We start from the raw sequence: 72089 nt of genomic DNA, 5'->3' as shown, positions 1-72089 counted from the left end.
ATATTAACTCAAAATGGATCAAGAATCTAGGAATTATACCAGAGACTCTGTGTCTAATAGAAGAAAAAGTAGGCCCTAGTCTTCACCATGTGGGATTAGGCCCCAATGTACTTAATAAGACTCCTATAGCGCAAGAATTAAAACCAAGAATCAATAAATGGGATGGAATCAAATAAAAAGTTTTTTCTCAACAAAAGAAACAATCTGTGAGGTGAACAGAGAGCCTACATCCTGGGAGAAAATTTTTACCCCTCACACATCAGATAGAGCACTAATCTCTAGGGTATATAAAGAACTCAAGAAGCTAAGCACCGAAAAAAACAAACAAACAACCGAAGAAATAAATGGGCCAAGGACCTGAACAGACACTTCTCAGAAGAGGATATAATTTTTTATATATTTGTTGATTGATTAATCAACAAATATATAAAAAATACTAATCATCTCTAGCAATCAGAGAGACGCAAATCAAAACTACTCTAAGATATCATCTCACTCCCGTCAGAATGGCAGCTATTATGAAGACAAACAACAAAAAGTGTTGCTGAGGATGTGGGTGGGGGGGAGGTACACCCATACATTGCTGGTGGGACTGCAAATTGGTGCAGCCAATTTGGAAAGCAGTATGGAAATTCCTTGGAATTCTGAGAATGGAATCACCATTTGACCCACTATCCCTGTCCTCAGACTATACCCAAAGGACTTAAAAACAGCATACTACAGGGACACAGCCACATCAATGTTTATAGCAGAGCAATTCACAATATCTAAACTATGGAGCCAACCTAGAAGTCCTTCAGTGGATGAATAAATTTAAAAAATGTGGCATTTACGCACAATGGAATGTTACTCAGCATTTTAAAAGAAGAAAATCATGGCATTTTCAGGTAAATGGATGGCACTGGAGAAGATACAGCTAAGTGAAGTAAGCCAATCCAAAAAAAAGCAAATGCTGAATGTTTTCTCTGATATAATGGGGTGACTCATTGTGGGGGAGGAAGGGAGAGCGTGGGAGAATTAGATTAATTCTATATAGGGAAAAGGGTCGGAAGAGAAAGGGAGGGGGAAGGGGATTAGCAAGCATGGTGGAATGTGATGGTCATCATTATACAATGCACATGTATGAAGACTTGAATTTAGTGTCAACATACCTTATTTACAAACAGAGATATGAAAAATTGTGGTATATGTGTGTATTAAGAATTGTAATGCCAAAAAAACAGTACATGTGTAATGGCATAAATTGATGTGAACATACTTTATATACAGAGATAAGAAAAATTGTGCTCTATATGTGTAATAAGTATTGTAATGCATTCCATTGTTGTTGTGTATTTTAAAAATTAATAAAATCATTAAAAAAGAAAATGTAGCATATATACATAATTGAATATCATTCACTAATATGAAAAAATGAGATTTTGTCAGTTGTATAAAACTGGAATATCTTCATTAAAATAAGTCAGAGTGTAGAAAGACAAATATGCATACTTTCCCTAACTTGTTAGCTAAAAAGTTGATCTCATAGACATAAATAATATTCTAGTTACCAGTGACTGAAATAGAGGTTTGGAAAGCAGGTAGTTAACAGGTACAGGGGACATTTAGTACAATGAATAAATAACAGTTCACAGCAATGAACTGAGCATTTTCAAGTAGCCAGTAGAGAGGATTTTAAATTCTGGAGAGGAATGAAAATTTTAAAAGATATGTACTGAAGTACTTGGAGGCAAAGCGCTATATATAAACCATACTCTCAGATGGAGCAACAAATACTATTTGTGTAACTGGTCAAAACATTAACAGTTCTCAGATATAGATGGTAGTTATGTGAAAGTTAATTATATATTCATTCAAATGCTGTTTGAAACTATTGATGATAAAATGTTGAGGGTAAAAACACAGTTTCATTGCATAGACTTCAATTGAGTGAAAATTTATATGACCTTTTATAGGGAAAAGACTCCTAACCAACAATTGAATTTAAAAATCTGTCTACATCTGATAATAACTCTGAAAATTTGAAAAAGGCAAATGTAGAACCACTTCAAAGAACTACTTCCAACACACAACTAGATTGAGATTACTCAGGAGAAAAACTACCTCTAAAAATATACCCGTGAATAAAAATTACTAAAAACATACCAAAAGAAACCTTACTCCCAACAGAAAATCATAAGTGAGAAATATAAGTGAGAAAAAATGAAAATGACAATAACATTAGTGAAGTTACATTATTTAAGACAAACAAGAGAAACAAGATGGCAGAGCAGACCAGGGCAGCAACCATCAACTCCTCTGCAGCCTGGAATCAAAGCAGGGAAAGACAAAAGACCAGAGAGGTGGGTAGCAGAGCAAATACTCGAAAATTCAACATTGAACAACTTAATACTTGAGAAACTTGGAATTGGCTTATTAGATTTAAAAAAAGGAAATAATTCCTTTATTCAGAAGCTGACTATGGTAGGGCCAGGGGAAAGAACAAAGGCAGAAAACCACAGGGAAACTCGCTTTCTTAACAACAGTTACCCAAAAAAAAGCAAACAGAGTTTAAAAAGGTTAGAAGTAGCAAAGACAATGAAGGACATTCCACAATTCAACTTAAATTGTTGGCAGAAAATGGTGCTGGGAAGAACAGCCGTTTTGTGGAGACCACACCTAGAATTAGAAGATTTTAAATCTATAGAGTTTCTACCATCTACAATTACAAATGAAAACATAGGGTATGCCTCAGAAGTGGGTTGTCCCAATAATCCATATATAAGGACCTTGTAGAAGGATCACAGTTGGCAGGGGATTACCAAAACCCCTTCCCCTCACCACAGTCCAGGGGCAAGAGGTGCAGCTTACCTGGGAGTCTAATGGACTGAGACCTCTGAAACTTTGAGCCCTCAATAAACCTTTGCTCCTTTAACACTGTCCTTATATTTGATTCACTTGGATTATGAACTCCCATTTTTATCCCATATACAAATTGCAGATTCACATCGGTTACACATCCACTTTTTTACATACTGCCATACTAGTGTATGTTGAATCAAATGTATAAAATATGATATGTCAAGAGCTTTGTAATGTTTTGAACAACTAATAATAAAAAAATTTAAAAATAAAATAAAATAAAAAACACTGTTCTTGTTGGGTCTCTTGGTCACAGCAGTGACAAAACTGACTAAAACAGATGTTGTCCATAAAAAAATGGTTCTCCTTAGATTTTTTTAAACATGCATAATATTAAAATTAGAATAAAAATATCTAAATACCTTCAAATATTGAAATATTCAAATACCATAAGAGAAGCTTAACACAATTGTCTCCCAATATAAGCTTTAACTGTTAAAACTTGGTTGTAATATCAGTAACTCCTAGGTTTCTTTGATCTCTCATTCCCTTTTATTTGTCTTTATCATGTACTAAACATTATTTGGAGCCAAAAGAAGAAATACAATTCTTATTGTAAAGGGATAAGGCCTATTAGATATGCATGTGAATAAATAATTTCAGCACAGTGGGAGAGGCACAATATCACATTATGGCAATAAAGTTGTGGCAAAAAAAAGAGAGAGTAGAAAGAGACTGTTTCCACTTAAGCTTATCAGGAAAAGTTCTATAGTAGAAGAAGAAGGACCTATGCAAAAATTTTGGAACAGAGAAATGAGATTTTCTGCAACACTGACAAAGCATATGAGGAGTACTGAAGTCATGTATTTATGTAGTTATTTGAGGCAAAAAAGACCAGAGGGTACAAAGGCACTGAAATAATGCAGCATGTGATTGCATATGAATGTCTGGAATATTAGGATGAACATGGAGAGTCCCTCTTTGGGAATGAAGGCACAGAGGTAGGCAATAATCAATTCGTTAGTTATTATCTGTTATACTAATAATGACACTGTAGGTTCAGTGGGAAGTTTTATTTACTCTCCCTAAGTCTGTGTTTCTCAACTGTAAGACACATAAAACCATATTACCTTTCTTGGAGGCTTGTGAGAAGATTAAATGAGACAATTCATAAAAAGCATTTACATAGTGATTAACAAATAACCCTTCTAAAAATACTAAAGGATGAGGAGACAGTATGTTTTTGTTTTCTTTTGTTGTTGTTGTTTGTAGGAGATTTTTTGTTTTTTATTTTGTTTTGTTTAATTTTGTTTTCAAATTTTTTAAATTTTTGACATTTTTGTTTAATGTGTATTACACTTCTACATAATGGTGGGATTAGCAAACAAATTTTGTTCCAAAAAATTATGAAACACAGGTACAGTCTCAGACTCCATATTTAAAGTGCCTGCAGTCTTTATTCTAACTCTCAGACTTTTTGTTTTGGGGAAAATGTAGATGATCACTTTTCTAGATAAATTTCCATAGTTGTATTTGACATCTCCCTTAAGTGTCAAAATGTGAGCCTGTAATATGTCTCACTTGCACTATTCTATGTAGTCTGCTTTCCCATAGCTCTCTTCTTTTCAATTCAACTTATGTGTTGAGCGACAAGGCCTTTACTATTGTGTTATGTGTGCACACTTGTGTTATGTGCTGTATGTATTGTGTTATGTGTGCACACTTATGTGTTGTATGTCTGTATGTGTGTATGTTCATATATCATATATGAGGAGCACTCATGAAAATTAAAATGGATCCAAATATCTTTTATTCATGTGATTTAAACAGTTTAATTTAAATTGAGTTAACAGATGAAAGAAAAGATGCCTTTAAAAGGATTGCTTTAAAATGTAAATTAAAAAGGAGGTTAACAGATCTGTTTGTTTACTTTCACTTTTCCTTTTCATTATATTTAATAATTCTGTTCAGGATAAGGTACTAAATTGTTAAGAAAATTGTTTTCTTAGTGCCTGCTGAAGTGCTACACAATTTTCTTTAGCCATCATTGCCAGAATTTCTACCTTCATCCCAATACCAGTGAAGACAAAAATGGAAGAATTTCCACTATTACTGAAAACCAAATGAGACTTCAGAATTACAGCTACCATTATCACAGCTGTTGCTTTTTCTGCTGCTATTGCTGTAGCTTCTGTGATAGCTATCACAATAAACTACAAACTGCTGCATCAATTCTTCAAGAAGGAATAGACATATTAATGGATTCCTCTGTTTTAAGCTGCTTACAGAACTTAGCTGGACTATGTATCACTTATATGCATTATGAACTAATCTATTGATAATTGTAATAGTACCAGGGTATCTTTGCTGACAGTGTCATCAGTGGTACAATTTTTCCAAGGGCTTCTTACTTGGATCAGTCAATGGCTTGGTATCGTGGCATTTTGTTTCCTCCTCCTTCTGCTTATGACAGGTTGTTTATGGTGTTTGTGTGAAAACCACTATGGTTGTTATCCACAAGTATGACTAAATATGTTGGACCGGTAGTCAAAGATGGGTAAGATCCAATTACAATGGTACCACCCTAAGCCAGGAGGCTGATGATTTGAGGTCAGACCATCCAATGATGGGTAAGGACCATATGTAGTATTGGACAACCTAAAACAGGCACGGTCCCTAAACCACATACTTGTTGTTTAATAAAACAAAAGGGGGGAGATGTTGAGGGCTGCAACCAAGTCAAGATGGTGCCTAGCAGTTTGCCAGGAGGAGTGATTTGTAAAACAACACCACCGAGCCATTAAGATGGAAGGATTCCTTATTGGCTGACTGCTGTATCTAGATGATGCTAATTGAGTCAAGCTGTGTGTAATCAGTTAGGTATATATACCTCTGCTGTCCCGTAATAAAGCAGCTGCTGCTACCTTGGGTGCCCGTTACCTTAAGTTCCCGCTCAGTTCCCACTGAGTTTCCCCGCAATAAAGCAGTTCCCTTTTCAAACTTCAAGTCACATGTCACCTCCCAGTTATTTGTGCCCAGCCGGACTGCAGCAACTATTGTCAAAACTACAAAAATTAACAAATGCTGTTGAGGCCATAGTGAAAAGGAGCTCTTTTATATTGATGGTTGAAATGTAAATTGGTATGGCCACTATGAAAAATAATATATATGTTCCTCACAAAACTAAACATGGAACTCTCATATGATCAATCAACATTACTCCTGGGTGTATATCCAAAGGAAATGAAGTCAGCATACAAAAGAGTCAGTTAAACTGTCTGAATGCACTATTCATAACTAAGACATGGAATCAGACTATATACCCATTAGCCAACAGATGAAATAAAGAAAATATGTTATATATACACAATAGAGTATTAGTCACTCATTAAAAAGAAAGACATTCTGTCATTTGAAGCAAAAAAAAATGGAGCTGGAGGAAATCATGGCAAGCAAAATACACCAGACATAGGAAGAAAGTATCTTATTTTCTCTCCTATTAAAAACAATTATGTGGGGCTGGGGATGTGGCTCAAGCGGTAGTGTGCTCACCTGGCATGCACAATGTCCTGGGTTCGATCCTCAGCACCACATAAAAATAAAAAAAGATGGTGTGTCCACCAAAAACTAAAAAATATATATATTAAAAACTAACACTCTCTCTCTCTCTCTCTCTCTCTCTCTCTCTCTCTCTCTCTCTCTCTCTTTAAAAAAAACAGTTGTGTGAAAATGTTAGCATGGATATAAAATTGTGATTACTAGCAACTGGGAAGTCTACTGAGGTAGAGGGGTGTGGAAGAGGAGATGTGGATATGATCAGTGCAGACTGTATGGGTTTAAGAAAATATCACAGTGAATCCTATTAATATGCCTAATTATTTTGTTGATTAAAACTGATATTTTTTAAGAAAATTTAGAATTAAAAGATAAAATAACTGGAAGTATTCAATAACTTTAAAAAAAATTAGGCTGTGAAACCCAGACAAATCAAGGCACATGGAGGCAAAATGAAAATCTTACAGTCACAGTTGGTAGGTTTGATGATTCCAGGACCTGTGCCCTTTGAATATGACCAATCCTACCAATGATCTACCTCCCTGAGATGCTTCTCTACAGTTGAGAGTTCTGTGGGCAACAGCAGCCCAATCTAGAACCCAGAACCCCAAAGCTCAATTCTGGCCCCGTTCTTGGAGAAAGAGGCTGGTCTCCAGGAAGAGGTATGGGAATGCTGCTGCAGGGTACTGTCCTTGCAACAGAAACCATCTTGCAGGTGGCCAAGTTCCTGCTGAGAAACCAGCCTCTACCTCAGAGGTTCGATCCTCAGCACCACATAAAAATAAAAATTTTTAAAAAACCTGTCCAAGGAAGGGGGCATAACCATTGTCCTTGGAAAGACCCACAGAGCACTCCTAGGCACATACCCACTCTGCTGAGTTGTTTATCTACAAATAACAGGAGAGATCTGTGGAGTCAGGTGTTCCTGACTCAGTCAGGCTAAGTGACGACCCATAGCAAGCCCCTAGCAACCACCAATCAGCATGAGACAGGGAAAATACCTGGGATGCCAGATGACCCTCCCAGTAGTTTATGGTGGTTGATAACGGGTTGGGAAACCACGTAGTTCAGCACATACTCCCCTCGTAGCTTAAACCAATCAGTTCAAAGGAATCCCCCTTTTGTACTAACCAATCACCCTTATTCAACTTGTTCCCACCAGTGAATGTGCTAATCAATGTTAAGAGTTGTTGTTTGATTTTCCCACAGTGTGTGATGATTTGCTAAGAGATGCTATGATGTATGTGAAGTCCCTGCTTTCCTCAAAGATGTATAAAACTGCTGCAAACCCTGGGCTCGGGGCCTCTCAGTGTCACCAATTGCTGTGTGCGGTGCTCACAGAGGACCGAGCTAGCTCGCAATAAACACCTCTTTGCTGCTCACATTGATCTTGGTCTCTGGTGGTCTTTTGGGGGTTCTGAATTCAAGCATAACACTGCAGGAGCTGCAGCAGTAAACCATAGGCCTGGGTTCAAAAGGTGAGCAGGAGAAATAAAAGCACATCCCTGAGGTTGCTGCACCAAGGCCAGCCTGAAGTACTTCAGTGAAGCTTAGGATCTATAGTTGCCACATGCCCAACTTTTACATTCTGTAGCTTCCCCATAAGCAACAAGTACCCAGATGGTGGTCTGTGGCACACCCCTATACATAAAGCATCACAATTCTTCCAGTTCCTTGAACAATGATTTGTAAACCAACTAAATGGATCCACCTCTTGGTGAGAATCCAGGCAGAACATAACACCAAGAACAGTGATGATATGGAACAAAATTTGTTTGCAAATGGGGAATTGGTTCCAAAGCCCTGCTGGCTGCCAGAGCAGGCTGCAGTTTATTTGGCAAGGAATGCATGACCTGGTCCAGAGAACACATCATCACAAATGTGGGTGGGGATGTTCCTACACAAGGAAGTCAATTCTGTGACTCATAAAGAACTTAAATAACCAGGTCCTGCCATCCATGGTGTTTCTATAATTTGAAGGCTAATTCCCCTTGTGGTTACAGAATGACTGTTGGTTGTAAACAGGACTCTTCACAGGACTTCTAATCTGTTTTAGTCAGCTTTTTTCCTACTGTGACCAGAATACCTGACAAACAACAATTTTAGAGGAGGAAAAGTTCATCTGGGGCTCATGCTTTCAAAGGTCAGTCCATAGATGGCCAGCTCCCATTGCTCTAGGCCTGAAGTGAAATAGACCATCAGAGAACAAAGGTATAGAGGAGGAAAGTGGCTCAGGACATGCCCACAGGAAGCAGAGAGAAAAAGAAAAATGGGACTCCTCCCACAACAACAAAATACCAACCTCAAAGGCACACCCTCAGTGATCCACCTATTCAGCCACACCCTACATGTTTAAGTTACCATTAGTTTAATCCCTAGCAGAGGATTAATGCACTGATTGAGTAAAGGCTGTCACAGCCCAATCATTTCAACTCTAAACTTTCTTTCATTGTCACACTTGAGCTTTTGGGAGACACCTCATATCTAAAATGTAACATAATCCATGTTTCACAATTTAAATAATCTGAACAAAATTTACATCCAATGGACTCTAGAGGGTTGTCAGTTGTCAACAGATCTCCACCTTCAGAGAAATCAGTCAGCTTCAACATTACCATTTCTACAAACTGATTGATGCATGAAAGTAAAAGTATTCTCCCCAGTACTGAACATTCTACCCAAAACCTTAGTGGCTTAAAACCATAACTACTGTATTACTTCTTACAATTCTTTGCAGTGATTAGCACTCAGTAGGATTGTTTCTGATTCTATATCACTCTTTAAACACAAACATCACACAAAACCTCTTCATACACATTGATGTAAAGATGCTCTAGAGAAAAATAAGTAAAAGACACTGAAACACACTCATACAGCACAAGGTAGAGTGAAGAGAAGAGTTCCAGCACTGGCTAGACACAGGATTAAATATTTCACTCCTGTTCAATTACTCTCTTCACTGAGGCAGTCAAAGGCATTTTGAGTAAAATGTATCTTTTAAAAATTCTATACCATCATTATGGTACAGAAATAATATGGAGTAAACTCATTGTAAATAAAGTAAAAGACACCACAATTATTGTATTAGGTGCTTTGTAGGAAGTAAACTGATAAATTCCATATGCAACACTAACATTCCCTCAAAAGTGGAATAGTTGACCACATACCTAAAAGTCTATGGAATGTCTTTCATAAAGAAGAGCTAGCTCTAGAATAATGAATGCAAATCCGAACACATGTCCATGAAAAGTGTTGACTCATAAGTAGATCTTCATTATTTCATAAACTGATCATTCACAATTTCTAAAAAATATATTATTCCAGCCCCATTACAATGATGTAGAAGGATGATTTACTATAACACAATGCTCTTCACTATGACTTGGTTCATCTGGATGCCAGAATCTGAAACAGAGAAAAAAGATGAAGTGACTCTTCCAAGACTGCTTTTAAAGAGGTTAGAGTCAGATATGGGTTCAGAAGCTGGGGTGGAACTTTGTAGAAGTCAGGGTCAGATATGCCCACACCAACCTTCCCCAATTCTCATGCAGTTTCTCATCCACCAACACCTCTGGCATTTATCTTGAAAATTGTGCCCTCATCACTCATATTTTCTCATACCTTATTGCACTAAACATTTGACCAAAAGTTACCCACAGGCTCTCCTCTAAACATAGGCCCTGTTGCCAGCAGACTGTCAATCCATGGGGCTTTCTTATATGAAGAAGGGAAGTCACCATGGTCCCATGAATCAATATAGGCTTTTTTCACTTTTTAATGGGATGATTTTGAAGTCTGAAGCATTAGTTAAATCTCTAGATCTTCTACTTATTCCAGTCAAATAATTTAATTTCTTAGATTCTCAGTTTGCCCATATACAAACTGGACCAGAGTAACAGCACTATATATTCCACAAAGAAGATATAAGGATCAATGGTGGAAGTATACTAATGTATTTAAATGCATTTAAAGATTACATAAATATGAGATATTGTAATAGTATACAAATTTAGGATTTTTGCTTTATGAGAAATATTAAATCACAATAATCCATAATGATCTTTAAAAACATGAGTTTTTATTACAGAGAATAAATAGAGTTTCTAAAAGCAAAGTAGAGTCCACTTGTTTCTAAAGACTATTGTTGGGTGACCTTAAAAACATGATTTTTAAATATAGAGAATAAATAGACTTTTTAAAAGAAAAGTAGAATCCACCCAGTTCTAAAGACTATTGTTGGGTGACCTTAGCTGAACTATCTATACTCTCCAAGCTCAATTTCCTTAGTTCTATAATAGGAAAAATAATGTGTGCCTCCTAGGGTTCTGTGATAATTTCATGGGGTAATAAAATTGATTAACAGTGTGTACAAAAGGACAAGAGTGAGCTGTTTTAGTTTCAGAACTGATGCTGGAACACTCTAAACTTCCTGCATGACCCAGAACCCAGGATTCCTTTATCTAATTCTGTACTCACATGGCACTTTGGTTGTATGGGGTCTCATCAACCCATTGCCAGTGGCCTTGACCCTCTGGATCTGATAGCCCCACAAAATAAGCAGCGTATTTATCCATATTCTGAGTGAGGAAATCCTAAAGGAAAAGAAAAGAAAAAGAAGTCATAGGCTTTAGATACTCAGCCTGAACTGAGGTATTTGTTTTTAGTTTTTTTTTAATTTGCCAAAACAGGCTAGGTATTGGTATTAATAAAACAGAAAGAAGTCCACTCTCATATGTAAATATAAAAATACTTTTAAAAGAATTATGGTGGTTTATTTCTTCTTTCTTATTTGAATAGTAAAGTCTATTAAATAACATGATACATAGTTTGATACATATACACAGTGCAAAATAATCAAATTAGCCTAGTTAACATTTCCATTTTCTTTATATTTTTAAAGATTTTACTCACAATTAATAATTATACATATTTAAAGGTATAGTGTGATTTTTTTCAACTGAACTCTTTATGGTCATATAGAAATGAAAACAAAACGAGATGGTTCAGGAATAACCAGATGGAGACCCACAGCACTGCAGACTTTTGAGCACCAAAGGATCAAAAACATCATCTGTGAGCCTTAATTATTTTAAATATGGAAGTGATTCATACCTACAACCATAATGAATTCTCATCTCAAATTCAACTTCCCTTTCTTCACTGAGAGAACATTTTTTAAAGTTGTTCATGAGAAAATCTTAAAAATTTAATCATTTTTCTTTCATTATATCAAGTGTTTTTTGTTGTTGTTGTTGTAGTTGTTGTTGCTGTTTTGTTTTTTTTTTGGGGGGGGGTATCCAAAGTTGAACCCAGGGGTTCTTAACCACTGAGCCACAGCCCCACCCTTTCTTATGTTTCAGTTAGGGAGGGGATCTTGCTAAATTGCTTAGTGCCTTGCTACATTATGGAGGATTGCTTTGAACTTGAGATCCTCCTGCCTCAGCCTCCTAAGCTCCTGGGATTACAAGCATGCATCACAACAACCAGCATTTCACAAATTCTTAAAATTTTATTTCTGATTGCTGATTGTGAGTCTCTTGATTTAACTTTGCCCATTCAAATTAATTCTCCTTTCTGTTAAGCAGTTGATAATTCAGAAAACAGTTATATATTGAAATAGCAACTGCTGTTGTAGGCAGAAACATTCTTATCCTTCCATTAAACCCCCAGGTCCTACATATTGAATGCCACAATTTCCCTGGGGGTATGTTAGGTACACTGAAGAAGGTACAAGGTGTGGAATATGAAGGTGAGGGAGCCTCTCCTATCTGTCTTATGGAAAGTTTTCTACCACAGCATCAATATCTATTCTTAGCAAAGAAAAGTACAAAAGTCAGACAGGAACATGACTTCATTGTCCCTTAAAAATTACTTGCTCTTCCTTGCTGTTGATTACCACCAGGTGAGCCTCTATTCTAGAGCAGTTCTCCTGACTCCTCCTCCAAGATTTTCTATCAGTAGAAAAAAAGTAGCAACTGGAACTAAATGACTTCCAATTCTGTGGGCAACAGCTCCAGACTTTTCCTTCATTGGCAAGAAGGTAAAATCAGTGCAATATATAAAAATTTATTTTTAAAGTGTGTGCATTTTTAAATTTAAAGACCTAGGGAAACCACATGAAAGCTGCAGCTCCCATATTCACCCAGATATAACAAGAAGAACCCTTTCCTCAGGTGCAAAGGAGCTAAGTCTGCCTCTACCAGGCATAAATGTGCCAGGACTCCTTTGTCCTGCTGGACAGTTATCAGGGAAAAAAAAACAGCTAAAAATAATGTTCAAATATAACCAAGACTCCAAAACCTCAAAACAAAAATATACAAGTTTCAACACAAAACAATTAATCATAACAAGAACCAGGAAGTTCTCAATTTTAGTAAAAAAATGATATTCAATGGGGGGAACAGATAAAAAAGTTACAATTATCCAACAAAGATTTTATAGCAGCCATGATAAAAATGCTTCAACCAGAAGATACAAACAATCTTGAAACAAAGAAAAAGCTCTAAGTTACTTGGAAAATCTCTGTGTCAAAATAAAAAATAAAAAGGATTGGAAGGTGGCTCAGGGGTTTGGCAGCCCAAGGTTCAATCTTAGGTACCCAAACAAACCATCATCCCCAAAAAAGAAACAAAGGTGTTGGGTGTGTGAAAGACCTTGCCTTTTGATTTTACTTCCCTGATGGGATTTCTCCCTGATGAAGTTAAGTTTCAGTCTCTGAAGAAGAACATCATGTAATCCCTTACCCCTCTCCGTCCTCATGGAAGGAACCAAGCAGAAGGGCTCCAAAGTCAAAAGTTTTCTAGACCTATCCCCACAGGACACAGTGTCTGCTCGCCTGTTCCTGAGTCACCCTGCCAATCAGCACCCACCACGTCGCCTAAGCAACCCTTCTTAAGCTGAAGCTTGCAGGCTCAGGCTACTGCTCTTTCCTCTCCTTTTTTCCCCTTCAGGCAGCCCCCCATTAAAAATTACTTGGTTGAATTTCCATCTTGGGTGACTCATTCGCCTTACAAAAGGAATGCTGACCCATAATGGCAATGGGGGGGGAGCATAGAAGGAATGGAGGAACTTTAGATAGGGCAAAGGGGAGGGACAGGTGGGGGGTAATAGGGGTAAGAATGATGGCGGAATGAGTTAGACATCATTACCCTAAGTACATGTATAAAGACAAGAATGGTGTGAAAATACTTTCTGTGCAATCAGTGACTTGAAAAAGTGTGCTCTGTATGTGTAATATAAAATGAATTGCATTCTGCAATCATGGATAATAAAATGAACAAATAATTTAATAAAAAAGAAAAAAACAAAAATAGACTCAACAAAAAAAACAGAAGATATAAAAATGGAAATTTTATCACTGAAAAATATAATAATATTTAAAAGCTTAGCAGACTTTCTTTGGCCTCCATCTGCCTACTCCTTCCTGAGCCTTCAGCATGAATGTTACCCAGATCAAATTTTGGAATTATCCATGAGTCAAGTTCTTAAAATAAATATCCATGTTCATGTTACTTCTGTTCCTCTGGAGAGCACTAACATAATGCACCACCCTAATAAATGGTAGCATAACTCCTCCATGATAAAACATTAGCTGCACAGAGCAACCTCCTTATGAACTGTACAGTGTGGGAATAGGAGAAGGAAAAGTAGCTTCACAATGAGAAACCTGACAAACACCACCTCAGGTGATCAAGTTAAGCATCAATAGTTAACATTCACTTTGATAATATATGCCCTTGAAATAATATGATGAATAGCATATTATATCTGTGATCTTCCTCCCCAAAACAAATAATCCCCCTATAATCATTAGAAAAGCTTATTTTAACACAGAGACAACCAATAATATACATAATGGTATTCCCCTAAATTGTCACAGTCATCTAACACGAAATATCTGAAGAAATATTATAGCAAAGAGGAACATAAAGAGATATGACAAATAAATGAATGTGAGGGAAGGCATGGGATTCTAGTATAGAAAAATAACAAGAGTTAAAAATTTGTAAAATCAAGAATGTTGGGCTAAGGAAGTGGCTCAGTGATAGAGACATGCCTAGCATGTGTGAACCCTGAATTCAATTCCTACTAAAACAGGGAAAAATCATGAATATTGGTTCATTTGTTGTAAAAAAAAATGTCCTTACTTAGGAATAGCTTAAATAATTGGCATTATGTGTGCAAGGTAGGATTAAAATACACTCTTCCAATATTATCTCCTCAATTTTTCTGTAAATTTAGAAATGTTTTCAAAACACTCTATTTAAAAGTAAAAAAATCACATTCACAATAATATATTTCTGTCCATTTTTATCAAATGTTTGACTGACATGTGAGAAAAACACTAGCCTTCCACAGAAAAATCAGAGAGAAGAACAGTCTGAAGAAATATCATAACAATATATTCTTTTTCAAAATTGAGCTTCACAGGGACAACGTTCAATGTCCATATAAGAATGTTAGATTCTGGGCTGGGGCTGTAGCTCAGCAGTACAGCACCTGCCTCGCAAGTGTGAGGCATGTGTGGTTTGATCCTCAGCACCACATAGATATAAATATATCGTGACCATCTACAACCAAAAAAATTAAAAGAATGTTAGATTCTATTAAACTGTACACTTGTAGCTTACAATGAACAGGAAACTCCACTATTTAGTGTGTTCTACCTGGAAATCATAAATACTGATTTGGGAATCGTACATACAACAGTCAGCAACTTAATTCTAGGCACATGAAGTTTTACTTTCCATGGGTGAATTCATTCTTACACACTTCAAATTTGTGTGAATCATTTCTTTTATAAATCTTTTATAATTTTTGTCTTCAAACAGGTGAGCACTTTTTGAAAGAAAGCTGGAAAATGGAACATAAAACAATCATTTTTCTGGTAGCATTAGGTCATTGCTATTTACATTGCTGTCTTGCATTCTATGGACAAAATCTACACATGTCCAATTACCAAACTGGACAGAGCCTGACAGAAAAATATTCCCCATGACCCCTCAGTCAATGGAATCCTAATCCTACTGATTTGGAAATATTAGGTATCTCCAGGAATTGCTAAAAGATGAGGAGTTGAAAGAAGACATGAAAGTTCCATCATAATGGGATCTGAAGGATGTTATCCATAGTCTCCTTCCAGAGTTAACCCAAGATGCAACAAAGGCTAAATTTTGTGAGATGGGAGTGGAAGTTATTTAAGGAAGTAAACAACCTGGGAATTTGGGGGAAGGAAGAATTTACTAACTTTAACAATTTCTGGGTGATCTTTTACAGAACAGAAAAAATGTTTTTCAAAAACCCAAAGATTGATCAAGAGGACATCATTATTCTTCATCTCTTTTGTGTGTCTCTCCCAATTTAGAACTAACTTATCCCCACCTCTAGAAATTAAATTTTCTAGACTGCAGTAGCATCTCAGTATCACAGCACTTGCCTAGAATATGCAAGGCCCTGAGTTAATCAACACTACTGCAAGAAAGTAAATCTCTTTTTTCCCTCTAACTTAATATTTGTTCCTTGACCCACTTCATTCGGGCTTTGGCTTTCATCGTTTCATTACAACTATCCATGAAATGGATCATCAGTAATTTGCTATGACCATTTATTAGTCATTTTCTAATGGCCTCTTGAAATCATTCGCCCAGGTCTTCCTCCTTAGCTCTTGGTACAGTGTTCTCTCCTGTTCCTGCCTCACCTTTCTTCCTGCTGCTTCTTATTCTCTTTCATCAGCTCTCTTCCTCCATTCACCTTTTTAAAAAATGTAGCATATCCAAGAGTTCTTTCCTAATCCTTACTTCTTGTTTAAAGTCCTCTTCTGGAGTGATAGCATGTATTTCCATGTAGAACGTGCTATCATTATGTAAATCACTTTCTAAATTCCAGAACTCTGTCCTAAAATCCAGGCAAATATGCCTCCCACTGGACATGTACATTGTGGTTTAACACATTGTAATGTGTTAAACATAAGTAATCATCTCTCAGAAGAAACCCACTATTTATCCTACACTGCCTACACCTTTGAACAACTTCTTTACTGCTGATTGTAAAGGGTCAGAATATTATTTTCATACTTGTCTTCTCTGGGTCATTTAATCCCCAATATGCATCAAGCATTGGCCTCCTTGATTATATCTTATTTACCCTTCAAAGCTTACCTGTCTTCTCTTTCTTCACTAACACTATCCTTAAATGAGTCTCTCAATGTTTTCCAATGAGATAATGAATTAGCATCTCTTTGGTGCATTATACTTATACATCATAATAGGATGCACTGCTACATAGTCACATGTTCACATAACATTATTTGGTCAATTTCATTCCACAGTACCTCCCTAATCCCTTCCCTCTTCTATCACCTGGTCCTCTGCCTCTACTCTAATACTTTTTTCTCAATTTTAATGAGACATCATCCCTTTTACTCTTCTTGCTCCCAAATTATCATATATGAGAGAAGACATACAACCAATGATTTTCTCAGTCTGGTTTATCTTATTCAACACAATGCTGTCTACTTCTATCCATTTTCTAGAAAAAAAATGCCTATCCTTATCTTCACCTTTGTCCTCTTAAATCCATTTCCAAACCTCAATAAAAGCATGCCTCCTTAAGTCAAATTTGATTATCTCAAATCCCTGCCCAAAATTCAGCGAAGACTCCACATGATTGACACACTGCAAAACTGGCCTCCATGTTCCACCCTTCTGGTATTTACACCCCTTTGCAATGTGATTTTGTACCTTCTCCAATAAAGAAATAGGGTCAGTTTTATCACTAATAGAATATATGAGCTGCCTTTAAGACTCCATTTGACCAATAGAATGTGCAAAAGCAACCAGGCTAGTTCCAAATTGAAACATTAATGTGCTTGGTTTTCATTCACCCTCCATCTTCAAAGTCTGCAAGTGCCCATGTGAACAAGCCCAGGCTGGCCTGATGAATAATGATGAAACTATGGTAAAATTGCCCCTTTCAATCCAGTTGACATGTTTTTTTCTCAAGCCAAGTTGCTTATTATCAGTCCCTAACTTCATGTGCATGAGGGAGTGCTGAGGGCCATTACCAAGTAGGAATGATGCATCGAAATTTCCTTGCCAAGCGTACCCCATGTTAATTGTGGTAATGCTGGCATCTTTGCTGATGGTGTCACCAGTGATGCAATTTTTCCAAAGGAGCCGTCAATTGGCTTGGTGTCATGGCATTTCTGTATCTTCCTCCCTTCTACTAGTGATGGTCTAAAATTTGGGGGCCAACAGAGGTGAGGCAAGAACCTCACCCCCCCACTGGTGCTTAGGCCTATCCACAAGCATGGCTGAATGCTGGACCGGTAGTCAGCGACGGGTTGATCTGATTGCAGTGGATTCAACCTAAGACAGGAAATTGACGTGTAAAGGTCAGTTCTCCCATGACGGGTAAGAACCACATGTTGAATTGGACAACCTACCAGGCACGGTCCTAAGCCACATTGCTTGTTGTTTAATTAATCAGAAGGGGGGAGATGCTGAGGGCCATTACCAAGTAGGAATGATGCATCGAAATTTCCTTGCCAAGCGTACCCCATGCTGCTTAGAGGACATTCGATGGGACATTGCATGCATGCTTTAATAAGGTGACCTTGCTCAAGGACCAAGGCGGATCCGGGTTTAGAGCTGATCAGGTTTGAGGAAGTAACTGGCTCCTTGAGTTTAAGGCATTGCCAGTTTAAGATAATGGGTTTTAGGGAAATTGGAGATTGAAGATTATTGCTGGGATTAGGGTGTTCCTGTTGCTTGTTCCCGTTGAGTTCTCGTGAGATTAAAATGGGATTTGGAGATAGCCTCGTGGAGTAGGTGAATTGTGCAGGCAGAACGCGTTTGCCCCTGGACCTGTGTGGAGGCGGTGTGAGAGCTGGAATAAAGAATTACTGTTTGAACCTACAAAGCTGTGAGTGCCTCGTGATTCTGGTGCCAAGCCGAGACATTGGCTTTGGCAAGGGAGTTCAGCCAGTACCAAAGAAACTCCCATCTGAGAACAGTCTAAATTGTTAAGCCACAGATGCATGAGCTAAATAAATAGTTGTTTCAATTCACTTTTAGGCTTGTTTGTTAAGTAGAAAAGGATATTTTATAAAATAACCTTCAGGGGAAAAAAATCAAAAATTCTTTGATACTATATAACATTCTTCATGATCTGAATTCTGTTTATGTGTTCAACCTACAACTTTGAGTAGAAAATTGTCATTTGGGGTTCATGATCTTAGAGGTGTCAGTGGATAGTCAGTCTTCTCCACTGCTCTAGGTCTGAGGTGAGGTAGAACATCATAGAAGAAATTGGTGGAGAAATACTGTTCAGCTCAAGATACTCAGGAAAAAAAAGCAAAGAATGAGCCAGGGGAAAACTATAATTCACTGAGGAATGATGTTGATCAAATTATATTGTCATATCATGTACATGTATAAATATGTAACAGTTAATCCCACTATTGTGTATAATTATAATTTACTCATTAAAAACATAGAAATAATTATTTCTTGCCTTCTGCTACATTTACTGTTGTTTTGCTCTTCCTTTTCTAGGGCTTTGAGATGAAGTGTGAGCTCATTTATTTGTTGGTTTTTTCTTTTCCTTTTTTTTTTTTTTTTAGGAATGACCTCCAGGCGATGAATTTCCCTCTTAAAACTGCTTTCATTGTGTCCCATAGATTCCGATATGTTGTTTCTGTATTTTCATTTATCTCTAAGAATGTTTTGATTTCCTCCTTTATGTCTTCTGTAACCCATTGATCATTCAGTAACATATTGTTCACTTTCCATGTGATGTAGGATTTTTCCTTCCTTCTTTTATCATTGATTTCCAGTCTCATTCCATTATGATCAGATAAGATGCATGGTATTATCTCCACCCCTTTAAATTTACTGAGGGTTGCTCTATGGCATAATATATGGTCTATTTTTGAAAAGGATCCATGTGCTACTGAGAAAAAAGTATATCCACTTGATGATGGTTGATATATTCTATATATGTCAGTTAAGTCTAGGTTATTGATCGTGCTATTGAGTTCTATAATTTCTTTATTCAACTTTTGTTTGGAGGATCTGTCCAATGGTGAGAGAGGTGTGTTGAAGTCACCCATAATTATTGTGTTGTGGTCTATTTGATTCTTGAACTTGAGGAGAATTTGTTTTATGAAAGTCGCAGCACCAATATTTGGTGCATAAATATTGATAATTGTTATGTCTTGTTGGTGAATAGTTCCTTTTAACAGTATATAATGTCCTTCTTATCACTTTTTATTAACTTAGTCTTGAAGTCAATTTTATTCGATATGAGGATGGCCACCCCTGCTTGCTTACGAGGACCATGTGCGTGGTTTGTTTTTTTCCCAACCTTTCACCTTCAGCCTGTGTATGTCTTTTCCAATCATATGTGTCTCCTGGAGGCAGAATATTGTTGGATTTGTTTTTTTAATCCATGTTACCAGCCTATGTCACTTTATTGGTGAGTTTAAGCCATTAACGTTTAGAGTTACTATCGATATATGGTTTGTATTTCCAGCCATGTTTGATTATTTATCTTTTTTAAAATTTGGTTTGTTTCTCCATGATTAGCTTTTCCCCCACCCTCTCACTTTACTTAGGTACTTCCTACTGTTGGTTTTGGTTTTATTGTTTTACATTTCTTCCTTGTGTAGTGTTTTGCTCAAGATGCTTTGCAATGCTGGTTTTCTGGCTGCAAATTCTTTTAACGTTTGTTTATCATGAAAGATTTTTATTTCGTTGTCATACCTGAAGCTTAATTTTGCTGAATACAAAATTCTTTGTTGGCATTCATTGTCTTTCAGTGTTTAAAATACATTGTTCCAGGATCTTCTCGCTTTCAGCGTCTGTGATGAAAACTCTGTTGTTAACCTTATTGGTTTACCCCTGAATGTAATCTGCCTCCTTTGTCTTGTAGCTTTTAATACTTTCTCTTTGTTCTGTATATTGGATATCTTCATAGCAATGTGTCTTGGTGTTGGTCTACTGTGATTTTGTATGCTCGGTGTCCTGAATGCATCTACAATTTGTATATCTGTTTCCTTTTTTATATCTGGAAAGTTTTCCATCATTATTTCATTCAACAGATTTCTCATTCCCTTGGTTTGAACCTCTATACCTTCCTCTATCCCAATGACTCTTAAGTTTGGTTTTTTAATGTTATCCCATATCTCTTGGATGTTTTTCTCGTAATTTTTTACCAGCCTTTCTGAGTTGGATAGACTCTTTTCAAGATGATTTATTTTGTCTTCATTATCTGATGTTCTGGCTTCTACTTGCTCCTCTCTTTTAGTAATATTCTCATTTGAGTTTTTAATTTGGTTCATAGTTTCCTTCATTTCTAGGACTATTGTTTGATTTTTTTATAATCTCTATCTCCTGATAAAGATGCTTATTTGCTTCTTTTATCTGTTTATGTAATTCATCTTCAATGTGTTCTTTCATTGTTGGAATTTGCTGTCTTATGTCCTCTTTAAGATTCCATTCCATCTGTATAAGGTATTCCTTGAGTTCATTATTTGACCATTTTTCTGATGCCTCTAGGTCTTCCTGTATATTTAGGCTGTACTGCATTGTTTTTACTCCTTTTCTTCCTTCCTTTTTCATGCTGCTCATGTTACTTCTTGATGTGTTTGACTGCTGAGTTACTGTTTACTCCTATAAATTTATTTGGTTTTGTGTATCTCTGGGGTCTCTCTTCTGTGATGGGAGACTATGACTAGAGATGATGAGTTTTGTTGCACTTTAAAGCAGATTTTTCATTTCTTAAACTGTGTACGGATTCTGATGACATATAGCGGTCTGCAGTTTGGTCTTGGGACTTATATTTAGGTCAAATGATGTGATGGTATTGAGGTTGGTATCTCTTGGCAACCTTGGAAGGTTGCTCTACTAATGAGGGATATTAACAGGAGAATGGTCTGGAGTATTTGGGGGTAGCTAGGGACTTGGTAGCACTATATAATGCCTTGGAACATTTACCTATACCCATTTAGTAAATTACACATAAACAGCATCATAATGCTTAGGAGGAAAGGTATTAGAAGGGGAGGGAAGAAGTTGCTAAAGAGAATGAGAGTAAATAGGTAGAATTCAAGAAAAAAGGAATAAGGAAATTGAAAAGAGAAAAAAAAGAAAAGAAAAAAAATGCAGTCTTTGAGTTTGATTAACTTCTCTTCCAGTAGGTGGAGCTGTGCCTACCGGGCCAAGCTTCTCCTCTCGATACACAGGAACCAATCTCTGTGAGAAGGCTCCTCCTCCCCCACTGGGCAGCTCTCCAATCCTCGGTGCCCAGTGCCTTTCCTGGTCTCCAGCCACTTCCCCACTTTTGCTCCATCCAGACCCCACTCACAGGTGGCATTCACCACAAAACTGGCTACACATGGGGTCTGCCGCTCCGGGGAGCCCTATTTTCTTGAACAACTAGACACACTCTCTCTGTTTGCCAATCCCCCAGACCCTAAGGTTGTGGAGCGCAGGGCTGGGAACTGTCAGCTTATTTTGCCTGCTTTCCTCTGGTAGTCATGCTCCCGGAGCTGGCACAAGAGAACTTGGTTGTCAGCGCTGGTGGGAGTGGTAGCTGGGGGTCAGGCACCACTCCTGACTCCCTCGGTCTGACAATCGCCCTCACAGGAAAGCTGGGGAGGGGGGCCTTGAGATTTCCCTGCTGTGTGGAGATAATGGACCTGGGGGTCACACACCTGCAGTCTCCGGTTTCGATGAAGCTATCCCCTCTGCTGAATTCTGGTGACGTCAGTTCTCTGCCATGATGGTGTCCAATGCAAAGGGTGGCCATTTGTTCTCTTTGCTGAGGTGTCCAATGCAAAGTGTGGGTCTGATCTGACTCTCCCAGGTCCCGCCTCAATTCTGGGCCTGCTGCCTATGGAGGCTCGGTTGGTATCACCTCAAAAGGTTCACAGAGGAACCGAAGAGTTTTTTCTCTATTCTGCTGGAGTGTCTAGTGCTGAGTCTTGGGGGTTTGGTGGCGAGAGGCAGACAATCAGCTAGAAACTGCGTGAGAGAAGCCTGAATTCACCCGCTCCGGGCTCAATGTGGGCTCTAAGGGGCACAAACTGCTCGCCTTAGGCCCACTTCAGCCCAGCATTGCCAAGTGATCCTGAGCAAACAGCATTCAGTCGGTTTAAGACTCCCTTTGCCCCCATTCACCAAAAAGACATAACAATTATCAATATTTATGCACCAAATATCTTCTTTGATATAAGAAGGGCAACTAAGAACAGAGCAGGGAGGAAGAGCATGAGAAGAAGATTACCATTAAACAGGGATGAGAGGTGAGAGGGAAAGGGAGAGAGAAGGGAAATTGCATGGAAATAGAAGGAGACCCTCATTGTTATACAAAATTACATATAAGAGGAAGTGAGGGGAAAGGGGAAAAAACAAGAGAGAGAAATGAATTACAGTAGATGGGGTAGAGAAAGAAGATGGGAGGGGAGGGGAGGGGAGGGGAGATAGTAGAGGATAGGAAAGGCAGCAGAATACAACAGACACTAGTATGGCAGTATGTAAAAACGTGGACGTGTAACCAATGTGATTTTGCAATCTGTATAGGGGGAAAAATAGGAGTTCATAACCCACGTGAATCAAATGTATGAAATATGATATGTTGAGAGCTTTGTAATGTTTTGAACAACTAATTAAAAATATATATATAGGATAAGGAGGCAGTTGGTTTTCGGTTTCATTTTTTATATTTGTAGGAGATTTTTGTTTGTTTTTGTTTGTTTGCTTTCATTTTTTTTTCATTTTTTTTAAATTTTTCCATATTTTTTATTAGTGTATTACAGTTGTACATAATGGTGGGATTAGGGAACAAATTTTGTTCCAAAACCTTTGGAAACCGGTACAGTCTCAGACTCCATAGATAAAGTGCCTACACAGAGTCTTTATTTCTTTTTCCTTTTAAACACTTCCATTCTTCAGGAAGTCTAAGCAATAGTTTCTACAGTTGTTGCTAGAGGGAGCATGCCCTCTAGTGGTCCCAAGCTATCATGCAGCCAGATAAAACAGCCACACAGTGCTCCAATGACATTTCTTTCCAACTCCAGGTGCAGAGGCAAAATATACCTAAGAAAAAAGAAAATAATGAACATCAAACAAAAAAAAATCAATTGTGGGTCTACAGTGTACTATGTGTTTAATTGATAACATGATATTATCACTAGATTAACAGGGCAAAATATGAGATCATAATGGACCCTAATTTTACTGCAGGCAAAACATGTATATTACACCTCTTTTTAAAAACGAGTGTGCCCTCCAAATCCTCTTTTTCAAAATGGGAATAAAATGATAATTTTTGAAATAAAACCCAGACCACAAGACCACTGTGAAAATCATCACAGCCTAAATATCCCCATGTTTAAGTACCCAAGAGTATGTATAACACTAATTTAATCTTTCTTTCTCAAAAGTATATGTGATTAATGAGGAGCTCCTGGGTATGAGTTGTAGATTCACAAACCTATATATTTTCTTCTGACACAATTAAGAACAATAAAAGATGTGATTGTTAGCAGTTTACAAAAGAAAAAGAATCATGAGCAAAGTATGATGCAGTATAAGCATGTAATAAATCACATAAAACTGTAAAATATTAAATTCATCACAAGTGTATTACATTATACTTAATGCTTCTTCCCCAGGCCAAACAGTTAATGTATCAAAGTAAAATCTGATTTTATCGCTGCTTACCTGGCCTGCACATCTTGACCAATTCAGGAGGAGCAATAAATTGAGATTTTTCTTCACCATGACAAAAGCATATAAGAAACAGTGGAGTAATATCACTATGAGAACTAACAGGAGAATGAGTAAAAGAAGGAAAACAAACATTCGACTTAATGATTTATAGTCCCTCTGCACAGATATCACTAACTCAACAAGTACTGTGTGAACATCTGCCAGCTAGAAAGTTGTATGGGAAGTAATGCAAGTAAATAAAAAACATGTTTATTGTGTTCAAAGAGCTAACAAAATTGGAAGGAGAATTTCAACATTGTTCTAAACAAAATGACAGAGGGCACCTTGCAAATGGGAAGGATAAGTGGATCTTCATGGAGTAGTATTTGAGCTAGCCTTATACAATAGGAATCATTTTTACAGGTATTTTGAACATTTTGACAGGAAGGGAAGATGTCTTAGGTGGAGGCAATTCTGGCCAGCATTCAGTATTTCTGGTGTTTGAAGAATGACTGGCATGCCACTTTACTGGAACATATTGCAACTGAAAGGAAAACCAAAAAGTTGAGGATAGACAATACATTGGACTTCAATCTGCAAGCAAAGAATAATATGGGGAAGAGTAAGGAAGAAAGAAACATGATCAGAGCTTTCTTTCAGAAACATTATTTTGCTGGCAACACGTAAGTTAACTTAAAGAGAGTTACAGGAAAGCAGACAAAAGATAATAGTGCAAGTGAAACATATTACAGGTTCACATTCCGACAGTGAAGGGAGAAGTCAAATATAACTGAGGGAATTTACCTAGAAAAGTGATCATCCACATTTTCCCCGAAACAAAAAGTCAGAATACACTTCTATCAAATGCACTTACCTCAGAATCTCCATCATGACCAGAAAAAAAGGTCACCTCTGCCCTAATGTCTTGCTTCAGGTTTGGCTGCTATAAGGGAATAAATACCACAGACTGTGAATTTATGAAGAGCAGTTTATTTGGCTCATGGTACTGAAGCATGGGGAGTCCAAGGGTATGGTGTTGGCATCTGATAAAGGCCTTTGTGTTTTGTCATCTCAGCACAGAAGGCAAAGTGCAAGAGAGAGGAAAGGCAAGACAGCAAGTATTGTTTTTTAATTTGATATAGGGTCTAAGTTGCGTAAGGCCTCAAATGTGTAACCCACCTGCTTCATCCTCCTGAGTCACTGAGGTTACAGGTGTGTGCCACCACACCTGGCCTATTTGTTCTTTCATTAAATTTTTATTATGAATAGTAGTGAGGATCATTGTGTCTGACATGGATATGCACATTACATAATTTGCTCCAATACATTCCCAATGCTTCCCTTTTCCCCTCTCCTTCTCCCTTCCCCTATTCACTTTCCACTACTGTTCTGCTCTTCCTATATTCAGCCATAAAAGAATGAAACTGTATTATTTGCTGGTAAATGGGTAGGACTAGGGGGCATCATGCTACATGAAATGGATCACATTTAGTCAAGAGTTGAATGTTTTTCTGATATAAGGAAGATGGAGAGAAAAAAGGAATATTAAAATTGGAATAAATTTTAAAATTTAAAATAGAAAAGATCTAGAATAAAGTTAGAGAATCAAGGATGGGGAAGGAAGGGAGAGAAAGGCGAAGAACAGGGAAATAAAATTGACCAAATTATGCTATATGCATGTATGAACATATCAAAAAAAATTCTGTTTTTATGTAAAGTTATAATTCACCAATGGAAAAATTCTTCTATCTCTAGTTCCTTCTACCTCTACTTTCTCCAGTGCTTTTATCATGAATGGGTCCTGAATTCTGTTGAAGGATTTCTCTGCATCTATTTAGATAACTATGTGATTTTTGTCATAAAACCTACTTATGTGGAGAATTATATTCATTAATTTGCATCTGTTAAACCATCCTAATATCCCTGGGATGAAAACAATTTGTTCATGATGTACAATCTTCTTAACATGACTATACTAACTTTCTAGATCAACTGTTAACAAAAAAAATATGTATTCTATTTATGTTAGAAATAAAAGCATATGTAAAGAATGTATATTAGTTGTTTTATTTTCCCAAACTGTTCTGAGAACAATGACCTGATAAGATGCTTTGAAAATGTAAAGCATAGCAAATGTAATTCATCATCATCTGATAAGACTTATGAAAAATGTTGTATAAATATTCCTTAGAAATTGAGAAAACAAATAACAACTGAATGAGAAATAGCAAACCTTTTGCAACTTATCCCAGTTTTTATTCAACAACATCAAAGAATGTCTATTATTGTTCAGATCTAGTGAGTGCCCAATGCTCATGTTAGCTGATGTAACAATGTTCAAATGTGGAAAGATTGGGCTATGAGAACTGTAACCCCATCAGCGGATTCATTCATTTGATATACTACTCACTTGAATGGACTGCTGGGGGGGGTTAAGATAAGAGTGTGGCTAGAGGAAGCTGGTCACTGGTGCATGCCCCTGGGGATTATGTCTTGTCCCAGGTTCCCCCAAGCTGAGATCTCTCCTCCACCATCCTCTTCTGCCATAATGTTCTCACTCATCTCAGGCTTAGAGTATTGGAGTCCATGAATTTAGACCCTGACACCATGACCCCAAAATAAACTTTTCCTCCTCTTACTTGTTCTTGTATGATATTTTGTCACATCAACAAATAGCTACCACAATAACATAATCAAATTCTCATCTGGCAAACCATTACAAATGATTTTCACATTAGTTTACTATATGATCATGATAGAGAACTAAAATTTTCAAAAACTTGGGTGACTTTCTAACAAACCTCATATCATTTCTATCTACTATTTTAAGAGACCAAAATTTATCAGTTTGTATCATCATTTGAAAATTAGGAATATCATTGATGTTGAAAACTACCTCATGCTAACATACATCAGATTGCAGTTTTTAAAATTCCCATTCACCTTGCTAAGATTTCAAATGGAATTTCACTTTATTAGTAATGCTTTATCAAAATTTATAATAAACTCATGATGTGTTCAATATTGTATACTGATTATACTTGTAACAATAGCCAATCCAAAAGAATGTTTACAACCGTAAAGCTGAACACCCCACAGGAAAGGAAATTTTTAAACATGTACTTACGTATGTATTTAGTGGATAAGAGAAGTATGACATAAATATTAGTTCAAGGGGGGAAAGAGTGTAAAACATCTAATCACTAAACAAAATACATTTTGTTCCAGAGGGAAAAGCCTTCATCACCCACAGCACTACTGGTAACCAGCATAACAGAATTTTCACTTATTCTTCTTTTAATGGATCGTGGAGGTTAATACTTTGTTATGGTTTATAGACCCTGGGATATATATTTAAAAAGAGGTATAATAATTTTAAAGGTCAGTATTTACAAAGTTCCAAAGTTGAAATCTTTGCTTCTATAACATGAAGAAATATTTTACATGTAAAATTGCATAAGAGGCTACATGGTCTTTTAAAGTTCCTTTCAGGGACTGACAAGCAAAATATCCCTAAGGCCAGTGGTACCTACTGAAGGTGCTTTATATCCATACATTTTCTTTGTTTCACAAGATTTGTCATTTGCTTAGAAAATAAAAATTCTGCTCCTCTTGGCAGTACTACAGCACTTGATGTTAATATTGTTACAAGTATTAGTCAGGATGATATTGGGCAAAGGTCAATAAAAATTTTTAATACTCCCTCCTCAGGGAAAGGGAAGCCTGAAATGATTTAAATTCAGAAGCAGACTTCAAGTCAAGGACTTTGAGATCCTGCCTCAATATTTTTCATGTTGTAGAATGTAGATTATGTTCATCTTTTTCTTTAGTAACACCAAAAACATCTCCACTTACTTAAGGAAGCAGTCTGAATACATGGAAATATAATATGGATATATGGACATTGAACTCACAATATTGGGTTATAAAAAGAAATATACATTTGTTTTCATCCTCAGTTCTTGGCACAGAGTTTCTAACACCTTAAAATTTTCTCAGTCATAAGGGTATTAAAAGCATCTTTTTTATAATATTTGAGTTTCCCTCCCCAAAATTCCCAAAATAGGTTTGGTAAAATAAAGATAATAGTAGAGAATTTTTTTATTCATCACATGCTCCTTTCAGCCATGCCTGACATTATGCCAATTATGTGACTCTTTATGGTCCTCAAGATATTTCCAGAATGGGAGCTGCTTGCTAGAGGAACCAAGTGCCATCACCAATAGCCAATGATTTAATTAAACAGACCTCCACAACTGGACCTGCATAAAAAGTGGACTTGAACTCAGCAGGGCACTTGTAGTGATGGGATAGTCATAGCTGTATCACATGATGAAACAGACTTTGGGAAACAGGATAGAAACCCAAAGTTTTTCCCATGGTTGCTTTGAGATAAAATAAATCAGAGGGGGAGATGGAAGAAGTGGGTATAAAATGTTGCCATTTTTTCCAATTCCCCTTAAAGATGAAGAAATAAATTCAATGATCAGGTCATCTGACTGTGAAGGAAGAGAAAACATTCTCAGCTCTCTTTAGGACAAGCAAGCTAAAGAGCTCTTAACTTTCTTACCCTTCTCCAGTTTAACCTTCCTTAATGTTGTTCTCCAATACATGGGTACAGGCTATGATTTTCCAGGTAGGACCAAAAGCTGGGAATCAAAAGCAACACTGACACTTGGATTATATCAAACTAAAAAGCTTCTACACAGCAAAGGGAAAATCAACAGAGTTAAGAGATGACCTACACAAAGGGAGAAAATCTTTGCCACTATGAATCTTATACATGCTTGTTATCTGAACTATAAAAGATGATAAAAGAACACTTAACAACAAAAACAAGTCATCCAAATAAAAATGAGTATATAATCTGAATACACACTTCTCAAAAGAAATATGCAAATAACCAATAAATGTATTTTATTTTGCTCAATATCATTAGCCATCAGGGAAATGCAAACCAAAACTGAAAGGAGATAAAAATCTCACCCCATTTACAATGACTATTATCAAAACAACAAAAATTAACAAATGCTGGTGAGACCATAGAAAAAGGGAAGTCTTATATGCTGATGGTAGAAATGTAAGTTGATATGCCTACTATGAAAAACAATATAGAGGTTCCTCAAAAAACTAAACATGGAACTATCACATGATCAATCAACATAACTCCTGGGTACATATCCAAAGGAAATGAAGTCAGCTTACAAAAGAGTCAGTTACACTGACAGCATGCACTATTCTTAACTAACACATGGAATCAATCTAGGGATCCATTAACCAACAGATGGAATGAAGAAAATATGGTATATATACACAATAGAGTATTATTCACTCATTAAAAAGAAAAAAATTCCTGTCATTTTCAACAAAAAAAAAAAATGGAGCTGGAGAAAATCATGGCAACCAAAAAAAAAACAGACATAGAAAGTATCTTCTTTTCTCTCCTATTAAAACAAAATATGTGAAAAGTTTACCTGAATGTAAAATTGTGATTAGTAGCAACTGGGAAGTCTGCTGGGATGGAGGGAGTGAAAGAGGAGGTATGGATATGAAAATGGGTTAAGAAAATATCTCAGTGAATCCTATTAATATGCCTAATTAATTTGTTGATTAAAACTGATATTTTTGAAGGAAATTTAGAATTAAAAGATAAAATAATTGGGAATATTCAATAACTGACTTTTTAAAAATTAGGCTTTGAAACCTGGACAAACCAGAGCACATGGAGGCATAATGAAGATCCTTCAGACACTGTTGCTAAGTTTGAAGGTTCCAGGACCTGTGCCCTTTGAAAATTACCAGTGCTGCCAATGATCTGTCCTTCCAGAGACAGTTCCCTGAATGGAGGATTGTGTGGGCAACAACAGCCCAAAGTAGAACCAGAGCCCCAAAGCTCAATTCTGGTCCTGTTCTTGGAGAAAGAGGCTGGTCTCCAGGAAGAGTATGGGAATGCTGCTGCAGGGTACTGTCCTTGCAACAGAAACCATCTTGCAGGTGTCCAAGTTCCTGCAGCAGCTGCAGCAGTAAACCCTGGGCCTGGGTGCAGAAGGTGAGAGGAGAAATGATTGCACATCCCCGAGGTCATGGCACAAGGCCAGCCTGAAGCACTTCAGTGAAGCTGAGGATCTGTAGATGCCACCTGCCCAGCTTTTGCATTCTGCACCTTCTCCATAAGCAGCAAGAACCCAGAGCTTAGGGATGGTGGGCTGTGACAGCTCCCCTCTATAAACATCACAATTCTTCTAGTTCCTTGAACAATGACAGTGTGACCCAACTTAATGGATCCACCTCTTGGTGAGAATCCAGGCAGAACATAACACCAAGAACAGTGATGATATGGAACCAATTTGTTAGCAAATGGGGAATTGCTCCCAAAACCCTGCTGACTGCCAGAGCAAGCTGCAGTTTATTTGGCAGGGAATACATGACCTGGTAGAGAGAAGACATCATCACAAATGTGGGTGGGGACTTTCCTGCACAAGGAAGTCTGACAACATGCTTCCTTATACTTTCCATGTTATAGAAATGAGCCTTCGGGTTTTCCCTGCATGGAGAGTTTAGTGTTACAATGAAGTAAATTCCCACTATCTGTCACTGATGCATGCGCCTTTAGGACAGATTGGGTAATGCTACTTCTGAAAAACAATTTTCATAGGAATTGTTATAAAAACATTTTACCTCATGAATCTGGGATACTGAATAGGGGAATGTATACATATAGTGTTCTCAGGTTTCTGCTGGGAAGTCTGCAGCATCTTTACTTGTCAGGCTGCCCCTCTACTAACATCTGCAGGACAGCTCTGATCTGGAAAGCAGACACTACTTTGTGCCCTAGATTATAACGCATCAATAAAAATAAGCTAGAAAAAAATTTTTGAGGTCTGGGTTGTGGCTCAGTAGTAGAGCTCTTGCCTACCATGTGTGATGCACAGGGTTCAATCCTCAGTTCCACATAACAATAAATAAAATAAAGGTATTGAGTCCATCTACAACTAAAAAACAATTGTTTTAAATTTTTTTAAAAAAGGATTTTGACAGTTTTTTACATAAAGAACTGATAAATGTTTGAAGAGGCAGGTATTTTAACTTGACACTATACTATGCATACATATATTGAAACCTTACATAGTAACCCATAATATGCACAATTTGGTGATGTATGTATCAGTTTAACATAAGTCTAGTTTAAATTTTTTTAAATAAATATTTCTACTTATTTCATCTTTTATGGAACTTGTGATTGTGGCTTTAGGGAGCCAATAAATAATACCCCTCTCTTCCCTTTTCCCTAATCAAACAGATGTATGTATATGACAGACATCACACTTGGACTTTATTTTTTTTAATTAGTGATGCATTTTATTAATGATTCTGTACCCTAATAATTGATAACTAAAGATCACATCCTAGAAAAATATAAACTGAAGACTCCTGTCTCATCCTTTTCCCCGAAGCCAATTTCAGGACTCCCTGGACCCCGCTAGGGCAGGACCCCAGCAGTTCATCCCTTTCAATGGGAGCCCAGGAAGCCCTCACCTTGCAGCTGGCTGCTGGCATGGTGGCAAAGGCCTGCTGCCTATGAGGGGTGCTGGTCCTCGTGGTCCTGGTTCAGCAGCTCCTGCAACTCCTCAAACAGCTGAATGTTGAGCAGGAACAAGGTCTTGGCCTCTTTGGTGACCCTCTGCCTGACCTCAGGGGTCATCTCCAGAGTGCTTATGCAGGAGCGATAGAGCTGCTTGAACTTGGTGGCGCTGTGGATGTTGGGGAAGATGAAGGCCAGGCCCTCTCCAGAGCTTGCTGAGAGCCATAGCTAAGTAGGAATTACGCATGGCAATTTCCTTGTCAGCCTACCCCATGTTGCTTAGAGGAAGGATTCTCCATTGTGGAAATGGGCTTGCCTTGGACCCAGGTCATTTGCAGTGACATTGCATGAATGTTTTGAGAAAGGTGACCCTGCTCAAGGACCAGGGTGGATCCGGGTTTAGGGAGGATCCTGCTGGATTAGGGTGGGTCCAGGTTTAGAGTGTATCCTGCTGGGATTAGGGAGTATCCCGCTCCTTGTGTTTAGGGCAGTTCCAGGTTTAAGGTGGACCTTGCTGGGAATAGGGCTTATCCTGCTGCCTCAGGCACACACCATTCTGGAGGGATCCAGAGAGTATTTTGGGATGCAGAGCCTGGGTGGAGTAGTGGATTTTCCCCAGAACTGCATGTAGAGTGCCAGTGAGAGTTCAGGAATAAAGAATTGCTGTTTGAATCTACCAGGCTGTGAGTGGCTCCTGATTTTGTGCCCAGCCAGACTGCAGCAAGAGCTGGCAAGTCCAGGGCCTTCTGTGCACTCTTCTTGAGGACCCGGCTTCCAGACAGGTCGCCCAGGTAGCGGGTATAGGCGTGGGCCACCAGCAGCTCCTGCTCCCTGTGCCCCACCTGCTGGAGCTGGTCCACCTAACAGCGTGTGGCTGCGTGTAGGGGACTGCCTCCTGCCGGCTCGACCAGTACCAGAAGGCCATGTCCTGCTCCAGCACGGCCCTGCAGTGCAGCTCCACGGGGAATTAGAGTGGGGCGAAGACCGGGTTGTCCTTGCTGCGCTCCATCTCCTCCTCCAGGGCCACGTAGACATGGTACAGGGATGCCATCACCAGCTTGAAGCCCTTTCAGGTCACCTGGCCCCTCTTGAAGATCCTCATGAACTCGGCATTCTCTGCCTGGGCGTGCACCTCCTTGGTGGCCTCCTTCAAGAACTCAGTCAGATCCTGGAGCAAGCTGTTGCTCTGCCGGCGGTCCATGGCCTGGGCTGGCTGGCTGGCTGGTGCCCGTGGCTCTGCGGAGGCGGAGGAGCAGGCAGCGGATGTCTGGACTTCATTATTGACAAAAGCTAGAATGTAGGATTTAGCTTAAATTTCCAAACTTGATAAATTTTCTAACATGTTACTCTGTGTGAAATTTACCCAGACAGAGATGGACAACTCTTTACCACTCCTGCAGAGATATTCATTTTCTCTTTCAATCAATACTTATTGAGTGACAACTTGGGGCCACATACTGTATTATGTCTGAGGACTCAACAGTGAACAAATAAAAGTCACTACAATCAAGGAGTTTACATTGTTTAATTGATAGGGAGGAAAACATTTTAAAAATTAGACACCACAGCACACATATTAATGGACAACATTCACCAACACTGTCAATTCCAAATGCTGGCAAGAAAATGTAACAATAGGAACACTTTGAATCCTGGCTGGTTAAATGCAAAATTATAGCCACTTTGCAAGATAGTTCTTAGTCTTAACACCCAAGTCAACAAGAGTGTTCCTAGGTGTTAACACAAATAAATTGAAAACACCACACAAAAACCCACACAAGTGTTAAGGTCTGCAAACAAGTCAAAATAACACCTGGTATTTTGCCAGGGGAATGTTAGTTCCTAAACAAGTCTGGATGGTGCCTGGCAAAATGCCAGAGGGAGTGGTTTGAGAAGTAACAAAAGCAAGCCATTAAGTGTGGAGATTCCTTATTGGTTGACTGATATATCTAGTTTATGCTAATTAAGATAAGCTGTGCAAAATGTATAAATAGCTCTGTTGTCCTACAATAATCGGCTTCCATTCCTGCTGTATCAATCTACAGAAGTTATTCGTCACCCTCCTGGTTATTCTGCTGCAGATGGACTGCGGCACACAAGAGGCCAAATGAAAACTTCATTCCTAAGTGTCAAACATAAGAAGCAATCAACATGTACTTCAATGGATGAATAAAGTGTGGTAGAATATTTTCTGCAATAAAAAGAAATGTCAACAGGCCATAAAATAAAATGGAGGTATCTTAAATGCACATTACTAATGGTAAGAAGACATTGAAAAAAATCTGTGTAAGTCCCAACTTATGACAATCTGTAAAAGACAAAAACATAAAAATCAGTAAATTCCAGGAGTTGTCAGGAAGAAAAAAGATAATAAATGAAACACAGAGAAATTTTAGGGCAGTAATACTATTCTCTATAATACTCTGGTGTAAATACATTCCATCCCCACGCACATTTCTAAGAAAAATAAACACAGAGTTACACAAAAAGGCAAGTAAAAGAAGAAGCTTTATTCACAATAGATAAGATATAGAAAGAATTCAAAGCTTACCCAATACTAAATCAGATAAACAGATCTTGTTACAGATCATGTTACAATGAAACACAATTCCATAAAAAAATTTAATCTACCAATGAAAAAATACAAAAAAAAACTTAGGAGAATTTCACAAACACATTGAGATAAAGAAAGTAAAAAGAAAAAGCAAACTTTATTATCTGTTTAATATGGAATTTGAAAAGCAGGAATCAGAACACCGCATTCATACAGTTAGGACAAGGAACATTGGGCAATAATAGAAATCTTTATTGTAGATAATCATGGTGGTTACAGTTTGCATGCACTTGACAAAATCATGGAACTATACTCGGAAAGTGTGAGCCTTTTACTTATGTAAACTATAGCTCAATAAAATCTAGTAACTAAAAGTAATATATTTTCTTAAATCCATCAGGACTTAATCTGACAAATAATTACAAATTGATTAGTCTTCACAAGAAAACTTTACAGTAGGCTATGCTGTGAAAATAGTCAATTCAGTGACCCACAAAATGTCAGATCAGGCTAGATTGGCAGCGATCAAAGGAGGCAGATTTAAAAGGAGCGCTGAAGAAGGCTTTATTGAGATATCACTCCTGGACAGAACTCAATCAGACCCACAGAGGAGACAGGAGAAGGGTCTGAGGATAAGCCATGTGGAAGCTTGACAGGACTGGACTTTTATGGGGCTTACAGCAAGAAGGGAAGGACTTGGGACAGGAAAAGGTGTTTTTAGGTCCCTTGCCCCCTTAGAGTTGGTCAGGGGAGTTGGTTGAACTCCAGGATTAGCCAGAGGGTCCTGCTGATTGACAGGCATTAGTCAGGAGACCTGACTGATGGGCAGGCATTTCCTACGGCACCTGATTGATGTTCTTTTCCCACACAGGCTGCTTTGTTCTAAGTGGCCACCAAGTTGCCACCACCGTCCTAACACAAAGAACTTAAATAACCAAGTTTTTCCCATGGCTCTACGCTGCCCATCTAGCCTGATAGTGTTGCTATCATTTGAAAGCTAGTTCCCCTCATTGTTACAAAACTATCAGTTGTAAACAGGACCTTTAATTTTCATTAGAAGAGGGAGATTCAATCCTTGATTCCTCTGAGAAGAGGAAGAAGCAGTTTCTTAGCAGAACTAACAATTCATGCTATTCCTAAACCAACCATTAGTATGATTGTGTTGTTGACTTGGATTAATCCATATTCACTCACAGCATCCGAGTCACAGGAGCTTCAAAAAGGAAAGTGTGACTTTAAACAATATTGAAATATTGTTTTTGAGGGAAAGAGATGAATAGACAGCAAACATGAGCCACAATCCTCAAAGCAGGTTTCTCATTTTAAAAACTCCATTTACAACATTTTTAATTGCTCCAAAGCATTTCATCCAAAATTTTATTACACAATATTTCATTAAAACTTTACACTGAACAATTGCTTTAATACAGCTGAACTGTGCCTCATATTTCTTCTGTCTTTGAATCATTGAGCTCATCCCCAACAAGTATGCACTACTGATGATTTCCATGTAGGAAAAGAAAGGACTTGTAATCTGTTTTAGTCACCTTTTTTACTACTGTGACCAAAATACATGAAAAAAGTATTTTTGAAGAGAAAAAGTTCATCTGGGGCTCATGCTTTCAAAGGTATCAGTCCATAGATGGCCAGTTCCCATTGCCCTGGGCCTGAAGTAAAATAGACCATCAGAGCAGAAAGGTGTAGAGGAGGAAAGTGGCTCAGGATATGCCCACCAGGAAGCAGAGACAGAGAAAAAAAACATAATCCTCCCACCACAACAAAATACCCACACCTCAAAGGCACACCCTCAGTGACTCACCTCTTTCAGCCACACCCTACATGCCTTCAGTTACCATTTATTTAGTCCCTATCAGGGGATTAATGCCCTGAATGGGTAAAGGCTCTCATAGCCCAATCATTTCAACTCTAAACTTTCTTTCATTGTCACACACATGAGCTTTTGGGAGACACCTCATACCTAAACTGTAACATAATCCATGTTTCATTGTTAAAATCATCTGAATAAAATTTACATCCAAAGGGCTCTAGAGGGTTGTCAGTTGTCAGCAGATCTCCACCCTCAGAGAAATCAGCCAGCTTAATTCAACATTATCATTTCTACAAAATGATACTCTCATGAAAGTAAAAGTATTCTGCCCAGTACTGAACATTCTATTCAAAACCTTAGTGGCTTAAAACCATAACTATTGTATTACTTCTTACAATCCTTTGCAGTGATTAGTGATCAATAGGATGGTTTCTGATTCTATATCACTCTTTAAACACAAAACTCACATAAAACCTGTTCACACACATTGATGTAAAGATGCTCTAGAGAAAAATAAGTAAAAGACACTGAAACACACTTAGATAACACAAGGTAGAGTGCAGAGAAGAGTTCCAGCACTGGCTAGACACAGGATAAAATATTTCACTCCTGTTCAATTACTCTCTTTACTGAGGCAGTCAAAGGCATTTTGAGTAAAATGTATCTTTTGAAAATTCTGTACCATTATTATGGTACAGAAATAATATGGAGTAAATTCATTGTACATTAAGTAAAATCCCCCACAATTATTGTATTAGGTGCTCTGTAGGAAGTAAACTGATAAATTCCATTTGCAACACTAACATTCCCTCAAAAGTGGAATAGTTGACCACATACCTAAAAGTCTATGGAATGTCTTTTATAAAGAAGAATTTATGAACTAACTCTAGAATAATGAATGCAAATCCAAAAACATGTCCATGAAAAGTGTTGATTCATAAGTAGATCTTCATCATTTCACAAACTGATCGGTGACGATCTTTACAAAGTATGACATTCCAGCCCCATTGCAATGATATAGAAGGATGATTTACTATTACACAATGCTCTTCACTATGACTTGGCTCACCTGGATGCCAGAATCTGAAACAGGGAAAAAGGATGAAGTTATTCTTCTAAGACTGCTTTGAAAGGGGTTAGAGTCAGTTATGGAGCCAGAAGCTGGGGTGGAACTTTGTAGAAGTCAGGGTCAGATATGCCCAGCTCAACCCTTCCCCAAATTCTCATGCAGTTTCTCCTCCTCCACCCACACCTCTGGCATTTATCTTGAAAATTGTGCCCTCATCACTCATATTTTCTCATACCTTTTTGCACTAAGCATTTGACCAAAAGTTACCCACGGGCTCTTCTCTAAACATAGGCCCTGTTGCCAGGAGACTGTCAATCCATGGGGATTTCTTATATGATGAAGAGAGGTCACCATGGTCCCGTGATTCAAAATAGGGGTTTTTCCCCTTTTTAATGGAATGATTTTGAAGTCTGAAGAACTAGTTAAATCTCTAGATCATCTACTTATTTCCATTTTCTAGGTCAAATAATTTAATTTCTTAAATTCTCAGTTTGCCCATCTAAAAGCTGGACCAGAGTAACAGCACTATATATTCCACAAAGAAGATATAAGGATCAAAAGTGGAAGTATACTAATGTATTTAAATGCCTTTAAAGATTACATAAATATGAGATATTGTAGCAGTATCCAAATTTAGGGGTTTTGCTTTATGAGAAATATAAATCACAATAATCCATAATGATCTTTAAAAACATGAATTTTTATTACAGAGAATAAATAGAGTTTTTAAAAGCAAAGTAGAATAAACCCTTTCTAAAGACTGTTGTTGGGTGACCTTAGCTGAACTATCTATACTCTCCAAACTCAATTTCCTCAGTTTCTATAATAGAAAAAATAATGTGTGCCTCCTAGGGTTCTGTGATAATTTCATGAAGTAATAAAATTGATTAACTGTGTGTGCAACAGGACAAGAGTGAGCTGATTTAGTTTCAGAACTGATACTGGAACACTCTAAACTTCCTGCATGACCCAGGACCCAGAATTCCTTTATCTAATTCTGTACTCACGTGGCACTTTGGTTGTATGGGGTCTGATCAACCCATTGCCAGTGTCCTTGACCCTCTGGATCTGATAGCCCCACAAAATAAGCAGCAGTTTTGTCCATATTCTGAGTGAGGAAATCCTAAAGGAAAAGAAAAAGAAAAGAAGTCATAGGCTTTAGATACTCAACTTGAACCAAGTTGGTTTTTTTATTTGCCAAATCATGCTATGTACTGGTATTAATATAACAGAATGAAGTCCATTCTCATGTATAAATATAATTCACCAATAAAAATATTTTTAAAAAATTTTTGATGCTTTATTTCTTATTTATTATTTAATTGTAAAATCTATCAGATAACATGATATTTTGACACATACACAGTGCATAATGATCAAATTGGCATAGTTAACATTTCCATCTTCTTTATATTTTTCAAAGATTTTACTCACAACTAATAATTATACATATTTAAAGGTACATTGTGATTTTACAATTGAACTCTTTGTGATCATACAGAAATGAAAACAAAAGGACATGGTTCAGGAATAACCAGATGGGGACCTCAGAACTGCACATCTTTGAGCATACAAGGATCAAAGACATCATCTGTGAGCCTTAATTTTATTAAATATGGAAGCAATTCCTATCTACAATCATAATGAATTTCCATATCAAATTCAAATTCCTTCTTTTCTTCATTGAGAGAACATTCTTCAAAGTTTTGCATAAGAAAATTGTTACAAATTGAATCATCTCCCTTTCATAACATCATGAAATTTTTTTGTAACAGAAATTGAACCCAGGAGTGCATAACCACTGAGCAATATCCCCCACCCTTTTTTTATATTTCAATTAGGGACAGAGTCTTCCTAAATTGCTTAATTCCTTGCTACATTGCAAAGGATTGCTTTGAACTTGAGATCCTCCTGTCTCAGCCTCCCAAGCCCCTGGGATTACAAGCATGCACCACAACACCAGCATTTCACAAATTCTTAAAATTTCATTCCTGATTGCTGATTGTGAAACCCCTTATGATTTAACTTTGCCTATTCAAGTTAATTCTTCTTTCTGTTTAGCAGTTGATAATTAAGAAAACAGTTGTATTTTGAAATAACCAACTGCTGTTGTAGGCAGAAACATTTTAATCCTTTCACTAAATCCCCAGGCCCTACATGTTGAATGCCACAATTTCCTTGAGGGAGTTACTTACACTGAAGAAGGTACAAGGTGTGGAATGGGAAGGCTGAGGGAGCTTCTCCTATCTGTCTTACAGAAAGTCTTCTGCCACAGCATCAATATCCCTTCTTAGCAAAGACAAGTACAAAAGTCAGACAGGCTCATGACTCCATTGTCTCTTAGAAAGTACCTGCTCTTCCTTGCTGTTGATCACCACCAGATGGGCTGCCATTCTAGAGCAGTTCTCCTGACTTGAATTCCAAGATTTTGCATCAGTAGAAAAAAAGTAGCAACTGGAACTAAATGACTTCCAATTCTTTGGGCAACAGCTCCAGACTTTTCCTTTATAGACAAGAAAGGCAAATAGGTACGTTATATGAAAATGTATTTTTAAAGTGTGTGTGTTATTAAATTTACAGACCAAGGGAAACAGCATGAAAACTGCAATTCTCATATTCACCCAGATATAACAAGGAGACCCCTTTCCTCAGTTGCCAAGGAGCCAAGTTGCCTTAATCAAGTGATAATGTGTCAGGGCCCCTTTCTCCTGGTGGATTGGTATCAGGAAAAAGAACAGCTAAAATATAATATTTACATAAAACCTAGATTCCATAACTTCAAAATAAAAATATCCAAATTTCATCACAAAATAATTAATCATACCAAGGACCAGTAAGTTCTCAATTTTAATAAAAAAAATGACAATAGACTCCAAAAAAACCCAGATAACAAAAATGTTAGAATTATCTAACAAAAATTTTAAAGCAACCATGATAAAAATGCTTCAACAAAAAGATTCAAACAATTTTGAAACAAAGGAAAAGCCCTAAGTAACTTAGAAAATCCCTGTGTCAAAATAAAAAATAAAAAGGGCTGAAATGTGCCTCAGGGGTTTGGAAGCCAAAAGTTCAATCTCCAGTACCCAAAGTAAACCATCATCCCAAAAAAGAAACAAAGGAATGCTGACTCATAATGGCAAGGAGGATGGGATGAGCCTGGAAGTAATGGAGGAACTTTAGGGCAATGGAAGGGAGGGGAAGGGAGGAAGCAAGGGGGTAGGAAGGATTGTGGAATGAGTTAGACAACATTACCCTAAGTACATGTATAAGACACAAATGATGTGAAAATACTTCATGTGCAATCAGTGACTTGAAAAATTGTGCTCTATATGTGTAATATGAAATGAATTGCATTCTGCCATTATGTATAACAAATTAGGATGAATAAATAATCTAATAAAAAAAGAAACAAAAAAGTAGACTCAACAAAAAAACAGAAGATATAAAAATGAAAATTTTATCATTGAAAAATATAATAACCTTTTAAAAGCTTAGCAGACTTTCTTTGGCCTCCACCTGTCACTCCTTCCTAAGTCTTCAGCAGGAAAGTTACCCAGATCAAGTTTTGGACTTATCAAGCCCCCACATTTCCATGAGTCAAGTTCTTAAAATAAATATCCATATTCATATTGCTTCTGTTCCTCTGGAGAATGCTAACATAATACACCACCCTAATAAATGGGAGCATGACTCCTCCATCATAAAACATTAGCTGCACACACAGAGCAACCTCCTTATGAACTGTACAGTGAGGGAATAGGAGAGGAAAAAGTAGCTTCACAATGAAAAACCTGACAAACACTACCTCAGGTGATCAAGTTAAGCATCAATAGTCAACATTCACTTTGATAATATATACCTGGAACTAATGTGATGAATAGTATTTTTTATCTGTGACTTCCTCCCAAAAACAAATAATCTCCCTATAAGCACTAGAAAAACTTTAGATACACAGACAACCAATAATATATAGAATGGTGTTCCCCTAAGTTGTCAGAGTAATTAAACAAGAAAGATCTGAAGAAATATCAGAGCAAAGAGGAAGCTAAAGAGATATGACAAAAAATGGAATATGAGGGATGGCAGGGATTCTAGTATAGAAAAGAATAAGAGTTAAAAATTGAGAAAATCAAGAATGTTGGGAGAGACAAATCCACAAAATTACAACTACCTTATATTAGACAAAGGTGCTAAAACCTTGCAATGCAGAAAGGATAGCATCTTCAACAAATGGTGCTGGGAGAACTGGAATTCCATATGCAACAAAATGAAATTGAATCCCTTTCTCTCACCATGAACAAAAGTCAACTCAAAATGGATCAAGGAGCTAGGAATCAGACCAGAGACTCTGCATCTAATAGAAGATAAAGTTGGTTCTAATCTTCATCACGTGGGGGAAGGCCCCAAATTTCTTAATAAGACATCTATAGCACAAGAGTTAAAACCAAGAATCAACAAATGGGACGAATTCAAACTAAAAAGTTTTTTCTCAGCAAGAGAAATAATATGCAAGGTGAATAGGGAGCCTACATCCTGGGAACAAATTTTTACCTCTCAAACATCAGATAGAACTTTAATCTCTAGAGTATACAAGAACTCAAAAAGTTAAACAACAAAAAAGCAAATAACCCAATCAACAAATGGGCCAAGGACTTGAACAGAAACTTCTCAGAAGAGGATATACAGTGAATCAATAAATACATGAAAAAATGCTCACCATCTCTAGCAATCAGAGAAATGCAAATTAAAACTACTCTAAGATTCCATCTCACTCCAATAAAAATGGCAGCTATTATAAAGTCAAACAACAATAAGTGCTGGTGAGGATGCAGGGGGGGCGGGGGGGTGGGAATAGGTATACTCATACACTGCTAGTGGGACTGCAAATTGGTGCAGCCAATTTGGAAAGCAGTTTGGAGATTCCTTGGAAAGCTTGGAATGAAACCACCATTTGACCCAGGTATTCCCCTTTCAGACTATACCCAAAAGACCTAAGAAGAGTACACTACAGGGACACAGCCACATCAATGTTTATAGCAGCACAATTCACAATAGCTAGAATGTGGAACCAACCTAGATGCCCTTCAATAAATGAATAGATTTTTAAAATGTGGCATTTATACACAATGGAATATTACTCAGCACTAAAAAATAATAAAATCATGGCATTCACAGGCAAATGGATGGCATTAGAGCAGATTATGCTAAGTGAAATTAGCCAATCCCTAAAAAACAAATGCCGAATGTCTTCTCTGATATAAGGGGGGGTAACTCAAAATGGGATAGGGAGGAAGAGCATGAGAAGAAGACTACCACTAAACAGGGAAGAAAGGTGGGAGGGAAAAAGAGGGAGAAGGGGAGTTGCACAGAAGATGGAAGGAGAACCTCATTGTTATACAGAATACATTTATGAGGTTGTAATGAGAAAAAGAAAAAAAGTGTGTCACATTAGATTGGATAGAGAGAAAGGATGGGAGAGGAGGGGAGGAGTAGGGAGGATAGGAAGGGCAGCAGAACAGAATAGACAATATGATTGATGTATGTCCATTCCATGTATGTATTATATGTCAAAATTCATTCTGCTGTCATGTATAACTAAAAATAAATAAATAAATAAAAATTAAAAATAAAAAAAATAATGTTGGGCTAAGGAAGTGGCTTAGTGATAGAGACATGCCTAGTATGTGTAAAAAACCTGATTTCAATTTCTACTACCAAAGGGAAAAAATTCATGAATATTGGTTCATTTGTTGTAACAAATGTCCTTACTTAAGAATAGGATAATAATAATGGGCACTGTGTGTGCAAGGTAGGGTTAAAATACAATCTTTTAATATTATCTGCCCAACTTTTCTGTCAATTTAAAAATGTTTTTTAATCGTGCTATAAATGGATAATAATGAGTGTAATGCATTCCACTATTGTCATGTATGTAAAAAATAAATAAATAAAATTTTTAAAATGTTTTTAAAACACTCTATTTAAAGGTAAAAAAATCACATTCAACATAATATATTCATCTTCATTTTATCAAATTGTTTGACTGACATGAGAAAAACACTAGCCTCGCAGAAACCTCAGAAAGAAGAACAGTCTGAAGAAATACAGTAACAATATATCCTTTTTCCAAATTGAGCTTCACATGGACAACATTCAATATCCATATAAGAATGTTAGATTCTGGGCTGGGGCTGTAGCTCAGTGGTACAGTGCCTGCCTCACACATGTGAGCCACTAGGTTCGATCCTCAACACCATACAGAAATAAATAAAGATATTGTGTCCATCTATAAATTTTTAAAAAAAGATTTTTAAAAAGAATTATAGGGGCTGGAGTGACTCAAGCAGTAGTGTGTCCATCTGGCATGTGTGTAGCCCAGGTTCGATCCTCAGCACCACATACAAACAAAGATGTTGTGTCTGCCAAAAAATAAAAAATAAAAATAAAAAAATATCAAAATTCTCTCTCTCTCTCTCTCTCTCTCTCTCTCTCTCTCTCTCTCTCTCTCTCTCTCCCCTCACTCTCTCTCTCTAAAAAAAAATAATGATAGATTCTATGAAACTATACACTTGTAGATTAGAAATGACACTGAGACTCCACTTCTTAGTGCCTTCTACCTGGAAATCATAAATACTGATTTGGGGAATCTTACATACTACAGTCAGCAACTTAATTCTAGGCACATAAAGTTTTACCTTCCATGTTTAAATTTATTCTTACACACTCCAGGTTTGTATGAATCATTTCTTTGATAAATCTTTTATAATTTTTGTCTTCAAACAGCTGAGAATTTTTTTGAAAGAAAGCTGGAAAATAGAACATAAACCAATCATTTTTCTGGTAGCATTAGGTCATTGCTCTTTACATTTCTTTCTTGCATTCTATGGACAAAATCTACACATGTCCAATTACCCAATTGGACAAAGCCTGACAGAAAAAGTTTCCCCATGACCCCTCAGTCAATGGAATCCTAATCCTACTGCTTTGGAAATATTAGATACCTCCAGGAATTGCTAAGAGATGAGGAGTTGAAAGAAGACATGAAAGTTCCATCATAATGGGATCTGAAGGATGTTATCCATAGTCTACTTCCAGAGTTAACCCAAGATGCAAACAAAGGCTAAATTCTGTGGGATGGGAGTGGAAGTTATTTAAGGAAGTAAACAACCTGGGACTTTGAGGGAAGGAAGAATTTGCTAATTTTAACAATTTCTGGGTGATCTTAAAGAACAGAAAAAAATGTTTTTCAAAAACCCAAAGATTGATCAAGAGGACATTGTTCTTCATCTCTTTTGTGTGTCTCTCCCAATTTAGAACTCACCCCCACCTCTAGAAATTGAATTTCCTGGGCTGCAATGGTATCTCAGTATCACAGCACTTGCCTAGAATATGCAAGGCCCTGGGTTAATCAACACTATTGCTAGAAATTAAATTTCCTATTTCCCTTTAACCTCCTATTTGTTCCTTGACCCACTTCATTCTGGCATTGGCATCCATTGTTTCATTAAACAATGCATAAAATGGATCATAAGTAATTTGCTAGGACCATTTATTAGTCATTTCTAAAGGCCTCTTGAAATCATTCACCCAGGTCTTCCTCCTTAGCTCTTGGTACAGTGTTCTCTCCTGTTCCTGCCTCACCTTCCTTACTGCTGCTTCTTATCCTCTTCCATCAGCTCTCTTCCTTCAATCACCATGTTAAAAATGTAGTATTTCCAAGAGTTCTATCCTAATCCCCATTTCTAGTTTAAAGTCCTCCTCTGGAGTGATATCATATATCCCCATGCTGGAACTTGCTATCATTATGTAAATGACTTCCAAACTTCTAGAGCTCTCTCCTGAAATCCAGACAAATATGCCTCCTACTGGACATGTATATTGTGGGTAAACACATTGTGCCCAAAATGTAAATAATCATCTCTCAAAATAAACTCACTATTCATACTATACTGCCCACATCTTTAAACAACTTCTTCACTGCTGAGTTTACAAAGTCAGAATATTATATTCACACTTAACTTCTCTGGGTCTTTTAATCCCCAATAGTCATCAAGTCTTGGCCTCCTTGATTATATCTGTTTACTCTTCAAAGTTACCTGTCTTCTCTTTCTTCACTAACAGTATCCTTAAATGAGGTTCTCAATGTTTTCCAATGGGAGGATGAATTAGCATCTATTTGGTGCACTATAATTATACATAATAATAGGATGCACTGTTACATAGTCATACACTCACATAACATTGTTTGGTCATTTTCATTCCCAGTAATCCCCAATCCCTTCCTTCTTCTGTCACCCTGGTCTCCTGCCTCTATTCTACTACTTTTCCCTCAATTTTCATGAGATCTGACCCCTTTTCCTCTTTTTGTTCCCAAATTATCATATATGACAGAAGACACACAACCAATGACATTCTAAGTCTGGTTTATCTCACTTAACACAATGCTGTCTACTTCTATCCATTTTCTAAAAAATAACACTTCTCTTACCTTCACCTTTGTCCTCCTAAATCCATTTCCACACCTCAGTAAAAGCATGCCTATTTAAGTCAAATTTGATTATGTCAAATCCTGCCCAAAATTCTGCAATGACTCCACATCACTGACATACTGCAAAACTGGCCTCTGTTCCACCCTTCTTATATTTACACCCCTTTTCAATCAAGAAGTAGGGTCTCTTTCTTCACCAATAGAATATGAACTGCCTTTAAGACTCCATTTGGCCAATAGAATGTGCAAAGCTACCAGGATAGTTCCAAATTCAAACTTTAACATGCCTTGTTTCTTTTCACCCTCTATCATGGAAATCTGAAAGTGGCTCATCCAAAATATCAGTGTCTGTGAAGTCAAATAAGACTAGCCATACAAATGCTATTAAGAAAATACAGATGTGTTCTCACACATAATCTAATGGAACTGATGTTCCATAGATTTCATTCTGTGGAACCAACCCACACTATCCTGATGAATAATAAGAGAAATGTGGTAAAGTTGCTCCTTTCTTTCCAGCTCACATGGTCTGCTTCAGAATCCAAGTTGCCTGTGATTGGTCCCCAACATCATATGCATGAGTGAGTTCAGCTAAGACCAAAGGAAACTCCCAACTGAGACCAGTCTAAATTGCCAAGCCACAGATTTATGAGCTAAATAAATAGTTATTTCAATTCACTGTTTTAGGCTTGTTTATTAAGTAGCATAGGATATGTTATCATATAACCTTTAGGGAAAAAATCAATTTTTTATAATAGTATATGACCTTCTTCATGATCTTAATTCAGGCTGTCACCTACAACTTCATTTCAAAGTTTTTAACATCACACTATATTTTCCCAATCAGGCATGTTTATATTTCCCCCAAATTCTTCCATGTTATAATGACATACATAAAATATATCTATGTCATTTGGTAGTAACAGAGGTAGATGTCTCCTCCTTCAGGAAACCTATCTCAACTTCGTGTGCTCACTTCTTACCTGCACAATACTTCCCATCTCATGTTGTAAGTCCTGATTATTTTGACTATTCTATTAATATCTTGAGACCAGTGGCTGTGCTATTTTTGGATTCTCTAACATGGTGCCTATCAAACTATGTATAGCCATTGTAACTTACCAAATGTCCAAATTAATAAATCAAATATCTACCTAAATATATACTAAGCTTTGTGACTTTAGAAAGCTTGATAAACTTTGAAATATAACATATGCATAAATACATATATTCCTGAGATCTCAGAATGGGACAGACAGAAATTATTAGAAGGAAATTCCCTGGGGAACTCTTCCTGAAAGATTTCTTCCATCCCCTTGATGTCCACCTGCTCATCCAAACATATAAGTGTCTGTTAAGTCAAATAACACTAGCCTATAAATGCTATTAAGGAAATATAGATGTGTCCTCACAAAGAATCTAATATAAAACTGATGACCCATAGATTTTATTCTGTAATATCAACCCATACAAACAAATCTACTCTTCAAATTCTCTTAGTGAACATAAACTCCATGATTTTTGCAAAAGCAAAAATTCTTAATAAATTCTCAGAAACTCTGACCCACGTCCCCTCACCAATAGAAAATTTATTTTTCAAATGCCTGGATCATTGTGAAATGTCAGTTTCTAATGAATGGCTTCTATTCATGAAAGGCAGGCATTGCTAACTGACTCAGTTGGCATACTTACTGATAAAAGAGGCAGACAGTAAGATTTCCTTCAGCAGGAAAAGTATCAGCAACAAGGCAAAAAGCAGCTTGGAAAAAACAAAATGACTCTGGTGAGGAATGGTATTTTCCCTGGGATCTGAAGGAAAAAACAAATTAGATTCATCAGTAATGAATTCTATTTTTATTTCCAGTTCCTCCTCTCTGAGTTGTTTTTTTCTCACTGTGACAAAAATATCTGAAAAGAACAACTTAGAGTATAAAAAGGTTACTTTGGGTTCATGGCTTCAGAAGTTATTTTGGGTTCATGGTTTCATTCCATGGTCCATCTTCTCCATTGCTCTGGGCCTGAGAAGAGCAGAACATCATGGAAGAAAGGTGTAGTGGAGGAATGTGTTCAGCTCAAGACAGCCAGGAAGCAGAAAGAGCAACTAAGGAGCCAGAGAAAAAATATAATCCACTAAGGATTGATGTTGATCAAATTATATTGTCATATCATGTACATGTATGAATATGTAACAGTGAATCCCACTAGTGTATATAATTATAATACACCCATTAAAATATGTTAATAAAAAGTGTTTAATTAAAGGGCATGCCCCAGTGACCAAATTACTTCAGCCACATCACACCTGATTACCAAACAGTAATTCGTTCTAATTATTAATCCACCAATATGTTAATTAATCCACTGATTAGTTTATGGTTCTCATAACTATTTTATCTACAACTGTTCCTGAATTGCCACATAAGCTTTTCAGGGCACATCTCATATTCACAACATAACATTCTGCCCCTGGTCCCCAAACCTTCATGTCTGTTTCACAATGGAAAAATCATTTAGTCCATCTCCAAAAGTCTCCTTTGTTTTCAAAGTTCCCCAATTTCCCAATAGACCAAGTCCAAAGTATCCTCTGAGACTCAAGACAAACTGTGTTGTGAGCCTCTGTAAAAATCAAAAGTAAGTTATGTTAAGGGGTGGCTAATGGAACAGAGCACTGGACAACCCAAGTGCAAGAAATAACAAACAATCAGACACCGTCAGACAAGCAATGATGGTGCCTCATAACCACCTGTCAATCAGTGGGGTCTCCTGACCAATCCTGGAAGGACATGGATCTCAGCAAGATCTCATGACCAATCCTAGGAGAACAAGGGACACTAAAAATCTCCCTTTTCTGTTCCAAGCCCTTCCTTCTTGCCCTAAACCCAATAAAATTACAATCTGGCTGAACCTGGCTGCTTTTAATCTGCCTCCTTTTGATCACAGATGCCTGACCTTACATCTGGTGCCAAAACCTGGGAGGGCTTTTCGGCCCTCCCCATAAGGAGGGCCCTCTTCAATGCACAGGGGTTGAGGACCACCCTCTCCTTCAAATTAACCAGGAAATTTCTAAGCAGCTCTTTTTTTCCTCTCCTTTCATCCAGGCCAACAGAAATGGGGTAAATTCCCTCATTTCTCCTGATCTTCCAGCCCCTGTCAGTCCTGGGTGAGGGGGGGTCTAGCTGTAAGTCACGCACATGCCATAGACTCCCACCTGTTCTGCTGAAGGCCCTGGGAACTGTGGAGATGTCCCCAGTCCTTGTGTGAGCCATCCTGATCCATTTGGGCCCCAGGAGGTTGCAGGAACACCTCAACCCCTACCCATCCCTTATCTGTTTCTCAGGTGAGGGCAATAAGAATTTGGGACACCCTTTTTGCTCCCACCCACCCCTGAGGGTGCCAAAAGATCACAGGAAACACCAAGTCCTCCTTAGACTCCAAAACTCCTCTGGGTTATCTATATTCCAATTTTGCCAAATTAGGACTCACTCAAGACCTGTGCTGTAAGCACCTGGTCTTTCACTCCACTGTGGCCTGGCCCAGAGTGACTTAGACAATGCGTCAAAATGGCCCCAGAAGGAACTTTGGATTTTCAAATCCTCACTGATTTGGTCAATTTCTGTCAACAGACAGGGAAGTCCCTTACTTTCAAGCTTTTTGAGATTTGCTCCCATCCTACCCTCTTCTCTACCTGTTCTACTGCTCAAGTCTTCCTTGCTAGGGAAAATCACAAACCTCTTTCCTGTTGTTCTTCTACATCTCCTTCCTCATTCGTAGATGCATCCAAACTGCTCTCAGCCCCACCTTCCTGTCTTTCTCCTCCCTACCCAGGTCAATCCTCTACCTCCTCCCCTCTCACAATGGCTCCCTCCCCTCCTCCAGCTACCACAGCTCCTCCTCCCCTGCTCCAGAACCCTCCCTCTTCATTCCTCTCCCCCTCCTCTCTCTCTCCTTCTCTCCTACAGTCATGATTCCTCTGCCCCCTCTTCTACTGATACAACCCTTCCCTCTCCCCACTCAATGGATCTATCCACCCACTCACTCCTCTCTTCTCCTGTCAGTGCCCACACATGGTCCCACCAGGCCCCCTTACCAGCTAAGCCAAAGCTCCTTTGTCCTCTCAGGAAGTGGCTGGCATCAAAGCATTGACAAGTAAATTTCCCATTCTCACTTCAGGATCTTTTCTTTTTTAATTTATTTTTATTTCTTACATACATGACAATAGTGGAATGCATTACAGTCATAATTATCCATTCACAGCACAATTTTTCATAACTCTGTATATAAAGTATGTTCACACCTAATTATATCATTTTACATGAGCTTTCTTTTTTTGCATTACAATTCTTAATTCACCTTTATACCACAATGTATCATATCTCTGTATATAAGGTATGTTGACACTAAATTCACATCTTCATACATGTATTTTGTATAATGATGAGGGTCTCCTTCCACCATCCATGCTATTCCCCTTCTCCCTCCCTTTCCCTCCCACCCCTATTCCCTATATAGTGGTAATCTCCCTTGCTCTCCCTCCCTACCCCATTTTGAGTCACTCCCCTTATATCAGAAAAGACATTTGGCATTTCTTTTGGGGGATTGGCTAACTTCATTTAGCATAATCTGCTCTAAAGCCATCCATTTCCCTGCAAATAACATTATTCTTTTTTTAGTGCTGAGTAATATTCCATTGTGTATAAATGCCACATTTTTTTACCCATTCATCCACTAAATGACATCTGGGTTGGCTCCACAGTTTAGCTATTGTGAATTGTGCTTCTATAAACATTGATGTGGCTGTGTCCCTGTAGTATGCTATTTTTAGGTTCTTTGGGTATAGTCTGAGAAGAGGAATAGCTGGGTCAAATGGTGGTTCCATTCCCAGCTTTCCAAGAAATCTCCAAACTGCTTTCCAAATTGGCTGCACCAATTTGCAGTCCTACCAGCAGTGTATGAGTGTACCTTTTTCCTCCACATCCTCCCCAGTACTTGTTGTTTGTCTTCATACTGGCTGCCATTCTTAGTGGAGTGAGATGGTATCTTAGAGTAGTTTTAATTTTCATTTCTCTGATTGCTAGAGATGATGAGCATTTTTTTGTATATTTGTTGATTGATTGTATATCCTCTTCTGAGAAGTGTCTGTTCAGGTCCTTGGCCCATTTATTGATTGGATTATTTGATTTTTTGGTGCTTATCTTGTTGAACTCTTAATATACCCTAGAGATTAGAGCTCTATATGATGTGTGAGGGGTAAAAATTTGTTCCCAGGATGTAGGCTCCCTATTTACCTCACATATTATTTATTTTGCTGAGAAAAAAAATTTTAGTTTGAATTTCTTCCACTTGTTGATTCTTGGTTTTAATTCTTACACTATAGGCATCTGATTAAGGAAATTGGGGCCTAGCCCCATGTAATGGAGATGGGCCTACTTTTTCTTCCATTAGATGCAGAGTCTCTGGTTTAATTCCTAGATCCTTGATCCATGTTCAGTTAACTTTTGTGCATGGTGAGAGATGGGGATTTAATTTCATTTTGTTGCATATGGATTTCCAGTTTTCCCATCACCATTTGTTGAAGATGCTATCCTTTCTCCAGTGCATGCTTTTGGCACCTTTGTCTAATATAAGGCAGTTGTAATTTTTTGGGTTAGTTTCTGTGTCCTCTATTCTGTACCATTGGTCTACCAGCTGTTTTGGTGCCAATACCATGCTGTTTTTGTTACTACTGCTCTGTAGTATAGTTTATCACTTCAGGATCTTTACCAGATTGAAATGCACCTTGGATCCTTCTCTGCTGACTCTTTTACTTATATTAAAGAATTCTGATACTGCTCTCAGGCTTACAATCTTACCTGGCATGACATCTATGTTGTTCTCTCCTCAACCCTTAAGGAGGATGGGTAAACCCGCATCCAGCAGTCTGCACATGATCACGCTGATCAAATGCATCTAACACATATAACTCTCCACTCAGGTGAAGCAACCATTTCCCAAACCAAACCCAACTGGGACTACCAAGATATCCTACAAGATCATCATCACTGCACTCACATGGTCCAATATCTTACAGCAGGCATGCAGACAGTTTCCAATAAGGTGGCTAACTTTGATAAGCTAAGAGAAATCATGCAGGATCCAGATGAGAATCCAGCCTTATTTCTCAACCCCCTTACAGAGGCCCTCACCAAATATTCTAAGCTGGATCAGGAGTCTCCCTCTGGGGTTACAATGTTAGTAACCCATTTCATTACTCAATCAGCCCCTGATATTAAAAAAGAAAAAAAAAAGGATCTAAGGAGGGCTCTAAGACCCTTATCTGAGATCTGGTGAAAATAGCCTTTAAAGTCAATAATACCCAGGAGAAATCAGCTGAACTAGCCAGGCAGGCTCAATTACACAAAAAGGTGACACTCCAAACCCAGGCCTTGGCAGCAGCCCTGAGGCCTATGGCTCCAGCAAAAGCTTCATGGGGGAACCAGCATTGCTTTCCACCAGGGGCTTGCTTCAAATGTGGATGCAAAGTTCACTGGGCCTGCCAATGTCCAAACACATGGCCCCCTCTCCAGACTGTGCCCCACCTGTAAGCAGACAGGATATTGGAAGAGTGACTGCCCCATGGCTGGCCCTTCATCTGTGCCTCCACACCAGGGTATGACCAGCCAGGAGGTCCCATCTTTTTGATACTGGGGTTTGTAGAAGTCTAAAGAAGCCCAGAGTAGAGGACACCCATTACCCTCACAAAGCCCAGGGTAACACTCCAGATAGCCAGTAGGTTTATAACCTTCCCTGTGTGCACGGAGGCTACATATTCTGTCTTACTTGCCCACTTTGGGCCTCTGTTTCCTCCTCAGGTCTCAGTTATGGGGATTGATGGAAAACCCACCATCCCAAACCGAACTGCTAAGGTGGCCTGTGCCCTGGAGGGACACTCTTACACACAATATTTTATGGTCATTTCATCCTGTCCAGTTCCTCTCCTAAGCAGAGATGTTCCCCAATTATTAGGAGCCATCCTCCAATAATAACCCAAGAATACTACCATCCATCTTCTACTTCTAATTCTTACTCTCTCTAATAAACTGACAGTACCTAGCATGCCGTTGCCCCCTGACCTAGTTGATCTGGGACACCTCCAAGCTGGTCATAGCTTCCCACCACAAGCAAGTCCATATCCAATTGAAACCTCAAACTAAATTTCCTTTACATCCCAAATTTCCAATCTCCAAAACCCACAGGGAGAGGCTTAAACCCATCATAGACTGGTTACTTGCCCAGGGACTCCTCATCCCTACTTACTCCCCCTGCAACACTCCCATATTGCCAGTACACAAACCCTCAGGAGTCTATCACTTAGTCCAGGTCCTCTGCCTAATTAATGAGGCAGTTATTCCCATCTACCCAGTGATTCCCAATCCTTACACTCTTCTTTCTCACTTTACTGTCCTCAATCTTAAAGACGCCTTCTTTACAGTGTCTCTCATCCTGACTCTTATTACCTCTTTGCTTTCATATGGGAAGACCTTACATCCTTTATGTCCCAACAGCTGACATGGACAGTTCTGCCCCAAGGCTTCAGGAACAGTCCCAACCTTTTTGGGCAAACCTTAGCACAGGATCTAACTGCTTGTGACTTGGAGGATGGCACTCTCTGACAGTATGTGGATGACCTTCTCTTATGCAGTTCATCCCTCAAGACTTCTCAAACTCACACTGCTCAGCTCCTCAATTTCCTGTGGTCCTGAGGATATCAGGTCTCTCCAGCCAAAGCCCAGCCTACTCTTCAGTGACCTATTTAGGTATACTCCTCACTCCAACCTCTAGAAGCCTGAAAACAGACAGAATTCAAGCTCTCCATGACCTACAGCCACCCAAAAAAGCAGACTACATCCTCTCCTTCCTGGGTCAGGCTGGCTTTTTCAGGCATTGGGTCCCCAACTTTGCACATCATGTCAAGCCCTTATACCAGGCAATTAAGAACACCTCCTCATGAGCCTCTCACCTCCCCTAACCTAGTAGCCAACTCCCTTTAGAAGCTCAGGGATACTCTCACATCTTCTCCCCTTTATCTCTTATTAACCTGAATCATCCTTTCCACCTCTTTATGGATGAAAGACAGGGTGTCACCACAGGCCTCCTCACTCAACCAACTAGACCCTCCTATAAGCTGGTGGCATACCTGTCCAAGCAGCTTGACTCTATGGTTTGTGGATGACTCTGAGCATGAGCAGTAGCAGCAGAAATAACTAAGAAAGCCTTAAAACTTACCTTGTTCCAACCAATAACTGTATTTCCCACCCATTGACTACAGGACCTCTTAAATCAAAATCTCTTCCCCTTCTGAGCCCTTCATGAATTCAAAAATTCCATCTTCTTTTTATAGAAAACTTCACCATTACCCTCTGTTCTTCTTCTTCCCTCAATCCTGCCACTCTCCTCCCACCATCCCCACCCTCTTTAAATGCTAACCATTCCTGTCCTAAGGTGCTGGAGGACCTGCAATCACCCCATGAGGACCTCTTTGATTACCCACTTCCCTCAACTGACTTAACCATTTTTGTGGACAGAAGTTCTGTAATGGGTAGCTACAGATGATGTAAAAATGCATACACAGTAGTCATCACTGCCTTAGTTCTAGAAGATGGCTGCCTCTGAAGGGACCACCTCCCAGAAGGCTGAACTTTTTGCACTTTTCAGAGTTATCACTCTATCCAAAGACAAACAGGTTAACATATACACAGACTCCAAATATGCTTTAGTAATTGCTCATTCATATTTGGCTATTTGGAAGGAATGTTGATTCTTGACCACAAAGGGATCACCAGTGGTCAATGACAATCTGATTTCCAAACTCTTAGAGGCACTACAACTTCCATCATGAGTGGCCATTATACACTGCAGAGTACATCAAAATTCCTCTGACTCTATAGCTACAGGAAACAACAAAGCAGACTCCATAGCACAAGAACAAATGGAAAAATTCTCAGCAGCCCCTATCCTATTTCTATCCACCACAATTAAACTTAACTATTCCCCACAAGAATGGAAGGACCTAATAACCCAAGGTGGCCATTACAGGGAAGATGGCTAGATCTTCCTGGGGAATCAAATTCCCTCCCTAAGCAACAAGCTTACAGTTTATTGATGGACATTCATAACTCTCTTCAAATTGGCCCCAAATCCCTTTTCCAGTTTTTACAACTCCTCTTTTAGTCCCCATGAATGAGAACTACTCTCCATCAGGTCCACTCCACTTGTTCTGTCTGCTCTACAGTATCCCCACAAGAAAACATCAAACCTAAACTCCCCACATATCAGATGAGGGGTCACCAGCCAGGCAAAGACTAACAAATTGACTTTACTCATATACCTAGGCACAAAAAGCTTCTCTACCTACTTACTTTAGTTGATACTTTTTCAGGTTGGATAGAAACCTTCCCTACCTCCAGGGAAACTGCTGATATTATCACCTCCATCCTCATCAAGTAGATCATTCCCAGGTTCAGACTTCTCACCTCCATCCAGTCAGAAAATGGTCCAGCCTTCACTTCTCAGGTTGTTCAACTAGTCACCAAAGGCCTCAACATCAATTGGAGGCTCCACATCCCCTACCATCCCCAATCTTCAGGTAAGCTTGAGAAAGTTAATGGCAGTCTCAAGGATCATCTCACTAAATTTGCTATTGAACTCAGGCTTTCCTGGCCCAATTTCCTGCCATTAGACCTCACCCAAATTCAGGCAGCCCCAAGAGCCCCCTCAGGCTTTAGCCCCTTTGAGATACTCTATGGGCACCCTTTCTTAATCAATCAATGGTTTTCAATCACTCTTTATCCCCTTGTGTTCTACCTGCCATATCTCACACTTCTACACAAACTCTTAAGGGAACGTGCAGACCTGTGTCTTCCTGCACCATCCACTGCCTCAATCCCAGCGCAACCACAAACCAAATTGGACCCTCTTCAATCAGATGACACAATCTTACCCTGGGAACTGCATCCTCAATCATTGGAATCTTGCTAGACAAAATCCCATACAGTCATACTTACTATGCCAATGAAGCCAAGCTTTTGGGCCACTCCCCCTGGTACCATGTCTCCCACCTTAAAAAGACACCTGTTCCAAATGTCCAGTCCTGGACTTCCACCATGCTGGGGCCCAACAAACTCAAGATTTCTCATCAACCCTCTTCTTCTTTTACTAATCATTACTCTCTCTCAAGTTTCTATCCCAACCCACAGATGATGCTTCTACATCCAAGCAACATGGCACCAGGATGGCACCACTCACTCTCAGTATATGGGTCAAGGTGATTGTCTTTCCACTGGCTGCAACCATGGGTCACCCTTATCATTACTGGATTCAACCAAGCCACCTCATCCCACATAATGTTATATTTCATATCAGACCAAACTGAGAAATCTTGTAAGTGCTGGCCTAACACTTATGGTGGGTGCCCTTATAATTCATGCAAGACACGCTTTCTAGATAAGCCTTGCTATTAAAAATGAGCACACACCCATTAACTATTTGGGACCCATGGAAAATGAAATGAGCATCTTGAGTTCATGGTAAATTTTATTCTTAGGGTTTTGCCAAGCTCCCCTCAGCCTCTATCAGAATCTGAAGAACTTATGTACAAGTGTCCCCTCAAATTCACATAACCATCCAGGAGCAAGAGAAAGAACTCCAATACCAGCTGGATGCAGTTGCCCATCCTAAAGTTGACCCTTTTTAATGGGTTGTCCTAGTACATTAGAGCCTTCAGCTTCTCAATTTATGCAAATTTAATAACATTTCAGACTGTTTCCTCTGCACAGGTTTGGTTCATACTCCTTTAACTGTGATTCCCATTGATCTTCCTCTCAATACCTCAACCAAACCCCAAGAATCCCCTTCTCCAGCCTTTCAGGAAGTACCCCTTTTTCATAACTCATCAGGGAATTTCTCTTGCTGCTACACTTCCTCTGGTTCAGTACCCTGTGACCAGAGTATTTGAATCTCTTCCCCAACCTTTATTCTAATGGGGTTCTTTTTCTGGTGCTATGGTACCCTAACAAAAAATCTAAGCCTCAGCATGCCCTTCACTCTTTGTGTTCCTTCCACCTGGTTCCTCAATTAACTCTGTACAGTGAAGCTGAATTAACATGGCTTGTTACCACCTCCCTTTCCAGAACAAGAAAAGCAGCCTTTCTACCAATAGAAGTTGGACTCTCCCTGGCCTCCTCACTTGCTGCCTCCAGACTGGGGGCAGGAGGACTTGATTATGCAGCAACTGCTCAGAAGCTCGAACAACAACTTTTGGAAGAGTTAAAAGCATCGATCTCCTCACTCACTTCCCTGAAAAGGCAAATAACATCGATTGCCCCATTTTACTATACAACCATGGAGCCCTAGATCTCCTGGCAGCAGACAAAGGAGGAACCTGTCTATTCCTGAAGGAATAATGCTGTTACTATATCAATGAAACTAGATTGGTCAAAAAGAATGTCAACACCCTCCATCATTTGAGTGAAAAGCTTAAAAAGCAACAATCAAATGACCCTTGGCCAGGCTGCTATACTCAACCCTCATTATGGGGCTGACTCCCATTTTCACTCCTATATTAATAATTGAACTTCTATTAATTATTGCTCCCTGCCTACTCAGGTTCACTTGAAATCACATGGGTGAAATTGACAGAGTGACCTACAACCAGATACTCCTTCACCCCCACAGTAGCCTCTCTACCAAACCAACAATCAAGCCATCACTTTCCCCCCAGTACCCCTAGGAAGCAGGAAGTATTCAGATGGAATTCAGCACCCTATATCATCAAAAAGGCTGGGACATTAGGTCGGTTTGAGGTGGTTAAGAAAACAAAGCACCAAGCAAACTATGCACGTGAAAAAGCAAACAATCACGTGCTGACAGACAACCAGTAATGGTGCTTCATAACCACCTGTCAATCAGCGGCATTTCCTGACGAATCCTGGAAGGACATGGACCTCACCAAGATCCCCTGACCAACCACAGGAGGACAAGGGACTCTAAAAACCTCCCTTTCCTGTTCCAAGCCCTCCCTTCCTGCCCTAAGCCCAATAAAATTCTAATCCATCTAAGCCTGGGTACAATTCTCCTGGACCCACTCTGTTGGACTGGAGGGTCTCTCCCAGAAATAAATCTCAATAAAGTCTTATTCAGCTGCTTTTAATCTGCCTCCTTTTGATCACTAATGCCTGATCTTACAAGTTGCATACTTCCAATATACAATGGCATAAAGTAAATGTTCCCATTCCAAAAAGGAGGAATAAGGATATAGAAGGAAAGGATGGAACCAAAACTCAGGCAGATATTAGTTTCTGAAACTTCATGTCCAGCATCTTGGTAACATTTGTGGTGAGATGTAATCTTCAGAGAGCTTCTGCATCCCCACCTAAATGACCTTGCTGGTTGTCATCCACATGGTCTCTTTCTTAGGCTGACTCCGTCTACAGCCAACAGCTTTCCTCAGCAGACATTTCACATTACTGGCATATCTTAATCCCTGGGATCTCCATTCCAGATTCTGCTTCCCCTTCACAATTTCATGCGTGCCCTCTCAAGAGAATCCTGTGGGGATTCCAACATGGCTTCACTTTGTCTGAACACTCAGGTCTTCCTTTGTAATCTCAGTACAACTTTCTATAATCCTCTGGCTGCCATCAGCTGAACAGCTCTACTCTGCCACGCCCTTCCACCATGATGTTCTGCCTCACCTCAAGGCCACAGTAATAAAGCTGACTCACCATAGACTGACCTCTGAAATGTTGATCCCAAATAAAGCTTTTTCCTCTAAGTTGTTCTTATCAGGTATTTTGGTCACAGTTACAAAAAGCTAACATCTTCCTCTTCTACTCTTTAATTTTCTCCCATAAAGCACAACAACTACTACTGTGAATATTTGAAATAATATAAAAATTGAAATAAGAAAAAGTCAATTATGTTTATTATTTTAAAAAACTTTATAAAATACCCAAAAGCACAGATTTCTACCATTGAGATTAACTATTGTTAATATTTTGGCACATGTCTTTTCAGCAATTTTTGAAGTGTGTACAACATATATGAACATTTTTCCATTTGATTGACATACACATTTACTGATTTCTGATTCACTACTTTCTTTTATACTATATCATAAATACTTTTTCAACATAATCTCTTTATTAATATTTTTGTTATGGTTGCTCATTATTTCATTACATATTTAAATGATACTGGGTCCAACTTATAAGTATGCTATATAAGATAAATCTTTATAACCAAATTTCATGTTTTTAATATACAATCAGCCTTTCAAGTCACTATTTCATGGTCAGAAACCGTTATCTCAACAGAGGAGATAGCTTCATGCTACAGCAATTTTGCCTGAAAATGATCACTACCAAAGATGTGGGAGTCTTAGAGTCACTTTCCATTAAGATAAAAGCACAAAATAGGAACAATTTTTTAATTATGTATATTGTCAATGGTGAGGAGAAAAACTCAGTATTATATTCTTTCAGTTCTGGAAATACAGGTACACACATTTTTATATATTCCTATATAGAATGATATACAATAAAATTCAAAATCTGATTTTCTGTAAATAATAATAGTAAAGAAAGTATTATGGATTTTTTCCCCACTTTGCAGCTCTAAAACATTTTCATTCCAATCTACAGTCAGCACAATCCTCAGAGATTCCTGGGTGTCCCCAACATGATAATTTCAGAGAAACAGCAACAAACATTACCTCTGCCCTGCTTATCAACTGTCTGGTCAACCTTCACCTTATAATTAATATTGACCACTGGAAAATGATCTTTTACCTGCAGGAGAATTTGAGTTGGTGCCTGAGGACATCAGTTCATTTTTCAAACTCACTTTAGCATAATTTGTTCCCAAAGCCATCTTGAGAAGAAACCTTCTGCTTTTTTCAGAAATCCCATGCCATCTTGTCCTTAAAACATATTACAAATGAGATTTCAGCCTTAGAGCAAATTACTCTACCACTTAACTAGATGTAATAAATAGACACATCCCTGAGAGTGAAATCACTGAGGTCTCATCCTCAGGACAACCAGAATGAGAATTACAGCCTCCAAACAGTAGATATAGATAAGTGTAACAAAAGTGGGAACTCAAAAGAAATAGGAAGAAAAGGAAAAGAGGAACCAGGCAATTAGAGAAGTCTTTCCTAAGAACTTCATTCCGTAAACTCACCAGGAAAACTGAAATTTGTGGTTCCACATGCAAATGTAACTTATTACCCAAACAACCTGAGCAACACTTGCTCTTATTGCCTTCATGTCATCAGGTTTGACTGATCAGGTAGATTATTTGTGCCACATTCTTAGGTGATCATTGACACAAGTGTCATATGACAACCTCCCCATGTTCAGAGCCACCCTCCTTTAGCATGGTGGGGAATGAAAAGTCTGAAGGTGTCCTCTGTGCTCTCTGCTTTCCCTGCTGTTCACAATCAGCACCATCATCAACCTTCATTCATTTTGCTACTGGTCACCTTGAGATCTCTTGAAATCCTTAATAAAAGAGGATACCACCTTTTATTCTTCAGTTATGTCTCCTTTTACCCGCCACATCACCTTAACAACATGCTCTGGAAGGTACATATGACTATATTAAACAGTAGGAAAAATTAAATAGAATCACGTGTAGAAGAGGATGAACTTAAACTGAATGCCAAATCTGATTTTTTTTTCAAAGGCCAGAATGAAAACAGTCCAAAAACTAAATCATTCATGGGGGATCATTCCAGAGAGCTGCTCTCAACCAACTCATGCCCAGGTTCTTTGCCTCAGTTCTCCCAAATGACTTTCCTTCTTTTAATTACCCTACCTAACTCTTTTTTCTCTTATAACTTTTTTCTCTTATATCTCTTTCCATATCTTTCCCTCTCTCTCACCTCTATATTTGTTTCCACTGATTTCCATATTTATTTTATATAAAAATATACTGAAATCACTAAATTCACAGTAATACCCGTAATTCTAATTCAATGCCTCAGATTTCATTTTCATTTTCTTAATTTCCACATTTCTTCCACATTCCAGTGACATAAAGAAATCTGTGTTCGTTATCTTTAACTTTTTACTTATTTGTTAACTCATTTGATTATACTCTGGATATTACCAATCTCTCATCCTGTGCCATCATTCCCTAAGACACTGTTCTTCCTAATATATTTCTTACTCCTTAATCTAATCTTCTGTCCCCTAGCCTAAAGCCCTCTTAGCTCTTATTGATGCTCCCACACAGGGCCAGCCAACCATACCCCACAAAATGAACATTCTGCTCACTTTGCTGAAGTTCTGATCCTGTGCTAAGCCACCCCTCAAATTTACAGCACGTATGAAAGAGAGTCAGTGTCCTACAAGATAGTATTCACCTGAACATTCTAGTCCAAGACCATTCATATTGTACTCTTAATTTGGCTGGTTTCTTGGGAATACAGAGGAGTATTTCCGGAACATGGTATATTACTACTCTACTTTTCTTTAACGATGAATCAGATCAGATTCTTAAAGCTTATCTGTAGCCATCCTGGCCTGCCTGAGCTCTCACAGCCCACACAAGGTTACTCCCATGGATAGAAGTCCTTACTATGTAAGGATCAATTTCCCTTCTGGGTTTGCCAACATGTGGAGAGCTCTCTTATCCAGCTCAGTTTATGAAACCCACACCATGTCTGTCTTCTGTGTAGATATTTTGTTCATCCTTTTTGGGCTTTGAAATCTCATACCAGTTCCTCAACTACCAGCAAGAATTCCTTCCTGAAACAAACAAGAATGTGTACAGAGGGGCTGGGGCTAGGACTTAGCAATAGAGTGCTTTTCTTGCATGTGTGAGGCCCTGGGTTTGATCCTCAGCACCACATAAATAAAATAAAGGTATGTGTCCACCTACAACTAAAAAAATATATACATTTTTTTAAAAAAAGGAATATGTACAGATATCCTACAGATTGGGAGAAAATCTTCACCACCAGCACATCAGATAAGGCACTAAATTCAGGATATACAAGGATATACAAAGAACTCAGAAAACTTAACTCACAGCTGGGCTCAGTGGCACACACCTATAATCCTAGCAGCTCAGGAGGCTGAAACAAGAGGATCACGAGTTCAAAGCCAGCCTCAGCAAAAAGGAAGGCACTAAGCAATTCACTGAGACCCTGTCTCTAAATAAAAAATACACAAAATAGGGATAAAGATGTGGCTCAGTGGGGCCAATCACCCCCAAATTCAATTCCCAATACCAAAAAAAAACTCAGAAATATAAAGAAACCAGTCAATAAATGGGCAAAAAAAATTTCACAGAAGAAATACAAAGAGTTAAAAATATATTATATAAAAAATATTCAATGTCTCTAGCAAGTAGAGAAATGCAAATTAAAAATACACCAAGATTCCATCCCACTCCAGTCAGAATGGCATTTATAAAGGATACAAGTAACAATAAGTATTGGTGAGGATGTGAGGATAAAGTTACTCTCATACATTGCTAGTGGGGCTGCAAATTGGTGCAATCACTCTGGAAAGCAGTATGGAGATTCCATAGAAAACTTGGAATGGAACCATTTGACCCAGTTACAGCACTCCTCAACATATACCCAAATGACAGCATACTACCGAGATGCAGCCACATCCATGTTTATAGCAGCTCAACTCACAATAGCCAAGCTATGGAAACAATCTTCAGTGAATGAAAGGGCAAATAAAATGTGGCATATACACACAAATCTGATTTATTTTTTCAAAGGCCAAAATGAAAACAGTAAAGAAGAATTAAATAATGGCATTTTCCAGTAAATGGATAGAACTGGAGAATATCATGCTAACTGAATTAAGCCAATCCCAAAAAAACAAAGACCAAATGTTCTCTATTATTTGTGGATGGTAACCCAAAATAAGATAAATTGAAAAGAGGAATAATAGAAGCAGATTGGACTAGCAAAGAGAGACAAAAGGAAGGGAGGAGGGAGGTGAATAGCAAAGGCAGTCAAAATAATTGGTCATAACTTACTTAGGCTTGTAATTGTACATGACCAGTATAACTCCACATTCTGTATGACCACAAGAGTGGGAACCAAAATAGAATAAGTTATACTTTATGTATATATGTTCTGCCAAAATACATTCTTCGTTCTACTGTCATGTAGAACAATTTTTTAAAAAAAAATAACAAAAAAAATATATTTAAGCCTTCTTTACCTTGCTTATGTGGTGAGTTCCAACACTGGACTCTCTACATACAGACATCCTCTTTACCCTGCCTGGTCTCTGAAATCCACACAGGTTTCCCCTCTGCAAGGATGCCCTCCTCACCACACTTAGGCACTGAATCCCAACCAACACTGGAACTAATACTGTTCAGCGGTGCCTATTGCTTCTCCCAGATGCTGAGATTTCATGCCAGGCTGCACTTCTCCAGGAACTCACTCATTACCCAAAAGGGGCTCTGACTTCTCACAGAAAGTGAGACTTCATGCATAAATACTTCCCTATCCTGCTTAGGTTCCCCATACCTGACCACAAGACCACATAGATGGCCTCTTCTCACAGGCTGACATCTCACACCAGTCTTCCCCTATTGGGGACACCTCCTCAATTCTCCTATCCTTTGCTACTCTGCTCTGGACCACTGCAACTTGTGGACAACCTCCTCACCATGCTCAGGCTCTGATTATCCATGCCAGAAGACAATCCCACCACCACCATGGTGAGGTTTTCTTCACTTTTCATGGGCTCCAATACCACTGTAACACCAAACCCCTTCATGCCACCTTTCCCTGCTTGAGCTCTAAGGCCCTGTGCTACATTGATTCCACCTGCTCACCCCATCTACAGCAAACACCTACTAAGCTATCTAGTGCTTAATTTAGGAATGAAATTTTTAGTAGCAAAAGGGTGCTGCAATGCACAAAGAAGTCTTATGTTCTCTGCAATTAATTTTTGGACTTCACAAAGTACATGCATTTAGACAGTTGTGCATATACAAACCCTCCTCTCATAATAATAACTGATTCTAAAAGGCTTTCTCATCCAACTTATTTAAGAAAATATGTTTCTAAACTTCTGTCTCTCTCCCTAGAATAAGTCACATTGCAAATAGATTACATTGTATCAGAAACAACCCCTAAAGCTTAGTGGTTTATAACATTTATTTCCCACACACATTACATGTGGGCTTAGGATGTAGATCCTAAACTGACTATAAATTGACTTGGATCCTTTCTGAATGTTTTCTCATTCTGGAACCCAGGCAGGAGGCATGGTAAGGAGAATGTCCACACATGCAGTCCCATAGCACAGTACCAGGGTACAAGAGGATTGAGTGGCTCCTTGTAAGTTGAACTGTGCAGCAGCACCCTCAATTTGGATCAAGTGCATATTGTATTCATTCTGACCTATTAGCCAGTGGATGTCACCTGGATAAACCTGTGAAAGGGCAGAAAAAAGATACTCCACACATAGGAAAACATGTAAATAGCATCAAAGCTTACTCCTTTCTCACAGAAGGATATAAACACTTAGGAATGGAGATGCAATCTATGCCCAAACCCTCTAAATTATATAGTCAACAGATCTCTTAGTGAACTTTAAAATTGAGCACAGGTGCCCTGGTTGTTAAAGAAAAGAGGAACCACTAGGGCAGAAAGATAAAATACTAGAACTTCTATTCATATGTCCTTGTGATTTTAAGAAAAATAATCTTCACTAATATTTTATGGATTTAGTATCGTATGCCTGTCATATATGTTATGTGACCTCTCATGAGGGAGGCGTGGAAGTTCCTAAAAAGTTATGTTGTACCTTTCATGTTGACTTTTTTGCTACAGGTTACTTCATGAGCTTTTTGTAAATAAAGGTCATGTGCTGAAAATTTTGCTCACTTTTCAGTGCTATAAATAGTTTCCCAAAGGTATGTTAATTAGCAGATCTTTAATTAAGCACACAAGCACATGTACACACAATCCATGCTCTCTGGCCAAATTAAGTGTTCTAACAACAATTGAGAAGGCAACTACATTATAAAAGACACATGTACTAGGTAAGGAAAATTTGAAAAAAAGGAACACACAAGAAATGTTATTGCCACTTTGCGATTTTTTTGTTTAAAATGGAGATATAGTTATTTACCTTCATTTTTGAAATACCAAAAATAGAGGATTTCATTAGACCACCACATCTCCCCAAGTACAAAACTCAATTCAAAATGTATTAAAGACCTAAATTTAACACCTAAAAGTATAAAACTAGGAAAAATGCATGGGAGAAAAATTCATTACATCCATAGAAGAAAAGATTTTTTGGATAACACGCCAAAAGCACTGACAGCAAATAAAAACATAACATTATATCAAGGAAACAGCATAGAAAACAACAGAGTAAAGATACAACCTTAAGAAGAGGAGAAAATATTTTTCAACTAATTCTCTGACAGGAATTACTACAATAATGTATAAGAATTCCAAAAACACAACAATAAAAATACAAATTATCCAAGTAAAAACGGGCAATCTGAACACACATTTCTTCAAATGAAAAAATGCAAATTACCCACATATACAGGAAAACATTTCAGTGCCACTAACCATCAGCAAAATGCAAATCAAAACCACAGTGAGGCACCTCCTGGAGCTGCACCAGGGGAGGTGGTGCTGACTCCAGGGGCCACCCAGCAGAAAGAAGAGGAGCCTTAAGTCTGAGCACCTAGGAATTCACATGGACCAGTGGAAGCTCCTGTACAAGAAGGGTTGTGGCTATTATGGCAACCCTGCCCATCAGGGCTTCTGCTCCCAGTGCTGGAGAGAGGAGTACCACAGAGCCCAGCAGAAGCAGATCCAGAAGGACTGGGAGCTGGCTGAAGGACTTCAGTAGGAGGAGGAAGAGGCCTTTGGCAGCAGCAGTCAGAGCAGCTGGGGGCAGCCCTCATCACATTTTCCAAATTTGAAGAAAAGAAAACCAGTGGAAAGATCCACAAGGTGACCACAGTGAAGAAATTCTTCTTGCTTGTTCCAGAGTTGGAATAAAAAGGTCAGAAATTCAGGAAGGAAAAGCTCCCAGTCCTTCCATAAACTGACAGACAAATCAGCATTGAAACAGTGTCTAAGGCACTAATAGAGATCCTCAAGATCTTCCACAAAACCAAACAAGATCTATAAGCCAACCAAGATGTTTTGGGAAGGATGCATTACAAAAAGGATTTGAGCATTGAGGAGCAGTCAGAGTGTCGTCAGGAGTTTTACCAGAATGTGGCGGAAAGAATACTGACTCGTGAAAAAGTGCCTCCAAAAACAGTTGAGAAGATAATGGATCAGATGGAAAAGTACATCATGACTCTCCTCTATAAATATGTGTTCTGTTCAGAAACCACTGATGAAAAGAAAGACCACACCATTCAGAAGAGGACTAGATATCACTGATATGGATTCTAAGCCTGTGCCCAAGATAAGTTGGCCTACCAGACCAGGTGTAGCAAGCACATCTTCAATGCCATCAAGATCACCAACAATGAGCCTGCTTCTGTGGATGACTTGAGTCTTCTTCTGCTTCTTGCCCAAGCTTATCTAATTGTGCTGAAGGGCAAACCCACCCCACCTGTAGTCCTACATGTACATCACCAGCTTCTGCAACCCCAGCTGGCGGATGACAGGGAGGACAGATACTATTTCACCAACCTGTGCTGTGCTGTGAATTTCATTGAGAAATTGGATGCTCAGTCTTTGAATCCAGTCAGGAGAATTTTGCTACACATCTAGCCAGACCACTCCCAGGAGGCAAGAAACCAAGAGTTGGTCTCCTGATGCTTGCTCAGGTGTGAATCAGATGTATAAGATCTTGGACCTCCTGTCTCAATTGAATGAAAGACAGGAAAGAATCCTGAATGAAGCCACAAAACTTGACAAAGACTTAATACATTGGATAATGTAATTGCAAAGAAGTTCAAGACATTGTTGAAAAAAATCCCCTTGATATTAAGCCCCAAAGTCAACCGTTAGTGGCTATAACTCTGAAAATGTTGAAAGTGACAAAATTCCACCATTGCAAACTCAGGTTTATGCACAATGATGAACATTATATGGGTAGTATTTATTTGAGCCTGCATTGTAAGTAAGAGTACTGCAGCCTATAAGTGGGATCTAGAATATACTCAATTGCTTATAAATGTCAGAGAATATTTTAAGATATATTTTGTAGGCTTTATTTTCTTTTTCCTGGTAGGGGAAGATTAGTTAATAATAAAGTACTGAAAAAAAACAGAATGAGAAATCATCTCATCCCAGTTCAAATACTTGTTATCAATGAAAGTAAAAACTAAAAAATTCTGGTGAAAATGCATAGGAAATGTTAAGTCTTATACACTATTGGTGGGAATATAAATTAGTATAGCCATTATGGCAAAACTAAAAAATTTCCTCAAAAAACTAAAAATAAACTCACCATATGACTCAATTATCTCATTTTGGATACATATTTGAAAAACTGCAATTGTCATAAAAGAGATACATTCACTCTTATATTTATTGCTGCACTACTCACAATAGCCAGAATATAAAATCAGATAAGTTGTCCATCAACAGATAAATGGATAAAGAAAATGAAGCATATATACGTAATTGAATATTATTCACTAATATGAAAAATGAGATTTGGTCATGTGTACAACATGAATGAAACTGGAAAATATTCACTAAAATAAGTCAGGTGCAGAAAGACAAATACTGCATATTCTTCCTCACTTGGTAGCTAAAATTGGTCTCATAGACATAAATAATATACTAGTTACCAGTGACTGTTTGAAATAGAGGTTTGGAAAGCAGGTAGTTAATGGGTACAGGGGACATTTAGTACACTAGAAAAACAAGAGTTCACAGCAATGAACTGAGTATTTTCAAATAGCCAGTAGAGAGGATTTTCAATTTTGTAGGAAAATGAAAATTTTAAAAGATGTGTACTGAAGTATTTGGGGGCAAGGTTCCATATTCAAAACATATTCTCAGATGGTGCAACAAATATTATTTATGTAATTGGTTGAAATGTTAACAGTTCTCAAATATAGATGAGGGTTATGTGGAAGTTAATTATACATTCATTCAACTGCTGTTTGAAACTATTCATGATAAAAAGTTGAGGGTAAAAACACAGTCTATAATAGGGAAAAGACTCCTAACCACCAATTTAATTTAAAAATCTGTCTACATCTGATAATAACCCTGAAAATATGAAAAAGGCAAATGCAAAACCACTTCAAAGTATTACTCCCACAGCCCAACTAGATTGAGATTACTCAGGAAGAAAACTCCCTCTAAAAACAAACTCATGAATAAAAATTTTTTAAAACATAACAAAAGAAATCTTACTCCCAACAGAAAATTCACAAACACAAATGAGGGGGAAAAATGACAATAACATTGGTGAAGTTAAATTATTTAAGACAAACAAGAGAAACAAGATGGCAGAGCAGACCAGGGCAGCAATCATCCACTCCTCTGCAGCCTGGAATCAAAGCAGGGAAAGACAACTGACCACAGAGGTGGGTGGCAGAGCAAATACTCAAAAATTCAACATTGAACAATTTAATACTTGGGCAAGTTGGAATTATTTTACTAGATCAAAAAATAAGAAAATAATTCCTTTACCCAGAAGCTGTTCTTTCCCCTGGCCCCTATGGTAGGGCCAGGGGAAAGAACAAAGGCAGAAAAGTACAGATACTTACTTCCTGAACAACAATTTTTAAAAAACAGTTTTAAAAGATTAGAAGTAGCAAAGACAATCAAGGGACATTGCATAATTCAACTTAAATTGTTGGCAGAAAATGATGCTAGGAAGGACAGCTGTTTTGTGGAGACCAGACCTAGACATAGAAGAAATTAAATATCTAAGAAATTAAATCCCCATCTACAATTACAAATGAAAACACAAGGAATGCGTCAGAAGTGGGTTGCCCCAAGAATTCATATAGAAGGACCTTGTAGATGGATCACAGTTGGCAGGGGGTTACCAAAACCCCTTCCTCTCACCACAGTCCAGGGGCAAGAGGTGCAGCTTACCTGGGAGTCGAATGGACTGAGACCTCTGAAATGATGAGCCCTGAATAAATCTTTGCTCCTTTAACACTGTTCTTCTTGGGTCTCTTGTTCACAGCAGTGACAAAACTGACTAAAACAGATGTTGTTCGTAAAAATGGTTCTCCTCTATAGATAGTTTTAAACATGCATAATACTAAAATTAGATATAAATATCTCGATATCTTCAAAATATTGCAATATTCTAATACCATAAGTGAAGCTTATCACAATTGTCTGCCAATATAAGCTTTGACTGTTAAAACTTGGTTGTAATAACAGTTACTCTTATGTTTCTTTTATCTCTCATTCCCGTTTATTTGTCTTTATCATGTACTAAATATTATTGGGAGTCAAAAAGGAGAAAAGAAATACAATTCCTGTTGTAAAGAGATAAGGTCTATTAGACATGCATGTGAATAAATCATTTCACTACAGTAGAAGACGCACAATATCACACTACGGTCAATGCAGTTGTGACAAAAAAAAGAGAAGAGACTCTTTCCACTTGAGCTTATCAGGAAAAGTTCTATAGTAGAAAAAGAAGGACCTATGCAAAAATTCCAGAGCACATAAAGGAGATTTTCTGCAACACCGACAAAGCATATGAGGAGTACTGAAGTCATGTTGTTATTTGAGGCAGAAAGACCAGAGGGTGCAAAGGCACTGAAATAATGCAGCATATGATTGCATCTGAATGTCTGGAATATTAGGATGAACATGGAGAGTCCCTCTTTTGGTAATGAAGGCCTAGAGGTAAGCCACAATCAGTTCATTAGTTATTATGTTTTATACTAACATAATGGCACTTTAGGTATAGTAGGAAGTTTTATTTACCCTCCCTATACCAGTGTTCCTCAACTGTAAGACACATAAACCATATTACCTCCTTTGGAGGGTTGTGTGAAGATTAAATGAGACAATTCATGCAAAGCATTTAGCTAGTGTCTAACAAATAACCACTGCTCAAAAAAATAAAGGATGAGGAGGCAGTGGGTTTTTTTGTTTCATTTTTGTTGTTTGTAGGAGATTTTTGGTTGTTTTTGTTTGTTTGCTTTCATTTTGTTTTCAAATTTTTAAAATTTTTCCACATTTTTTATTAGTGTATTACAGTTATACATAATGGTGGGATTAGGGAACAAATTTTGTTCCAAAACCTTTGGAAACAGGTATAGTCTCAGACTCCATAGATAAAGTGCCTACACAGAGTATTTCTTTTTCCTTTTGAACACTTCCTTTCTTCAGGAAGTCTAAGCAATAGTTCCTACAATTGTTGCTGGAGGGAGCATGCCCTCTAGTGGTCTCAAGCAATCATGCAGCCAGATAAAACAGCCACACAAGAGTGCTCCAATGACATTTCTTTCCAACTCTAGGTGCAGAGGCAGAACATACCTAAGTACAAAGAAAATAATGAACAGCAAACAAAAACATCAATAGTAGATCTATAGTGCACTATTTTGTTTAATTGATAACATAATACTATCACTAGATTAACAGGGCAAAATATGAGATCATAATGGACCCTTATTTTACTGCAGGCAATACATGTATATTACACCTCTTTAAAAAAAAAATGTGCCCTCAAAATCCTATGTTTTTCAAAATCAGAATAAAATGATAATTTTTGAAATGAATCCCAGACGACAAGTCCACTGTGAAAATCATCACAGCCTATACATCTGCACGTTTAAGTACCCAAGAGTATGTATAATACTAATTTAATCTTTCTTTCTTGTATGTATAATACTAATTTAATCTTTCTTTCTCAAAAGAATATGTGATTAATGAGGAGCTCCTAGGTATGAGCTGTAGATTCACAAACTTATATATTTTCTTTAGGCACAATTAAGAAACAATAAAAGACTTGGTTGTTAGCAGTTTACAAAAGAAAAAGAATCATGAGCAAAGTATGATGCAGTATAAGCCAGTAATAGATCACATGAAACTGTAAAATATTAAATTTACCATAAGTGTATTACATTATACCTAATGCTTCTTCACTATGCCCAAGAGTTAATGTGTCAAAATAAATCTGTCTTTATTGCTGCTTACCTGGACTACACATCTTGACCGACTCAGGAACAATAAAATGAAATTTTATGCACCATGACAAAAGCGTAGAAGAAACAGTCGAGTAATATCACCAGGAGCAACTGACAAGAAAATGAGTAAAAGAAGGAAAACAAACATTCAACTTGATGATTTATAGTCCCTCTGCACAGATATCACTAACTCAACAAGTACTGTGTGAACATCTGCCAGCTAGAAAGTTGTATGGGAAGTAACCCAAGTAAATAAAAAACATGGTTATTGTGTTCAAAGAGCTAACAAATTTGGAAGGAGAATTTCAGTATTGTTCTAAACAAAATGACAGAGGGCACCTTTCAAATGGGAAGAATAAGTGGATCTTCTTGGAGTAGTATTTGAGCTAGCCTTATACAATAGGAAGGATTTTGACAGGCAGGTGAGAAGGGAAGATGTTTTAGGTGGGGGGAATTTTAGCCAGCATTCAATACTTTTGGTGTTTGATGAATGACTAGCATACCAATTTACTGGAACTTATTGCAACCAAAGGAAAACCGAAAAGTTATGGATAGACAATACTTTGGACTTCAATCTGCAAAAAAAGAATAATATGGGGGGGAGTGCTGGGGTTGTGGCACAGAGGTAGAGAGCTTGCCTCGCACGTGCGAGACCCTGGGTTCGATCCTCAGCATCACATAAAAATAAGTAAGTGAAATAAAGGTATTGTGACCAACTACAAATAAAAACTAAATAAATATTTTTAAAAAATGTTTTTAAAAAAGAATAATATGGGGAAGAGTGAGGAAGAAAGAAACATGAGCAGAGCTTTCGTTCAGAAACATTATTGTGCTGGCAACATGTAAGTTAAATTGAAGAGAGCTATGGGAAAGCAGACTACATAGAATAGTGCAAGTGAGATGTATTACAGGCTCACATTCTGATAGTGAAGGGAGACGTCAAAACAGCTGAGAGAATTTACCTAGAAAAGTGACCATCCAGATTTTCCCCCAAACAAAAAGTCTGAGAGTTAGAATACACTTCTATCAGATGCACTTTCCTCAGAATCTCCATCATGACGGTCCAGGAAGTCACTTCTGCCCTAATGTCTTACTTCAGGTTTGGCTGCTATAAGAGAATACCACAGACTGGAAATTTATAAAGAACAGTTTATTTGACTCATAGAACTGAAGGATGGGAAGTCCTAGGGTAGTATGGTGTTGGCATCTGATGAGGGCCTTTGTGCTATGTCATCTCATCACAGAAGGCACAGTACAAGAGAGAGGAAAGCAAAGAAAGCAAGTGTTGTTTTTAATTCGATACAGGGTCTAAGTTGTTCTTAAGGCCTCA

At 38.1% G+C, this 72089-nt stretch overlaps 1 protein-coding gene and 3 pseudogenes across 1 annotated transcript; 1 reads left to right on the top strand and 3 right to left on the bottom strand.

The window, feature by feature from the left end:
• Window positions 1-9653: 9653 nt before the first annotated feature.
• LOC144365077 (C-type lectin domain family 4 member A-like) lies at window positions 9654-16331 on the bottom strand (annotated as a pseudogene).
• Window positions 16332-31674: 15343 nt separating this feature from the next.
• LOC144378394 (heme oxygenase 1-like) lies at window positions 31675-32893 on the bottom strand (annotated as a pseudogene).
• Window positions 32894-36986: 4093 nt separating this feature from the next.
• LOC144364775 (C-type lectin domain family 4 member A-like) lies at window positions 36987-53927 on the bottom strand. Its single transcript, XM_078015873.1, has 5 exons — window positions 53894-53927; window positions 43839-43949; window positions 39495-39646; window positions 38151-38266; window positions 36987-37157 (listed from the first exon to the last, which is right to left on the bottom strand). The coding sequence occupies exons 1-5, from the start codon at window positions 53925-53927 to the stop codon at window positions 37010-37012; spliced, it is 561 nt and encodes a 186-aa protein (XP_077871999.1). The 3' UTR covers window positions 36987-37009.
• Window positions 53928-54266: 339 nt separating this feature from the next.
• On the top strand, window positions 54267-66720 carry LOC144365076 (rab5 GDP/GTP exchange factor pseudogene; annotated as a pseudogene).
• Window positions 66721-72089: the final 5369 nt, after the last annotated feature.

This window comes from Ictidomys tridecemlineatus, chromosome 6, assembly GCF_052094955.1.
Source record: "Ictidomys tridecemlineatus isolate mIctTri1 chromosome 6, mIctTri1.hap1, whole genome shotgun sequence".
NCBI classification, from domain to species: domain Eukaryota; kingdom Metazoa; phylum Chordata; class Mammalia; order Rodentia; family Sciuridae; genus Ictidomys; species Ictidomys tridecemlineatus.
The sequence above is the reverse complement of the archived record's forward strand: the minus strand, read 5'-3'. Positions and strand labels throughout refer to the sequence as shown.

What these genes read in the sequence shown, in the direction of transcription:
- LOC144364775 (XM_078015873.1), bottom strand. Translation starts at nt 53,927, where the DNA reads ATGGGTGGGAAATACAGTTATTGGTTGGAACAAG. An exon ending in CAGTTATTGGTTGGAACAAG is followed by an intron (nt 43,950 to 53,893) that starts GTAAGTTTTAAG and finishes TCTATTTTCCAG; the next exon opens with CTTTCTTTCAAAAAAATTCT. An exon ending in AATAAATTTAAACATGGAAG is followed by an intron (nt 39,647 to 43,838) that starts GTAAAACTTTAT and finishes TTGTCTATAAAG; the next exon opens with GAAAAGTCTGGAGCTGTTGC.